This window comes from Eutrema salsugineum, unplaced genomic scaffold (assembly GCF_000478725.1).
Source record: "Eutrema salsugineum unplaced genomic scaffold, Eutsalg1_0 scaffold_7, whole genome shotgun sequence".
Taxonomy (NCBI): domain Eukaryota; kingdom Viridiplantae; phylum Streptophyta; class Magnoliopsida; order Brassicales; family Brassicaceae; genus Eutrema; species Eutrema salsugineum.
This window is the reverse complement of record NW_006256486.1, coordinates 6,963,213-7,024,160: the sequence shown is the minus strand read 5'-3', so window position 1 is coordinate 7,024,160 and position 60,948 is coordinate 6,963,213. Positions and strand designations below refer to the sequence as shown.

At 36.3% G+C, this 60,948-nt stretch overlaps 8 protein-coding genes across 10 annotated transcripts; 1 reads left to right on the top strand and 7 right to left on the bottom strand.

The window, feature by feature from the left end:
• Positions 1-6,695: 6,695 nt before the first annotated feature.
• LOC112082872 lies at positions 6,696-9,235 on the bottom strand. Its single transcript, XM_024150512.1, has 2 exons — positions 7,489-9,235; positions 6,696-7,108 (listed from the first exon to the last, which is right to left on the bottom strand). The coding sequence occupies exons 1-2, from the start codon at positions 8,165-8,167 to the stop codon at positions 7,080-7,082; spliced, it is 708 nt and encodes a 235-aa protein (XP_024006280.1). The 5' UTR covers positions 8,168-9,235; the 3' UTR covers positions 6,696-7,079.
• On the bottom strand, positions 8,282-8,767 carry LOC112083018. The gene has a single exon (XM_024150739.1). It carries the CDS (start codon positions 8,765-8,767, stop codon positions 8,282-8,284), a length of 486 nt encoding a protein of 161 aa, XP_024006507.1.
• Positions 9,224-9,913, bottom strand: LOC18010712 (putative F-box protein At1g47790). The gene is given in 1 exon segment (XM_024150513.1): positions 9,224-9,913. A coding segment is annotated over 1 exon segment (690 nt).
• A 14,060-nt stretch (positions 9,914-23,973) lies between these two features.
• Positions 23,974-24,923, top strand: LOC18010720. Of its 2 annotated transcripts, none has more exons than XR_002897401.1 (2): positions 23,974-24,064; positions 24,213-24,923. XR_002897401.1 is itself a non-coding variant. In XM_006393457.2 (2 exons), exon 2 carries the CDS (start codon positions 24,221-24,223, stop codon positions 24,500-24,502), a length of 282 nt encoding a protein of 93 aa, XP_006393519.1. In that variant the 5' UTR covers positions 24,004-24,064; positions 24,203-24,220; the 3' UTR covers positions 24,503-24,923. The 2 variants fall into 2 exon arrangements, 1 of the variants encoding a protein (XP_006393519.1); XM_006393457.2 differs by having other exon boundaries at positions 24,004-24,064; positions 24,203-24,923.
• Positions 24,924-25,313: 390 nt separating this feature from the next.
• Positions 25,314-27,645, bottom strand: LOC18010393 (AP-2 complex subunit sigma). Its single transcript, XM_006393456.2, has 6 exons — positions 27,386-27,645; positions 27,189-27,287; positions 27,066-27,116; positions 26,167-26,340; positions 25,700-25,759; positions 25,314-25,589 (listed from the first exon to the last, which is right to left on the bottom strand). The coding sequence occupies exons 1-6, from the start codon at positions 27,386-27,388 to the stop codon at positions 25,548-25,550; spliced, it is 429 nt and encodes a 142-aa protein (XP_006393518.1). The 5' UTR covers positions 27,389-27,645; the 3' UTR covers positions 25,314-25,547.
• Positions 27,646-27,975: 330 nt separating this feature from the next.
• On the bottom strand, positions 27,976-31,383 carry LOC18010392 (hexokinase-like 1 protein). 2 transcript variants are annotated; one of them, XM_024150885.1, is made up of 10 exons: positions 31,126-31,383; positions 30,467-30,694; positions 30,194-30,344; positions 29,924-30,109; positions 29,771-29,845; positions 29,531-29,683; positions 29,350-29,445; positions 29,109-29,239; positions 28,482-28,563; positions 27,976-28,396 (listed from the first exon to the last, which is right to left on the bottom strand). In XM_024150885.1, exons 2-10 carry the CDS (start codon positions 30,658-30,660, stop codon positions 28,070-28,072), a joined length of 1,395 nt encoding a protein of 464 aa, XP_024006653.1. In that variant the 5' UTR covers positions 30,661-30,694; positions 31,126-31,383; the 3' UTR covers positions 27,976-28,069. The 2 variants fall into 2 exon arrangements, with proteins under 2 accessions (XP_024006653.1, XP_006393517.1); XM_006393455.2 differs by lacking the exon at positions 31,126-31,383 and having other exon boundaries at positions 30,467-30,846.
• Positions 31,384-37,095: 5,712 nt separating this feature from the next.
• On the bottom strand, positions 37,096-38,604 carry LOC112083017. Its single transcript, XM_024150737.1, has one exon. It carries the CDS (start codon positions 38,602-38,604, stop codon positions 37,096-37,098), a length of 1,509 nt encoding a protein of 502 aa, XP_024006505.1.
• A 7,366-nt stretch (positions 38,605-45,970) lies between these two features.
• LOC18010701 lies at positions 45,971-48,622 on the bottom strand. The gene is made up of 3 exons (XM_006393454.2): positions 48,043-48,622; positions 47,850-47,947; positions 45,971-46,812 (listed from the first exon to the last, which is right to left on the bottom strand). The coding sequence occupies exons 1-3, from the start codon at positions 48,582-48,584 to the stop codon at positions 46,163-46,165; spliced, it is 1,290 nt and encodes a 429-aa protein (XP_006393516.1). The 5' UTR covers positions 48,585-48,622; the 3' UTR covers positions 45,971-46,162.
• Between the last annotated feature and the right edge of the window lie 12,326 nt (positions 48,623-60,948).

Sequence of the window (60,948 nt, the reverse complement as noted above, 5' to 3'; positions counted from 1 at the left end):
AGACAAACAAAGCATTAAGACACAAACATTAAGCATTAAGACACAAACATGTACCATTAGGAATTAAGAATTAAGTTCTTACCATGTTGTACCCGGATTCTCTATGGGGGAGAGTACTGTGGTGTAAGCTTCCCTCCCAGGCTTTGTGAGCAAAGCATTAAGAATTCGCAGCTGGTCTTCTGCGAGATTGGGAATACCGTCTTCACCTTCTGAATCATCCTCCGATGGAGCTTCTTTGCCCTCACTGCGAGCTTCTTGAGAGAGTGGCGAGAATCCTCGCTGAGAGTGTGGAGAGGCTCCTCGCTGAGAGTGTGGAGAGGCTCCTTGCTGAGATCGTGGAGAAGCCCCTGGTTGAGAGTGTGGTTGAGGTGATGCAGAGTGACGAGGAGATTGGTCTGAGAAACGCTGGTGAGGGAAGCAGAGAAACGAAGTTGAGACTGCTCTGACCTTCGTTGTTGAGGTGGTGGTTGAGACTCAAAGTTTCCTTGTTGCGAATTCTGGAAAAGCTCCATCGGAGGTGGATAATCACGTACGTCCAACGGCGGTGAGAAATTGGGGACAATCGGTGGTGGAGATGATGCCGGAATGAAATCATACCTACTCGGTAGTGATGTCAATGGAATTCTGACCTCATAAGCTGAACCGTTGGCTGCCCTCTTCTTTGATGTCAAAGCTCCCTCTCGTCCTTTCTTCCTTCTTCCTTCCACTGCCTGCCATCGGAGATTACAGAAACTCGGCTTACGATTTGGGTTCGAAATAGAGGTTTGAACAGAGGTTTGGGTTAGGATTTGGGTGAGAATCGAAGAGAGAATTTTGGATTTGGGATCGAAAGGGAGGTTAGAAACAGCTGGGATCGAAAATTGAAGCAAGAATCCACGATTCAATGCAGAATCGAAGAGAGGATTTGGCGTAGTTAGGGTTTCTAAAATTTGGGAATTAGGGATCGATCAACATTTAGCAAAATTTCTGTGTTTGTTAAGCGGGCTTGTGAAAATAATTGGGCCTGATTTTGGGTTTATGATGGAATTAATTGGCGGCTTAATTTAGTAGAAGGTATTCTGTCGCAATTCAGTCACAACATAAGTAACTTAATTTTTTTTTAAACAAACAGCATAAGTATACTTTTCTCATACATCATAACTTATTTATTTAGAAATTATTTGGATAAACTTTATGTAACTTACTATTTTTAAAAATTTTATGTAAATAAATTAGTATGTAACTTAGTTATTTTAAATGATTTTATGTAACTTACTTAAAATGTAAATTTGTTATTTTTAAAAAAATGCACATATCTATGTGAATGCACATAACATATTTCATATTTTTAAAAAATGCACATATATTAGTTTCTTAACTAAAAAACACTTTCAAAAATATCTTATATTCAATTGATAATGTATGTGAATGAACGGAAAAAGTTGCAAGCTCTGAATATAGATATATATATATATATATATATATATACGACTACATAGCGACTAACATGTGACTAAAATGCAACGACACTTTATTAGTCGCAAAAAAAGTAAACCAATCTGAATACATAGGACACATGTTTTTGTTTTCTCCGACCAGCAAAAACAGTCGCAAAGTAGTCGTTAAATAACGACAAATTAATGACTGTATTTATTGGTCACAAATAAGCGATTGTTAAACGATATTACGCATTTAGTAGTATCGTAGTTGCAGTTCAGTCCCGAATCAGTCGGTACATTTTTCGACTGCTGTTTTAGTCGTGATGTGCAATCGCTAAATCTCTGTTTTCTTGTAGTGTTAAGGACACAGAAGAGAGGCTGGTGAGAATTTACGAGTCCACCGAGAAAATACGCCGTGGATGAGGAGAGCGTTACAACCAGGGCTGGCCCAATAACTTTGGCTGCTTAAAGCAAAAAAAATTATTTAAGCCCATATATAAAAAGATGTAAAAAATGTCACATAATAGCAGATTCGGGCTTCGAACTCTGATACCAAATACTCATAGTTATAATACTCAGCCACTGCATTACACATGTTTCTAAAAATTTGCTGCCCTTATCGTATATTTTTTTTTTGGCGCTCTAAGTAAGGGCTTTACCAGCTTTGGCCCAGGGCCGGCCCTGGTTACAACGGTAAAGATCAATGAGGTGATTGTGGGATCAACTTGTTGTCTTGCTCTCCAAGTTATCTACAATAGTATACTGCACCATGCGTTGGCTAATCTAGTGGATGTTTCTTGGGAGGAAGGTGAGACTGCTCCCTAACAGTTGGGTGGGTTCAAGGGTTGCTTGTTCTGAACCTCTCCAACAATCAGCTCGAGGTTGCTTCTTATTCAATACTAAAATCACAATTTGCTAGATTTTTGCTCATTTGATCCACGCTCCCTAATTAATAACTGAGCTGATCTAGCTATGTTCTCTTTAATGTAAAATGATGGGTCGTAATCTGTTACTAGCTTGTCTAGATGTTAAGAAGAAGCAGTTTAGTTTAGGATTTAATAATCTTTAGTTTAGCGTAAAGTTGAATCTATTGGACAATATACAATGGTTGATGTGCAATATGCACTATATCACCCTTTTTTCTGATGTGATTCAAACAGATTATATATCAATGATGTGCAGCGTGATATGATTCAAAGAGATTTTGATATGACAACAATGAGTGCACAACACCAACTGTTTTTTTTTCTTCTCCATTTCCTTAGACATCCAAGTGAGACACATCCTCGTATGGTGATATGTACTCTTGCTCTAACCAACCCTACTCCTCTCTCCCATCTACTTTGTTTGGTGATATGTACTCTTGCTCTAATTCATGTTTTATATTTTTTGTTTTACTTTTAAAATTACGAAGAACTGGTGATGAAAAAGGATGGAACTAGTAAGGAACGTATAAGAAAAAAAGAACTTATAAAGTTGCATCAAAAAAGAAAACTAACAAATGTGTTCAAAGACATTTGACTCTCAATGTGATTCGGGAAAGCATGTAGCTCATGCATATCTCCGTTGAGCCAAGATTCGTCGTCTGCGAATGCTTTAAACTCTAATCTTCTACAACTGTTTCGCACCAGATCAAAAAACAAAATATAAAACGATTTATGAAATCTGATTGGTAGAAAAATAAACTCACCAGCATGAGTGAAACCTTTTAGTCTGAAATTTTCTCTCAAACTCATTAAATTGATCAAAAGGTGAAAGAGAGCCTTGAATCGACCACTTGTGTTTCTCTGCATCCTCCAAAATCCACAATTCTCTATTTTTCCCAGTACAAGCTAACCTCCCCTCATTAGTTATCAGCATATCCTTATGAATACCCGATGGTAGTTGTATCATATCAAATGTTTCAGATCTGACATTAAAACTCATTATGACCCAAACACGAGTGTGATAAACACAGGCTATATAATATATAACCCCCTTGATGCATCGCCCTTAAGTATGGATGAAAGAACGATGCTTATGGATAGTTTTGACACTTCTCCATGATTCTTGAGCTGATCCCAATGTTAACACTTGAAACACATCGCAAGATCTACTGAAAGACATGCCACTACTTTGTGTTTACCTTGGACTGGATCGTATCCTAATAAAACTGTTAAATCATCCCAGCTCTTTCTAGATTTGGGTAAGGTTAAAAACTGTCTCTTGCTAGGGTTCCAAATTTCGAGCGTCTCTAATTCTTGAAAACAGATCAAGCCCTGGACAGATTCCGTAAAAGGGAAGCGAGTATATCCTCTTGGGAATTTCATATGAGATCAATCAATAGGCTGGGAAGAAGAGAAAGACTTGTTTGAGTTCTGATGAAGAGTATGTGTATGTTGCGAAATCGAGGAGACAATAAACTCGTCTTTTTTTCTGAGGCAGATTAGAAGACTCGGACGTGGGGACCGAGTTTTGAACGACTTGATGAAATATGGATCGGTGGTGATTGAGGACCAAAGCTTCGACACGCAACGAAACCTTGCAACTGTATTAAGAGAAAGACGTTGAAACAGAATCATCTTCCTTAATTCTGTAAAATGCTGTACAGGGTTCATATATATACATTGGTTCAAGCTAAAGGAATCTTTAACCAGTAATCTAATTTAACTAAACCATTAGTTAACCGGTCTCTATATCCTAATACACCCCCCTCAAGCCTCTGAAATCAAAACCGGGATAGGAGCAGAGTCTGGATCATCTGGTTCCAAAACAGGATTTGTATCTGGATGGAAGAGGCTTGATATGGACATCCGTCGAAGAAGATTGTGAAACGGACCTGGTTGGAGTGCCTTAGTCAATATATCAGCATGCTGATTCGAACTAGAAACATGGAACAACTTCATGAACCCATTTTTGACTTGGTCTCTCACTGTATGGCAATCAATGTCTATGCGTTTTGTCCTCTCATGGAAGACAGGGTTAGAGGCAATATGCATTGCATATTTATTATCAGAAAAGAGCTTTGCAGGAGTATGTACCGTGACCTTTAAGTCAGTGAGAAGCTGATTCAACCAAAGTAGTTCACAAGTAGCCAAGGCCATGCTTCGATATTCAGCTTCAGTACTGCTTCGGCTTACGGTCTGTTGTTTCTTTAATTTCCAGTTAATCAAAGACTTTCCCAGATAGATGCAAAAACCTGATATAGACCGTCTAGAGTCTGGACAAGTTGCCCAATCTGCGTCTGTAAAAGCATTCAAGCAAATCTCTGAGTTAGCAGCATAGAACAGACTTTGTCCAGGATTGGATTGGAGATAGCGAAGGACACGATGAGCAGCTTGAAGGTGAATATCCGTTGGACAGGAGAAAAACTGACTCAAGTTGTTTACTGCATATGTAATATCAGGTCGAGTAATCGTCAGATAGAGAAGCCTTCCAATCAGTTCTCGATATGAGGTAACATTGGTGAGAGGCGTTCCTGTGTCTTTGCTCAGTTTCACGGTAGGATCCATATGTACCGAACAGGGATTCCAAGCTAACATTCCCGTTGCAGCCAATATATCCAAGCAGTATTTCATTTGACAAATAGAAATCCCTTAAGCATTACGGGCAATCTCCAAACCCAAGAAAAATTTTGGAACTCCCATGTCTTTGATCTTGAATGCAGAGTGGAGAGCATCTTTAAGTGCTTGAAGTTCAATATCACTATTCGAGACAATAAAGATGTCGTCAACATAGACTAAGAGGGCAATGCAGGTCGTACCAGTTGCTTTAACAAACAAGGTATTGTCACCAGGTGATTGAGTGAAACCAGCTTTGAGAACAACATCAGAGAAGCAGTGGTACCATTGGCGTGAAGCCTGCTTTAGACCATATAAAGATTTGTGTAGTTTACACACTGGATTAGGAGGGAGATCACCTGATGAAGGAGTATAGCCTTGTGGTAAACTCATGTATATCTCCTCATCCAAGTCGCCATGCAAGAAGGCGTTTGTAACATCCATCTGTGTAAGAGTCCAGCCAAAACAAGAAGCTAAACCAAGCACGAGTTTAACACTAGCAAGCTTAGCAACCGGAGAAAAGGTTTCAATATATTCCATTCCTTCTTGCTGTGTATAACCCTTGGCAACTAACCTTGCCTTATATCTCTCAATAGAACCATCGGGGTTATACTTAATAGTAAACACCCATTTGCATCCGATGACATGCTTTCCTTCAGGCAATGTCACAACACTCCATGTTCCAAAATCCTCAAGAGCAACGGTCTCTACATTCATAGCATTATTCCAAAAAGGATTTGCAATGGCCTCCTTAAAAGATTTAGGCTCTGTCTCAACCGTAATGGAAAGAGTGTAGGACTGGTATGAGGGATGTAATTTGGAATAGTCAAGAACATAAGAGATAGAAAAAGGGATATGTGAAGTAATAGGAGTAGAAATTTGAGTAAGGGCACAATGATAATTGGACAAATAGCTGGGGGCCTTACATTGTCGTTTTGGCCGAGCTACAAGTAGTGCCACCTCCTCTGTACCAGGTGTTACAGTCTCCTGTGTTAAAGGTGGGACACTAGAGTGTGATGCAGATGATGTGGATGCATCAGAAATGATAGATGGAGATGCAACAATGGTATGAGATGGTGATGAAGAAGTGTGTGAAACAGGCAATGATGTATCTAATGCTACGGGAATAGAAACAAGTAATATAGTTTTAGAAAACAAACTATCGACAGGCAAACTTGGAGAACTAGTTTTAAATGGAAAGGTTGTTTCATGGAAGACAACATTTCTAGACACAAAAGTCTGATTACTATCAAGATCCAAAACCTTATACCCTTTATAACCAGATGACTAACCCAGAAAAACACATGGAATAGCTCTAGGTGTAAACTTGGTCCTATCTTTAGGGTAAGTGGACACATAACATAGACATCCAAACGTCCTCAAGAAAGAATAGGCAGGAGCCTTTTTAAACAGGACTTCATAAGGAGATAATTTCTGCAATAACAAAGATGGTGTCCTACTGATTAAGAACACAGCAGTAAGAACACAATCTGACCAGTAAATCAAAGGTACATTCGACTGAAACATCAAAGCCCGAGCAACATTTAACAGATGTTGATGTTTTCTTTCAACTACTGATTTTTGTTGTGGGGTATATGCACAAGAGAACTGATGAATCATTCCATGTTCTTGAACCAATTTGGTAAATGCTAATTCAGGTGCATTGTCACTGCGAATAGCTTTAACAACAGAATTGAATTGAGTTAGAACATGCTTAAGAAAGGCAGGAAAAACAGTTGCAACATCACTTTTATTTCTCAACATGTATAACCATGTAACACGAGTACAATTATCTACAATGGTGAAAAAATATTTGTATCCCTCTACAGACTTGATTGCAAATGGACCCCAAGTATCTAAGTGAACAAGCTCAAATGGTGCAGAAGAGAAGCTATTACTAGATACATAAGGTAAGGCTTTCTGTTTAGCTAAAGGACAGACTTCACAATGAGACTGACTCGACTTGGACATAGGCAAGATACCAGGAATGTGTTGTAACTTGGCAGAAGAAGGATGTCCTAGGCGTTGATGCCAGAGATGTCCATCCACCAAGGATCCACAAAATGATGAAGAAGTAAGAACTCCAGTTTCCAAAATGTAAAGATTGTGAATAAGTGATCCTTTACCAATCGTCAAGCCCAGAATATGGTCCTGAAGAAAACAAGATTCATGATAAATATGAGCAGAACGTTGTCGATGTTGTAACAAGGAACTAACACTAATGAGGTTGAACTTAAATGCAGAGACATGTAAAACATTATGCAAAACGAGATGTTTGGTTATATGCACTGTGCCTGTATTAGTAATAGGTACTCTAGTGCCATCAGGGAATGAGACTGTAACACCTGTTACAGGAAAAGTTTCACTAAACATAGCTAGATCAGAACAGACATGACTAGTTGCCCCAGTATCAATAATCCAAGAACCATTAGGGAGGACTGAATATAAAGAGGTGAGACAATGGTGTTGAAAGGTGAGAGAATGATTTTCAAAGCGAAGATTTGTGGAAGGGAAATCAATCGAGACATTACCCGATGTAGATGTAGGAGCCATATGACCATTTGCTGTGATCATCGCAAAAGAAGAAGACGGTTGCTCTGAAAGATGCACGTGAGCATTGAGCTGAGCAATCAAGGACTGAACCTGAACCTGACTGAAATGACTAAGATCGACACTCTTAGTAGTCATAGTCGGTGGAGCTTGTGATGTGGATACAGCATTAACCACAATATTAGGCTTTGGAAATGAAGTAGCTTGAGAGTATTGTGGATTAAACGGTGGTCGAGGTCCTTGTTGCATCTGACCCCGAGGTTGAAACATTCCTTCAGAAGATCCTTGTGGTTGCTTTTGAGCAAATTTGTGACCAGGAGGATAGCCATTCAACTTATAACACTTTTGAATAGTATGTCCAAGACGACCACAATGAGTACACATCGGCTTCTGTTGAGGTCGCTGATTGTTGTAAGTAGTGGCATAAGCTGCATTCTCATCAGGACCAGTGTAATAACCAGGGTTGTAGCCTTCATTGTAAAGCGTTCCTGGAGCAGGTCCACTAGCTTGAAACGCAACATTATCCACTCTCGGAGATGGCTTAATATTCTTCTGGCGTTCATCTTGTGTAATCATGTTGAACACATCCTCAATAGAAGGTATAGGCTTCAAAACCAAAATATGCCTTCGAGTAGGTTCATAGCCTTCGTTCAATCCCATGAGGAATTTGGTAACACGACTCCTCTGCTGGAGCTTTTCCCACAAAGATGTAGCATTGCATTCACATTTTCCACAAGTGCATAAGGGCAACTCCACATAATTCCTATATCCTTCTCATAGAGTAACAAGTTCTGTGTAATATGTGCTAACATCCATAGATCCCTGTTGAATCGAGCTCAAACGCTGTTCTATCTCATAAACACGCGGAGCATTATTTTGTTTAAATCGGCACAACAAATTGTTCCAAATTGATTCAGCAGTAGACATAAACAACAAACTCTGGCGTATTTTCTTTGACACATAATTCATCAACCATGTAGCTACCATATCATTACACCTAGACCAAGATCCAGCATCACGATGATCATCCGGAGGTTTAGGAATCGTACCGTCGATAAATCCGAGTTTGTTGCGAACGTTGAGTGCCATTCTAACAGATCTGCGCCAAGAATGAAATTCAGATCCTGAGCTGAGACGATCGGAGACAAGTACCAAACCGGCATGATCAGATGCGTGGAGGAAGTAAGGATTCTCATATTGATCGAGAGGTTGTTGTTGAGAACGAGTATTCGTAGAGCTATCAGCATTAATCGATCCCATTTCAGATGATGAAATTGAAATCGACGAAGAAAAATCAAGCCGAGATATGTATCAAAGGAAGAGACGGCAAAGATTTAGGTCAAATAAGGGATGAAGATCGGGAATAAAAGAAGAAAAGAAAGATATGAAAGGAGCTCAATAATAGTGATCAAGAATCAAGAGACTAAATCGAGAATCAGCTGAGAAATTGAAGCACTCATAGCCGATAATCGAAGCTCAAAGATGTGAAGAAATCACCAGAAAAGCTCGAAGGGGAAACAATGGCGGAAAATCGTCACTGCTCTGATACCATATTAAGAGAAAGACGTTGAAACAGAATCATCTTCCTTAATTCTGTAAAATGCTGTACAGGGTTCCTATATATACATTGGTTCAAGCTAAAGGAAACTTTAACCAGTAATCTAATTTAACTAAACCATTAGTTAACCGGTCTCTATATCCTAATAAACTGATTTCTCAGGCAGCCTTAAGAGTATAATATATAACCCCCTTGATGCATCGCCCTGAATCATAAAAATGATGATTATAGTTAGTTCTGACCGTTCTCCATGATTCTTGAGCGGATCCCAGAGTTAAAACTCGGCACACATCACAATCTTTATCATCGGAAAGGCACACTACTTTGTGTTTATCATTAATGGGATCGTATCCTAATAAGACTGTTAAATCATCCCAGCTCTTTCTAGGTTTGGGTAAGGTTAAAAACTGTCTCTTGCTAGGGTTCCAAATTAGGAGCGTCTCTGATTCTTGAAAACAGATCAAGCCCTGGACAGATGCCGTAGGACGTAAGCGACTGTATTTTCCTGGGAATTTCACATGATGACGATCAATAGGATGAGAAGAAGAGTAAGAAGACCTGTTCGAAATACGATTATATTGTGGAATCGAGGAGACAAAGAACCCGTCTTCTTTTCTGCAGCAGAGTAGAAGACTCATCTTTGGGGACCGAGTTTCGAACAAGTTGATGAAATATGGTTCGGTGGTGATTGATGATCAAAGCTTTGACACGCAACGAAACTTAGCAACTGATTTCTCAGGCAGACGTAAGAGTATCTCTGACGTTAGATCGATATGGAAAGACGAGACTGATTTGGATTGTCTTCTTCTTCGGTAGTTTTTTCTCTTCTTCTTTTCTTGTTGCTCCATCTTTGGTCAAAACCCTAGTTTGTTCAGGCTGCTTCCCTATCGGCTTTTTCTTAACCATTAATTTTATGTTTATCAAATAATTTTGTTTTTTACTTATTGTTAATTAGTTTTTTTGTTTTAAATCTTCCTAAGAATGTATTTCTTCTAATCTACATAATTCTTTTTTTTTTAAAAAGGGCTTCGTCAGCCGGTTTAATTATTTTTTAGTTTTGCTTTTGAAAAAAAAAATAATTCATTAGGTTTAATACTATGAAAATTATTGAAGGAAATAGAGGAGAGGCTGGTGAGGATATATGAGTCCGCCGAGAGGAATACGTGGCAGATGAGGAGACCGTTAATGAGGTGGTCCACTTTTCAATCACCAACTCATAACTTATTCTAGCAAATTTTCACTAAAATATAAAAAATACTACTTCATTTTTTCCGTCATGCAAAATTTAAACAATTTAAATTGTGATTCTATTCAACTAGTTCTCTACATTTATTAAATGCAATAATGAATTCTCATCAAAGATATCATTCAGGGTAGACGGTGTTTGGTATAAGAGATGTTTAAATGGTGGAGTGTTTTAGATTATCTAAAAAATCTAGAGGATGCAAGATATTATGCAAAACTGGAAGAGAGAGAGTGGACATGTTGATGTCCGCAATTTTCAGTCACTTTTCCTTGCCAAATGCAGTAGCATTTTCCTGATCTAATGCTTCAATGAAAAAATTAACTCAATGTTAAGTCCAGATAAAACAGAGCTAGTGTGTTCCTTCATCTAAATCAAAATCATTCAAATTCCTCTGGGGTACTTTGTTTCAAATGTGATTACCTACCACCTAGTCTAGTCCTAAATCACAAATGAACATGTCACTAAGAACAGTCTAAAAGCACACAATCAAGTATCATTGATTCATGTTCACCATTCCATTTTAAAACGTATTTTGTTTTGAAAACTGTTTTTGAAAAAATTTAAAGAAAATGCAAAAAGTGTAGATAATGCAAGATTTATGAAAGAAAAATGGTTTTCACAGTTTGTTTTTTGATATAATTGGCCAAATGGGTAGTTTTAAGTTTTTAACTGGCCAAAAGGATGTGTTTTGAAAAAGTGAATGTGTTTGGGTAGTTTTTCTGTGTCAGTAACTAAACTATCATTTACAAATTTCTCTTATTATATTTTGATGCCATTATGATTATTTAAAAAGAATTTTAGAACTTAATTTGACCCAGAAAACTAATTCGAATTTGACAAACACATTCGAACCCTTTACTTCGCAACCGCCACTGTCTCCCATCACCGAACAAAACCACAGTGTTCATCCTCATTTCCTAGATATCTCTAGACCATTAATTCCAATGACTTCGAAAAGAAAACAATCATCTAATTCGAAGCGGACTCCAAAGCGATTGAAGAAATCATAAGAACAAAATGTGTCCGATCTTCGAAGATCGGCTCGCAACACTAAGCCGCAGGGACAAGAGTTGCCTGATAAGCCATTATATCACGGTTCTGAGTTTTTTTTATTTGTTATTAATTTGATATTATATTTCGTTCATCCGAATTAGGGTTTTAGGTAGTTTTGGTGTTCACCGCACTGAATTAGGACTTAGGTATTTTTGAAATAAGATCATTATGGTTCTGGGTTTAAATTTTGGTTTCTCGTTATCAAATTGTTTCAAATTGATATATTTCATAATTTTCTATGTGTCGTTGTATCTTATGCAGAGTTGAGTTCATCAAGCTCTGATTCAGACTCCGAAATTTCTGTAAAACTGCTTTCTTGACTGTTCGCCCCACGTTGCTATCCGATTGGTGCAATATTAAACATTTATTCGAAGACTCATCTTCTCTGTTCCATTCGTTCTGCTTTGGAAGGTACCGAAGTATTTGACATTATTGTCAAATCCCAGTTCGGGAGATTGTTCGAGTTCGCTGTTGCAAGATGCACTAACTCTGCCAAATTGATACATGCTCTACTATGTCGCATGCTTGTAACAAAAAAAAAACACGAGATGTGGTTTGTATTTGGTGGTAAACCTCTGCGCTTTTCTCTTCGGGAGTTTCATATCATCACTGGACTTACCTGCAGTCAAATTGCATCAGAATCCGAGATAGAAGAGCATATGAATCTTGACTCTATATCTATGTGGAATAGACTTTTCAGAGCTGACAATCTAAACATCGATGTGCCGCAAGTGACTGTGATGTTGCAAGACCCGAATCTTCCGGACTGGAAGAAGCTGCCCCTTGTCCAGAAAAACACCTCAAAATCACCCACGAATATGTCGAAATGCTGAACGACATCAACTTCTTTCTTACTTATCCGTGGGGGCAGGGAATCATTTCTCCAGACATATGCTAGGTTAGGTCCTCCTACTTCAACTGCTGAGGTTCCACTAGGAGATTCAATTAAAGAGCTTTGATTAGGTTGATGCAGCAGAATTCCGCATATTATGGATTTCCTCTCCCTCTTCAACTGTTAGCTTTTAAAACAATTCCGCTGTTGTTGTCTAAGATTCTATCGTCAGATATTTATACCAATTTCTTCGAATATACTGGTGGCAAGCTCACACAATTGATTCTTCATTACGAAGATATTATTGAAACTGAAACAGACCCAGAGGTACCCATTTCACATGTTAGTCTTACTACTTTTTTTTTGTTTTGTTCAAATTTCTTTTTAAAACAATGTTGTTTTTTTTTCAGCTATCTGTGCAATCCATCCTCTATTACCCTCTAGATTTGAGTCATATGGATTTTAGTTGGGAGGATGAGGTTGAAGACGAGAAGGTTGAGTATTTAGAGAGTCTTATATGCGGGGGATACAAATTTGAAGCATCTGATTTCTCTGGTGGTGATGCTTCTATTCTCCTGTTGCCATCTATTCAAAAACCTATCAAGGAAGAAGGCATCATAAAAGAAGAAGCACAGATCAATAAATAATCGGTCAAGAAAGAGGTCAACGTAAAGAAAGAAGTACGGGGCAAGAAACTCGGCCAGTGCCTCGGCAGCCTTAAAGATCACGCAAACTAGTATCCAAGAAGGAGGCAATACCAAATGAACCTCCCACTTCTGAGGATAGTGTATGTGGACCAATTTTCAATGAAATCAAGGCATTTGTGGTTCAGGCTATTAACAATCTTAAGAAAGACATTTTTTCGAAGTTAGATTTGATGAATGGTGTTCAGGCTGCTTCAACGAGGTCTAAGGAAACTGATGATCTTAAAGAAACTGTTGTACCAAGCAAAGAAGAAGAGGTACTTATGAGTGCTAAGTTAGAGGGAAAGAACAAGATTGAAGATGCATCTCATACGACATTTGATGATACCAATGATGGGAGTTAAAAGGCCAAGCTTGAAGATGTATCTCATACAGCATTTGATGATACTAATGTTGGTATTCAAGTGACCAAGCGTTAAGATGCATATTTTACAGCATTTGATGATACCAATGTTGGGAGTCAAGAGACCAAGCTTCAAGATGTATCTCATACAGCATTTGATGATACAAATGTTGGGATTCAAGAGTCCAAGCTTCAAGATGCATCTCATACAACATCTGATGATACAAATGTTGGGAGTGATAATATTGACATTGGATGGGCGACTATGCTGGTGTTCACGATGTTATCACCGACATAAACAGTTCAGATGTAAGTCTTATTTAAACACGCATTCACCTCAGAATTGGTGTTCACTATTTCAATTGTTTAATAAGAATTCCATTTGCAGCTCCATCTTGCGGTTGATTTACCTTCACTATTAAAATTGCAGGTCACTCCAATACTTGATAAGTCACTGTCGGTTAGTATTCCCTACCTTTAACAGAGTTTTCAAGAAAGTGTGTATTCATGATTTTGGTATATTGTTGTCTAACTTTTATCTTTTACTTAAGGATTTCGACCCAAAATCAGCAATTGTACTCCATTCAATGGCATGGCCACTATCAGCCAGCCCTCATACACCTCATGTCACACCCCGATATCACGGAAAACGTGTTCCCCAACGATCTGAGCTGCTTGGTGGTCAGTACACCATTGACCCTCGTGTTAAAGCCTTGTTCGCAAGCCGTAAGAAGAAACCTGGATATGCACCAATTCTACCATTAAATAAGAATGAGTTTGATGGTTTTTTCCGAAATCATATCAAAAGATCCAGATCAGTGAGTTCCTTTTCCATGCGCTTCTCTTATATCTGATCGTTTTACTATACTTTCCTCTCATCTATTGTTCTCCTGCAGGGAATACACAATTGTTACTGGCCACAACGTCACCAACAAGTTCTTTCTTACTATTGCCGGAAAACAAAAATGGATTTCGACTGACGTACGTCTTTTATCCTTATAATTTCATACTTTAATGTTCTTCTATATTTGTTTTATCTAAATTTTAACGATCTATGTTATTTCTATTACACGTCTCACAGCATATGCAGGTTATTATGTCTATGCTCTGGAGGCGTAGAGGTGAGTTTTATCTGAAAGACAGGGCGACACTTATTAATCCATGATTTACTTCTCTTATCATCTCAAAGTACTCTGGTTTTAAAGCCGCTAAGGACAAAGCTAGTTTTCCGTGGGGCACTGGTCTGAAGAATTATGTATTGGGGAAATCAACTAGTAAATCTCTTATGTCTGAGTTTCTGAAAAATATTGACATCGTGTACACCCCAATGAATTGGTTGAACAAACATTGGGTGGGTTTGGTAATAAACCTGAGGGTTGGTTTGATAGAGATATTGGATCCATACACCTCACTATACGACGACAACGAAGTTACAGGACTCATGGCACCTGTTCTAGAGTCCTTTCCATGGCATCTGAAAAGCTTCCTGCCGGTGAAAAACTGCTTCTATAATCCAGACCTCACCATATACATGGTTTCGAACCAAAGGTATATACCAGAATGAAGGACAAGCGATTGTGGACCGGTAACTGCTACGTTTCTAGAGATCCATGCTGGTGGTTATGGTATTGAAGAAATGTCTGAATTGATAGACATCGATGTTAATCAGTTCCGTAAACAATATGCTATGGATTGTTTTGAAGAGTTTGCAGCAGTGGCTATCAAGTGATGTAATTTTATGTGTCAGATTATCTTATCTTAAACTTCTAGTTTTTTTTTTTCATTTTAAATTAGACTTTATGATATGTATGCAGACTCTGTATGATGTTTTATGATAGAGTATTACCCTATTTAAACTCTAGAGATGATGTTTTAACATTTATTTTGTTTTAGATTCTGGTGTTCACGTTTATCATTATTTTAGATTCTGGTGTACAACATTTATTTTTATTGTTTTAGTGACTCGTTTTGGTGTACGTACGTTTTGAAGTCATATACAATAGCCATCTTTTCATTAAATCACATTGTCTTCCTTACAAAACTCTAACTCATATACAGAAGCCTCTACAAACTTATATAAACAAGTGTTGCCTAACCTAGATATTACCAAATATTACTTAGACTAAATCATGTAGGCTATGCGTAATGCAGAACATTTGACATAACAGTTTTCACAACTCGTGAAATAAAAACTGGAATAGTGATCAGGGCATCACTCGGGGTTTTGTTCTTCAGGGATGTAGTCAGGGTACCTGAACATACGCTTGTAATTGTCCTCAAAACGGGGGCAGAAGTCCCAGAATCTGTGAATGAGTTCTTCGGCCACCTCATGAATTTCACGCGAATGGTGAGGATACTGATAAGTAAAAACCATCTTTAGGTGCTTTTTTTGGGCGCCCAATGCACATATGCAAAATACCACATGTGTAAATTGCATAGATGTCGGAAGGGATGATTTTATTTAGCATTCTAATGCCCGTGTATATCTTTTTTTTCATAAGTTACAAACCTTATAGCTTCAAACAAAATCGCTCGTGGATTTTGGCTTCCAAACAGCGCTCGAAGAATGGCCTAAATTCGGCACCAGGTGCTATTTTCCGTGGACTGTCTACCAAATGCCAGCAACTTGCTGTTTTTAGCACCTATGTGGTATTCGCAATGTCTCTACCCCTTCTTCCAGCTCGAATTATTGGACCGAGGTAGTAGCAGTCATCCTCGCCAACTTTCTTGACAAGGACTTCGAATACATCATCTGGTAAATCTTCCAATTTTTTTTTTTTTGGTTGATATGGGATTTGTTGAACTATGTATTCTTCTTGTTATGCAATTGTCTTCTAATTAGTCCTCCGTTTTAGTAAAAACGACCGCGCATTTCAATGCAGTGAAACACTGATGTCAGCGAGCATGTGTGTCACGCATCGGACCCAAGTTTTTTGTTCAGCTCTTTTCTCTCTCATCCTTTGCTCTAATAAGGACAGTGTTGCCATTATGAAAATTGTACTGTACCAAAACTACCAGAAACACACGTGAAACCAAATACACACTTTTTGGCTAATTAAAAACTTAAAACTACCCTATTTGCCAAAATAACTCTTGTTTTTCTACTTTTATTAGAATCGTCTTTTTCCAAATTTGCTGTTATTTTTTAATTTTTTTATATTTTATCATAGCAAAGTTTTGATTAAAAACACAAATACAGAGTCAAAATCAATACAACTTAAATGAAAATTTCAGTAAATGAATCACATAAAATAACTCAAAACAAAAAATATTACATTAATCTATGACAATCATAAGCTGAATATAAAATATAGTTTTTTGTTTTTTTCTCGCATTATCTATTTCATGTGATCATTTGAAAAGTTTTTATGGACATGTGACAAAAAAACTATTCTATTTCCTTAAATGATTTAGCCAATAAAAATTTCTGATTTAATATATTACATTAAAAGACAAACTAATAAATACAATTCTTTTTTCAGATTCATGAAAACTTTTGTCTTATATCATATTATTTATGGTAATTTTAAAGTAATTTTTAATGATTATACCTCATTTTTTTAACCAAAGTGAATAAGTTTTTTCATTTTATTTAATTTGATTCTCATTATATTTGTTTTCTGTAGAATACAAAAAAAAAATCAAGATAGTTAAAATATGTTGTCCTTCCTTAGCTACTTTAATAAATACAAATTTTCAGTGAAATTTACAAATGAAAAAGAAAACTAATATTTATAAATTTTACTCTCGTATCGAAGAAAAAATTAGTTTTGAAACCAAGATAAAATATGATTATGGAATGAATTTTGAAACAAAATAGTAATAACAAAAACGGACAAATTAAATACGCTTTTCGTTTACCTTAAACATATAGAAACCATATTTTGCACGGTGACATATATTAAATGCATTCACGATCTTATGTAACTTCAATCAATTAATTTCAACTTTTATATAACTTTTGGGCCCGCATATGGTAGAAATCAAAGCTGAAAGATCCCACACGGATCTCTTTGAGGAAAGTAGTTGTGGTATATCCTCCTTGTTTTGAGGCTTACTGACTGTAATCGGATGCTGCTTGGTCAGCTAACTGTTGCCTTTGTGGTTCAGGTTGGGTTGTTAAACTCCGTCAGATGCCATGTTATTCCAAGGATCTTCTTTGAATATCTCAGTCTCCTTCGCCTTAATGATAGAACATTTTTCTCTATTCTCAGTGCTTTATTTATCAAAAAGGCCGGGTATCAATCACTTGACATGTTTCTCGGATTGCTTGGAATTTATCATTCTTCTCAAATCCTATGACCAAGCTTTGGAGATTTACGGTCTCATTTTCGACATTAAAGCGGCTTGCTGTAGCTTTGTCTATATCTCATTTCATCATATTCTTTGTTTAGCTAATATGATGAAATGATACATTTTACGACATTAAAACGGCTTGTAGTAGCTTTGTCTAGCTTTGGTTCTTTTACGTTGTAATGACTCCCTCTTTGGTGAAAACTAATTGTATTCTTTTGCTTTTTTTTAATTGAAATGGTTGCACACACATAAAAATAACTTAAAATTTATTATAGTTATGTGACAAAAATTTGAATGTTAATACAAGAGTCTCTAAATATGTGTGTACACATATGTAAATAAATTTTACTATTTATTTGTTTTTAGTTATTTAATAAAACTGAAATATCTATTTTAAATTAAAAATTTCCTACTTTAATATTATTTATTTCAGTTTTTTATTATTAATATAAATTCTATACATAATCTATTTATCTTTAATAATATTTAAAAATAATAATAAAGTTAAGAAATTGGAAAATTTTCAATGTTAAGATGGACCAATGAAAATTATATACAGAATTTCCTTATTCAACAATAATGTTAGAATTTGTAAACTTTGTTAATTTTGAATGTTGATGTAGACCAATAAAATTGCCTTTAAAATTCTATGAAGACACCATGAAAAACATTTAGTTTCAACTTTTATTAGTAGTATACTAGATATTGCGTCCACACTATGCGTGGGTATATTCTTAATAAAAATTATATGCTATCAATTATATTTATTAAGATATAAATTTTATAGATTAGTATTTTAATAATATACTAAAAATATTATTGTGTTAATCTAATAATTTTTATGTAAATTTTAAAGTTTTAAAGGTTTTGTTTTGAATCTCAATATGTCATTTTCTAAAAACGTATTATTTGATCGAAAATTTATAAGTTAATATACCAAAACAACCTAAAAATATTACAAATTAATCAAATGCTACTTTTTAAACATAGTATTTACATGATGATACAATTTAATATATCACTTCTTCAACAAAAATTTTTTTCATCATTTTCATTTTCATTCCAATTATATATGTGTTCTTTAAAGACAATAAAAATAATAAAATTTATAAATTTATCTTTTTTTTTTCTCTTGTTTAACCAATACAAATTTTTATTTTGATCTATTAATTTGAAAAAAAAACTAATAAACACAACTCTTGCTTTGAGATTAATAACAAACTTAAATTTGAAACCAAAACAATAGTTGAATATGAAATGAATAAAATCACACAAAAATGTGAATTAAATATATTTTTTTCAATTGGTTTTTAAATAATTTCTCAATGATTAATACCTCATCTTTTCTAATAAGAATGAAAAAATATTTTTCAGCATGTTCATTTTTATTCTTGTTATATCTGTCTTCTCAAAGATTATATCATATTTATTTTTTAAATGATTTTTTTGATGATTATATTCAATTTACTTCATTCTCATTTTTTCTAATGATAATTAAGTAGGCAAAACCAGTATAGGTTAGGTACATACAAATTTTAAAAAATAAATAACAAATTAAACATCTCAAAACTAAGAACTTTTACATTAATCTCTAGCATGAGATTAACTTGAATGAGTCTTATAAGGACAGATCCCTGGTTTGGGAATATACAATAAGTAATTTTGGGAAAGATCAACTCGAATAAGTCTTATAAGGACAGATCCCTGGTTTATTATTGGTGACATGAATGAGATTACTAGTAATAATGAAAAGCAAGGGGGAAATTTAAGGAATGCCTCCATGTTTGTGTTCTTTAACCTTATGATACGGGACAGTGGCTTCTTGGAATTCCCTTGTTTAGGTAATATAATGTCTTGGAGAGGACAAAGGAATGCAAAACTTGTCCGATGTAGACTTGATCGGGCTCTAGCGAATGAGGATTGGCATGAGCTTTTCTCACATTCATTTGTTGAGTATCTGGCAATGATTGGTTCGGACCATAGGCCAATAGTCGCAACAATCGAGGATAAAATTCCTCGGAAAAACTCACAATTCCGCTTTGATAAACGATGGTTAGGACAAAACGGTTTAATGGAAACAATTTCCAAAGGCTGGGACTTAGATTCCGGTGGTGAGGAAATGAATTTCATGAGGAAAATTCAGAACTGTCGACGAGAGATATCCAAATGGAGGAAAACCCTACAGCCATATGGGAAAGACAAATCGAGGATTCGAAACGGACATTAGAAGAAATCCAAAACAATGATACACGAACGGAGGAGGAACTGAAGGTCACAGCAAAAAAAACTACAAGCAGCTTATCGGGATGAAGAACTATACTGGCAACAGAAAAGTCGGACTCAATGGGCACAGGCAGGGGATAAAAATACCAAATTTTACCATGCTCTACTTAAACAACGACGGGCACAAAATCGGATTATTGGTTTGCATAATGAGGTGGGAACTTGGGTTACATCCGAAAACGAGATTGAGTAGGTAGCAGTTAAATACTTTGAGGAACGATTTACCACGACATCCCCAACAGAATTTGATAATGCACTGGGACAGATTAGACCATTAATTTTGGAAACGAATAATGCTATACTCAAGACAATAGCCTCAAAAGAGGTAATGAGAAACGCACTATTTCTGATGCACCCAGAAAAAGTCCCAGGACCCGATGGGATGACAGCAATTTTTTATCAGCGCTCGTGGCAAATCATCAAGGCGGATCTAGTACGGTTAGTCAATAGGTTTTTGGAAATCTAACAAACATCTGCCTAATTCCAAAAACAGAACGGCCTACGCGGATGATGGAGTTGTGACCTATTAGCCTATGTAATGTAGCTTATAAAATTATATCTAAGGTGCTACGTCAACGGTTGAAAAAACTATTACCGGCTTTAATATCGGAAACAAAATCAGCCTTTGTGGCATGATAGTTGATCTCAGACAATATCCTCATAGCACAAGAGATGTTCCATAGTCTACGAACCAATAAATCATGCAAAAGTAATTATATGTCAATCAAGACGGATATAAGTAAAGCGTGTGATCGAGTCGAATGGACATTTATTGAGGACCTCTTACGATGACTAGGCTTTGCAGAAAGATGGATTTACATGGATGATGAAGTGTATTACAACGGTGAAATATAGAGTTCTTCTAAATGGTCAACCAAAGGGCCAAATAATCCCAAAACATGGTCTATGCCAAGGGGTCCCTTTATCCCCATACTTATTTATTTTATGTACGGAAGTCTTAATAACAAATATCAAGAAGGTTGAAGAGAAAAAGCTAATAACTGGTCTGAAGATTGCAAGGGCAAGCCCTGCAGTCTCACACTTGCTTTTTGCAGACGATAGCCTTTCTTCTATAAAACAAATAAAGAGGAATGCCAGAAACTGTTGGACATACTGAAGCAGTATAAAAGTGTTTCGGGACAACAAATTAACTTCGACAAATCCTCGATTCAATTCGGTCACACGGTCACAGATCAAACCAAAACTGAGATGCGGCAGATCATAGGAATTTCTAGAGAGGGAGGGACGGGATCCTATCTCGGCATCCCAGAAAGTCTAGACGGTGCCAAGACCAAGGTATTTAATTTTGTAGCAGAGAGACAAAACGATAAAATAAATAAGTGGACATCAAGTTTGTTGTCAAAAGAGGGTAAAGAAGTTCTTATTAAATCGGTAGCATCCGCGATGCCAACTTTTGTTATGTTTTGCTTTTGGTTGCCTAAAGTCACAACAAAAAAATTAACTAGTGCAGCGGCAAAATACTGTTGGAGCTCAGATGGACACAATTGTGGTATACACTGGATGGCGTGGAAGAAAATATGTAAATCTAAAAATGAAGGAGGAATAGGTTTTCGTGATGTGGAGGATTTTAACACAGCTTTATTGGCAAAGCAATTGTGGTGGCACATTGATAGACCAACCTCCTTGTTTGCTCGGGTCTTTAAGGGACGATATTTTCAGAACACGAGCCCTTTGGACCCAGTGAGATCCTACTCACCATCTTATATATGGCGAAGTATTCTCTCGGCTTGATCTCTGGTTAATAAAGGATTAATCAAAGAGTTGGTTCAGGATGCTCCATTTCTGTCTGGAGTAATCCATGGATACCTTCTTCTCGCCTGAGACCAGCCATTTGTAAAGGTATTAATTATTATCTGAATCTTATGGTCAATCACTTGATCGATCCAGCGACACAATCAAGGAATTTGGGACTGCTGTCGGCAATCATTGACCCAGGGGACGTAGAGATTATTCGGGGAATCCCTATTAGTAGCTCGTATATGCCTGACCAACTAGGATGGCACTTCACAAAATCTGGGCGTTATACGATAAAAACTGGGTACAAGGCTGAGCAGGATTACCCTGAGGGAGACACAGTGGTTCCCTTCGGTCCAGATATAAAGGCATTACAAGCACACACTTGGAAATTGAAATGTGCACCAAAACTGAGGCACTTCATTTGGCAAGCTCTATCGGGATGCCTCTCGGTACCCTCTAGATTACGTACACGGGAATTCAATGCGACACACAATGTGCACGGTGTGGAGCGGAAGAAGAATCAATTAATCATGTCTTGTTTGAATGCCCTCCGGCTTTACAAACATGGGCATTATCCCAAATTCCATCACCCCCTGGGATTTTCCCGGGAACCTCAATTTATCCAAATTTTGATCATCTTTTCTGGAGAATCCCACAAGAGGCGAAAAACACACACTATCCCTGATCAAAAACATATGGAAGGTACGAAAAAAAAAAAAATTCGAACAAAAACATAGACCCACGGATCACATTAAAAATAGCGGAAACAGAAGCGACCTTATGAGAGGAGGCCCAAAGGGAAGAACAAGATCCACCCACCACAGATATTTGCAATGTTCAGAGCTCATCACTACACACACCCTACGAGGGTTGGTGGTGTTATCTTGATAGCTCTTGGAAAGACACGGATCCCTTTGCGGGACTTGGATGGTATTAATTTAAGGAAGGAGTCACGGAAATTATAATGGGAGCACAGAAGGTACGACGGAGTCTTACGCCTTTACATGCAGAAATGGAGGCCCTTTATATGGGCAATGCATTGCATGCTCCTGAACCATAAGACAGAAGTACCTTTTGCAACAGATTGTTCGGAGATGGTGAAGATGGTGTCTAAACCCGACGAATGGCCAGCTTTCGCGCTACATTTGAGAGAGATTGGAAGAATGAAGGACAGTTTCAGCTTTTTCCTTCTAACACACATTCTACGCACAAAGAACTCGAAGACGGACTTGCAAGAAGCGTTCGTGTCCACCCTCAAGAAATCATTTATGTGAACTCGTTACCACCGGTTTAGTTGGCCGAACCGTTCTAGATAGTTTTAAGCTGTTGACAAAAAAATTTTTTTTCTAAATTTGAAATATCGATGTAAACCAATAGAATTGAACTTTCGATCAATTTCATATACATGAAATTATGTGGAAATATATTTTGCACATGTGACAAAAATTTTAGATGTATGTTAATCATAATTATTTATTATTTAAAATTTTAAGTGAACAACCTTAAAATCAAGTAAATTTAATTTGTATAAATAACATATATTATAATAAATTGAAATTTTAACTAAAGAGTTTAATATTATGTTGGTTATTTTTTTGTTATAATGGAAATTTTTTTAGTTTTTGATTAATTTTCTTAACAATTATAGTAAAATTTTTTAAAATACAGCTTTAACTATTATTACGGAAAAACTATTATTACGGAAAAAACTATTATTAATAATGAAATATTTTAAATTAACATTTTTCTCTGTAATTTTTGTATTACCAATGCAATTTTATAATTTAAAAATTTCTAATTTTAATTATTGATGTGGACTAATAAAATTGATTTTTTAAATCTGTTTTTAGAGAAATATAGCTCCAATTTTTATTTTTATATAAATATGTTTTTGTTAACAATACAATTTTAAAATATAGAATTTTTTTTAATTTTAAATATTAATGTAGACTAATAGAATTGCTCTTTTTAATCTCATGTGGACATCTTTATAGACATATTACTTCAATTTTTATTAGTAATAGATGATGCATAAAAAGTGGAGAAATGGAAAACTAAAGTGAGAAAAAAAAATTTCAGATTTTCTTATATGGAAAATCTTGTTTTGTTTATTGGGAAAATCCTGTAGAATCATTCATCTTAAAATTGTACATGTAATTGTTTTTTAAGATGAGAAAACCAAAAAAATTAACAATTTACAAAAATATACATAGATAATAAAAAATAAAACCTTACTTCTTGTTCGAAATAAAAATATTCGCTTTAATTTCATTTTTTAGGGTATTTATAGTTTCTTTCTTTTTGAGTTTTTAGTCTTAAATTTTTACTTTTTACTAGACTATTTTATTAATTTAAAGATTTAAACTATTGATGCCCCACATGTTCTTAGGGTAAATATTTGGTCCCCCTAATTTTGTAATCGCTCATAATCGTCGGCTTCATCTTCCTTTGGCTTCTTCTTCCAGCGGGATTGACTTCACTCAGGTACCGAGAAGCTAAATTCATCTTAAACTCGTTACTGTTCTTTGCTTAATTTATACTTCGAAACGCTTAAATTTCCGAAATTTCAGTCCAATTCGCTTTTAAGTTTTGATTTGAGATCGAACATTGTAAAAAAAAAAGTAAATTTCAGGCTTGATTATGGAGATTGAGACTCACGACTCAGTACCTGAGAAGAGGCTGGTTAAAGTCGAATTCAAACTTGGGACAGAGAGCTACACCATTGATGCAAACAAAGGTGATACTGTCTTGGACCAATTGGTTTCGATGAAAGAGGAAAGTATGAAGATACTGAAGGAGTTTATTACAAAGCATAATGTTCCAGATGATGTCCCCGATGAAATATTATCTGATGTAGAAGGTGAGGAGGAGGATGCTTCTCATGTAAAATGTCCTGTGAAGCCGAAGAAGACAAAGATTTGATTTTACTGTGTTATCATTATCACTTCCTGTCTTTTTTTGTCTTCCATGGATTGTTGCATATGTTAAGCTTGGTTTTGTGATATACAAGTTAAGTGGTAGATCTTTGTCGAGTTTACTAATTGTGGAAGGGTTTTGTTTATCTAAGAAGAATATGAGGATTCAGGGTAAGAGATGTCCAAGCATCAATTGGTGTAAGGATTTAGGGTAAGAGATATTTAAGCATCAATTAGTGTAAGGATTTAGTGTAGATGTTGAGATTTTGTTTGAAGAATAATAAGGATTTAGTGTAAGCTTATATGCTAGGTGCAATATAAAAATGGTGTTAGTGGATTCAAAGGGAGCTGGAGTTATTGGAGAGCTCTTGGGACTATGTCAAAACTGTGAGAAACACCAGAGGACAATGCTCGGCTTGATGGAATTAACTGAAACCATGCTATTTAGGAGGCATTAGACAAGAAACATACATGATTGATAAGCCCTGGTTATCTATACTGGTTAGTGGTTGTCTTCGTGTGTGTTTGATCGATTCAGGTACTCGCAAAGTCTCTCGGTAAAGTTGCATTTGCAAGCTAAGTATTAACTTGAAAAGTTGGGTAGTGAGAAAAGCTCTCATGATCCTGGTTTTGTCAATAAGATATAAGAGTTTCGAGATGATCGACGATCCTCTGTATATTACAATAATCTTTGAAGCTGATCCAAGAAATTTGGATCACATTCCTCACTATTTGTCTTCTTAGTTTGTTGATAGTTCAACAGTATCAATATAGTTTCATATCCTCTCAGCTAGCATATGCTCTGGATACCAAGGTTCTGCGAAACCAAAATAGATTTATACAAAATTTCATGTCTGATAAATAGTAACCTTGAAATGAAGATCTCACAGAGATAAACATGGAATGTAAATCTCAGCAGATTAAATTTATATCCTTTGCAATCTTAATACCACAACTGTCTTCAACTCGAGAAAAAAAAAATGTAAATCTCCGGCCACGCAAGAATGACATAAACATCTCGACAAGCACTCTAGCTTCTTGAGAAATGCTCATCAATCTAGCTTCTCGAGTTCTGACATCCTTTCGATGATCGCCTGCAAGTTAAAAGTTGCCCAAAACATTTATATGTTTAGCCCTTGCGACAGAGAGCATGTGTGATACATTTTAGTGCAAGAGAACAAGCTTGAAACAGATTATTTCACACCCTTTTGCTTGTTTCTTGGAGCTCCCCAGCAAGAATGAATTCATCGAGTATCAGGTACACCTATTAATATAAGTCATAGGGAATTTAGTAGCAACTATTAGTACAAACATAGATCAAATCTAGAAAGACAATAGCATCTACATAAAGAAAACACAACTGCGGAATGCTATTTTGAAGCTGCGTACAGATATTTATCACACATGCTCACACTCAAGCGCCAAATACAATGAGAAGAGAACGATAACAGGCTTTTGTTTTTAATAAACACAAGCTTCGATTTGATAAAACCTTAAAAGTTTCATAGACGAGAACTTCCAAGCAGCAAAGAGACAAATCAAAATCACAGGTTTTTTGGAAACTGGTGATTGTACAACATCAGAAGTCAAACTTAGGGTAAGAAATCCGAATTAGCAGTTTGCGGAACTAAATTGTATAAAAGGATAAGAGCAACAAAGAGGTATTTGTACCTTGTGGAAATTAAACACTAAATCAAGCTCACAAACATTGCTGAAGAAATGGTCCAATATCTCCACAAACAGATGGATGGACTCCAAGTAAGCCAGCTCGTTGTCCGTTATGTCCACGCAAACGGAGAAGAACAATCCAGCGTAACGCCTGTATATCACCTTGTGTGTTCTAAACTGGAAAAAAAAAACATGGTTGCATTTATACATGACAGATTTCACAATGCATTCCACAACATTGGTTCTAAATGACATTTGCATGCCTCTACAAAGAATTTGATACCAACCATGACATTAACAAATGAAGCTAGAAACTCAAAATCAAGGCTTGGCTTCTATCTACATCTCGAACTAACAAATACAAATCCCCCAATTGAGTAAAACTTCGCAGTTTCAACAAGCCAAATGCACTTTCAAATCGATCAAATTAGTGTAATGCCTATACTTTACCATATGAAGAACCCGAATCTCTTTATGAATCAGGAACAATAAATTTTGAAATCGAACCACAAACCTCAACGAAATTAGTGAGCTTTACATCTCGAATTAACTGAACCACCCAACTGAGGAAAATTTCGCAGTTTTCAACAAGCCAATGCACTTCAAAATCGATCAAACCAGTGTAATGCCTATACTTTTCCTAATGAAGAACCCTTATCTCGTTATGGATCATGATGGATAGTAAATTTTGAAATCGAACCACAAACCTCAGCGAAATTAGTGAGCTTTACATCTCGAATTAACAATATGAACCACCCAATTGAGGAAAAAATCGCAGTTTTCAACAAGCTAATGCACTTTCAAACCGATCAAACCAGTGTAATCCCAATATTTTTCCCTACGAAGAACCCTAATCTCGTTATGGATCATGGATGATAAAATTCAGAAATCGAGCCACGCACCTCGACGAAGTTGGTGAACTTTGAGTCGCGATTCACCACTAACCTATGAACCTGGAGGGAAAACTGAGGATTCAGAAACACGAAGCATAGGACAGAGAAAAAAGAGGAAGATAAGAATTATACCTCGTATTCAACCTTGTGTTTCTCGGATTCTTCGAGAGGAACATAGTATTTGGCGAGACGAGTCTTCCCTTGTCTGTTCTGCAATAATATGAATCGGATCTGGAAACAGAGAAGAGGAAATTGAGAGAGAGAGATGAAAATTAAGCGTCATGAATCAGAAAGGAAGCAAAGTTGGAGAAAGAGACAGAGCAGTAAACCATTTTCTCTGGAGAATTCAGGAGCTTAACAGAGAAGAAGTAACCCTTTTTGGCCGATTCCTTTCGACTCTTTTGGCTTCCTTTTTTCAGATCTCGCTTTGAATTTTCACGCTGGCGAAATCAGGTACTTAACCGAAAAAGTCCAGACAAATTTCGCGTTACATGAAAATGATGTAGGGGGAGAGTGGTGAAAATTTAGAATTTCCCAGTTCCTTTTTTTTTTATCATAAATTTCCCAGTTCCTTTCAAGGCTCATTTATAAAGGAAATGTGAAATTAATCTTGGTTTATGATACATTAATTTAGACATAAAAAAACAAAATTACTCAAAATTACAATTATAAACCAAAATAATTCAAAGGACCAGTCTATTGATGGCTTGAAACCGCTCTGTAGCGGTCTATTTTTCTACAAAATTAAATGTGTCATCCTATCTACTTTTCTAGCAATACAAATGTTTGATGAATTTATCGGTTGTGAAATTATTTGTTTGTTTTATTTAATCTAAACGTGTTTAATTTCATCTAGAAGGTTACATTTAGTAAAATATGGTTGGGGCTTAGATCTAAAACTAGTACATGCACACAAGCATAAAAAAACAAACTCTTGTTATATAAATATATAACATAATGTACACAAACAAACCGCACCAAAGTCTTTACTCATGTAAGTAGATGTTCAAGCACTAGTAAATGGAGTTAGTGGCGGCCAAAAGAGCAGCACCGAGACCAGACACGTCTTTAGTATGTTTGATCACAACGTGACTTGCAAGATCATGGCCAAGAAGCTCGACTAGAGAATCTTGCATATACCGTCGATACTGTGGGTACTTCTCGTAGAGTGCACCGTCTATAGCCACAACGGTTCTTTGACCTGAAGCCATTCTTTTGGTTTCGTTTTCAATCTTCTCAAGAATCGCCACTATACCAGCTCCGGCTAGACGCCCTCCACGCTTCACCACCGTGTCACACACTTCCACCACTCTCCTCCTCGCCTTCAGATTGGCCTCGACCTGTTTCCAATATCTCGATAGGGTCGATAAAGTTATCCAAATCTATGGATGTGATTCTTATCCATTGTATATGTTAACTACTTACCTCTAAAAAGTTGTATAGGAATGATCCAACACTCATAAGATCATCCGTATTGTCCTCTTGCATTTTGCACAGATCTTCGGTCCTATACAAAATTTAAAAAAAAAAAATCAAACAAATGATTAACATTCAGTTTGGAATTTTCAACATTTTGATAGCTAATCAAGTTTTCAAAGGCACTCCCTACCTAAAACCAACAGCCACTTTGAGATATACAATTCTATCCATTGATGAGCATCAAAACCAAACCGAACCTAATCTGAACTAATTGTTTAAATCAGAATTTGTTTATGACCAAATTGGTTTTCTTGGTTTAAAAACCAAAATCAAAACTAAATCGAAACAATTCTAGTATACTTAATCAAACCGAACCGGGAATACCAAAATACACAAATTGATAGTTTTCAATCATTTTCTTTGATCTGACCCAAAAGAAATCCAAACCAAACTAAAACGAAACCGAATTACAAATGATTTTTCATTTAGTTTCACTTTTCACAAAACCGATAAACCAATAAAAACTGAGCCAAAACCAAACCGTAAACCGAACTCTCCATCTCTAACTAAACCTACTTTTTAAACCACAAACCAAATCTGGACAGGGAGAAAGATAGTGAGAGAGACAAGTACCTGAGTGCAAAAGGACTGGATAGTTTGACAGGAACGAATTGTCCAAACAAGTCACTAGTTTTACACATTTGGAGCAAAACCCTCCTTACAATTTCACCAAGATACATCCCTGAGATCATCTTCTCATATAACTTCATCCACATATAAACAAATGAAAAACTGTGTAAGAACCAGTGATCATACAGTAACCAAACCAAAAAAAAAACATAATGTTGCTAGAAAAAGGATAAAATTCTCCTACATGTTCACCAGGATTCAGGCTTTCCTTATCCATCTCTTGGTCAAAAATGGTTCTCGGAAGAATCTTAGAAAACCCTCCCCACTCTGTGTTTATGACCTGATTCCAAATCAAAAGATCTTAAGCATGGTAACAATTACGGCGAACATATGTATTTATATATAAATCAATATCAATAATATACCGTTGTTCCAGAAGAAGATTTGTTTTGGAGTTTAGGAATTGCACTCTTCTGCTCTACATAACAAGCGTTTGTCCCGGTGCCAAGAATCACACCGACCATAACATCCTCGTCCCAATACCTTGCTCCAGCTAATGTTCCCACTCCATCATTTACCTTAAAACACACACAAACACCAAAAACTTTACAATATGCACAAGACAAGAGTTTCTTTCCATTTTTGAGAGAAAATAAGAAACATACAAGAGCAGAAACTCGCATATCGAGTCCATGTGCTTCCATAGCTTCATTTAAACAAGCAACCACGTTTTTTCCTTCCTGCAATAACATTTTAATAGGTTACTACAATGTAGTAGAACCACATAAGAAACTTGCGGATCAGAAATATGAACTCACCATTCCAGACACATGAAACCCTTTAGTCCACTTGATTAGTGTCCCTGAATCAATGGAGGTTTGATACACAGGGAAGGAGAAAGTAAATCCTATCTCTCTTTTCCTCCCTTGTTCCAGTGGAAACTGCCCCGGCTTCTCCTTTGCGACAAAATCAGCAAGCTTTGAAGCAATGAACCCAAAGAGTTGCTGCAAAACATTCAATCAAGAACACATTCAATTAAAAAACGATTCACACTCACTCATTGTGTTGTGTTTAAGATTTTTCGTTACCTCACTTGTACCAATCATAAGCTCATGAGGAATCGATAGCTGTTCAGATTCAGCAGCTACGACACGCTTTTCTTTTCCTCCTAATTCCACACTACGCACCCGAAAATTTGTACCTCCTAAATCCAATGCATAGAACAAACCTTCCTCCTTCCTATAATCCATTAATGCAACATCTCAAAAACATCATTTTTATTCTACTTAGTTCATTGTTCCACACTAAAGACTCAAACTTTTCATAATCTTGAGATCACAAGAGCATAAAAGGAGAAATACCCAGAAGGCAAAGCGTCGACAAAAGTCAAGATCATGTCGAGATCTCCACCTCCTTGGACAGCAAGACCGGCTCGCATGTCATCGGAAATGGCGTCGGCTACTTTGCGTAAGAACGGCTTAGGAGTGGCGCAGTCTCTCTGAAACTTGGTCAGCACAGGACACGTCGAAGGAGACTCAGATCGGACGGCGGACATTACGGTGTAATTGGAACGGCGAGATGTGAAAGATCTAACGGTTGGGGTGATAAAAACAGAGGAAGAAGCAGAGGCAAAGCTGATTAGTGACATTGTTCAAGTTTTTGGTTTCTGAATTTGTAAAGGACGAAGCTTTCGAAGTCAAACTTGTCTAGTTGCTGCTACTTTACTTATTTGATTATTTCTCTCCTGTTGAATAAGCAGTTTTTTTTATACAACAACTAGTTTTAGACCATTGATACAGCTCTCGTAAACCATGGGCTTCTTTGTTTTTTAAAATTATCATGTATTAATATTTTCAAAACTAACTGAGACATACCAGAGATTTACCTAAAAAATATTATAATTTTTTTTTTTTGGTATTTCAATATCGCTTCAGACAAAAAGTCGAACGATTCAAGTAACACGACTCGACTCAACTCAACAATCAAAACTAAAACAAACACAAATTGGCAAAGTCATTACCTGAAATTAGGTCGACGAAGAGGTTTGAAATGGAGATAAAACTTCTGAGAATCAACGTGAGAGAACCAACAAAAGATCAGGTATTGAATTTGTAGATTTTGTAGTCAGTCTCAGAGAAACAAGAAACCAATCGATTCTGATCCCAAAACCAATACAAAGTTTTTATTAACCCCTAAACCTTTCTTGACTCAGCATTGCTATCCTCCGGCGACAACTTTTTCCGTGACCCGACGGTGGTTGTCAATGTGCAAAGAGTTTATTAAACTTATTTTTGTTTTTTTTTTTCTTCTTCTTTGGGCCTTGTTATGGGTTTACCTTATTGGTAGTCGGTAGACCCTTTCTTGTTTTTTTGTTACTCGTTTGCATTATCAATCAAAGTATTATTCAAATTTCAAAGCAAAATAAAAAGAGAGACAGAGAGAGAGAGAAAATATCAATAACAAACAGAAAAAGACTAAAAAGAGGCATTTTTGTTTAACAATTATTGATAAATATAAAATGGAAGATAAATTTTCAAGAATAAAAGTTTGTCTCATAGCTATCAGCAATGATATAATAACCGGATCGGTTGAATGACATACTAATAACCAGTTCGGATTGGCCAATTGGGTTTATGAAAAACCAAAATATTAGTTGACTCCAAAAAAAATCATAAAAACCAAAATGACATTTTTTGGACAAATTTATCTTCAATTCACAAGAAGTGCAAATCCATGAAATTATATTTAATTCGTCAAATAATTAACTATCACCATTGTTAAAATTGTTAAATTGTGATAAAATATATATCAAATTGAAGTTCTCGTAACAAAGAGTTCAAATAAACTCTTAAAATTTAGAAATTCTAATGTATGTGACCGTACAAGTTTTATAAAACCACAAGAGAATTATATCTATTATATTAAAACAGAAGCACTTTTAATACTTGCTTCCAAACACTCTCAAAGTTTTTTTAAAAATATATATTAGAAATACTATTAAAATTATTCCAATTTATTCTAATATTATATAAAAATAAAATTTCTTTTATATATACATTTAATTCCAAAAATTAAGATTTTTATTTAAATAACTAAAAATTTCCTTAAATATAGGTTGTATTTAATTTAAAATTTAAACTATTTAATTTTTTCTATCAATAACTTTAATTCTGAAAATAGACTTTGATTTAAATTACTTTACACTTTTTTAAATAAATTTTAGATTTAATTTCACAATTGAAATTTAAATAATATTTTCAAAATAACACATATTAATAATATGATTAATGAATATGTTATTATATTTATTTTTAATCATATTTAATCAAACTAAAATTATGCATATTAAAACTAATAAATATTCAAACTATATGGTAATTTGATGGGACATATTAGATTTTTTTATAATAATTTTGGTTTTATGCGGATTAGATTATCAAAATATGCAAGATATCGAGATAAATATTATTTTAAAATTAATAAATATTTATATAATATAGTAATATGAATTAGACAGGTTAGAATTATGGTTTTATAACCATGGTTATTTTTGGATTAATAGAATGAGTGATTTAGAAATATTTTTTTTATAATAATGATTATTTTTTAATTAATAAAATGACCGGATTAGAATACGTTTTTGTGATCGAAGTCATAATAATATTATAAAATTTTTTTTTAAAAATTATATATAAATATAAAAATAAAATTTTGTCACTTATTAAAAAAAATTATATATCTAAAAAAAACATAACTAATTTGACTAAAATAAATTTCTGTGCGAATGTACGGGGTAAAATCTAGTTGTGGTTTAAATTTGAGTTTGTGAGATTTTTTTGTTTTAAACTTTCCTTAAATAAAACTCATGTTTGACAAAAAAAAAACTCATGTTACACTGTTCATCTCCTGTGCCTCATACAGGCCAAAGAGAGAGCTTTTTGCGATCGAATCATCCAACATATTGGCTTTTCGAGGAACAAAATTGAACGAAATTACATCAAAATAAAGAGATAACTTGGAGATATCTTGCATGATTCCATAAATTTCAGAGATCTGTTCTCCTTTGTTGATTGCTCAAATCAGTGATTGCGACTCGGAGGCGATGCCAATTCTCAGATAGCCCAGCTCGATTGCTTTGATTAGAGCTCCTCTGATTGCCAAAGCTTCTGCAGCTAGAGGAGAGTTGACAAAAATAGAGCCTCTGATCCTTGGTTTATAATTATGTTCCCTTCTGATTTGAAGATACATCTGGTTCCAGCTGCGCACAAGTCTTCTCTCCATGCTCCATCTGTAAAACATCTGATCAAGTTTCTTGGGAAGATAATCCTCAAAACTCTCCTTTTTTCCCAAATTTGGTTTCTTTTCTGGTTTAGCAAGTTGCCATTCTCGCGCTCTTTTAATGGCGTTAGTCATTGTTTCCATTGCAGAGAAGTTCATGTTGTTAAAGATTCTATTGTTTCTTGCAGTCCAGAGGATCCATAGTGATATGATCCTGAAGGACAGCAAGAAAAATCAACAAGAGTTTTGGGCAAAGAGAAGACATGTCTTACTTGTTCAGCACAAATAAAGGCTAAATTCAATTCTACCCGACCAACGACCACTTGTACAACATTCCCAGCTCATACAGATAGCACCTCGAAGTGGAATCGGTTCAATCGGAGTTCAGATGAACGAGTTATTAATTTTACAAGTCAGACAAACTCGAGCTTACTCGATTTGGACCTGTGCGCAATCAAAGAAGGATTACCAAGTCAGAGAGAATCAATCAATGAATCAACATGTTATGGATTCTTGATCCATCCCTGATGTATGCCTCGGGATAGAGTCACACAAAGGATCGATGGAGATCTAACAAGCTGGCCTTCACTCTCTCTTGTTGGATCGGTTCAGGGGAAATGAGGGTGGGTCGATGGCACCACAGATAGGATGGAAGACTCTCTGATACAGCAACACTAACCTTTGAGTGGAATCACACACACACAAAGGCAAGCAACTCTCTCAAGCAAAAGCTTCAAAGAAAACGGCATTATTTTATTGATAAGCAAAAAGTTATCGAACTACAAAGCTGCAAGGGAACTTTATAAACAGTCCATCAGCTTGAACCTTCTAGGGTTCGACTCAAATGAAAAGAAAAGACTCAAAAACCACAGGACTTGCAAAATAAACAAAAGAAAAACGGCAAAGAAACAAGTAAACAGCGAGTTGTCTAATTTGGACACAAATAAGGAAAGTTCTACTTAAATGAATTAAAAAGAAAATAAACTCTTGAGTCTTGACCGAGACTTGATCTCTGGTGTCTATGGGCTCTCGTGGCTCTTAGTCACCACTGAGCTGGTCTTCTATTCCTGCACAAAACTCATAACTAAAGTTTACCTGTTGTGCACGCAAAAGAGGCCATGGAAGAAGTGAGCTGTTCTTGACGTGTGTTGGGGCGATCTTCAGGTGGTCTTCTGCGGCCTTAGTAGTGTTGATGATGCTTGTTGGAAGTGCGTGAATCCTTTCCTTGGCAGCCTCTTCCTCAGCTAGCGTCTCTTGTGCAAGCTCCGGTTGATCGCTATCGGCTAAGTGTTTGGTGTTGCTTGTCTTGGACTCTTGAGTGATGGTCTCCTCGGGCTTTGTGATGGTCTCGACTCCTTGTCCTGTCAAGAGAGATTTCATACCTGTTTTCTTGCTAGACCGTAGCTGGTTCGGTTGAGTTTGAGTCGTGTCCTCTACTTGTTCCTCCTCGGGTGATTGTATGAAGTTAGATACGGCTAAGTTGATCTTTTCACGCAGGCTCCTGGTTCTAGACCGAGTCATGGGACCTGTTTGAAGTGTTGGGAATTGGGATCCTCATTAGAGTGCTCGATGATCTCATCCTTCTCTCCGTCTTCAAGAGGTTTTTCCCTCAAAACTGTTTCACCTGCATCAAAAGGAGACAAATCAGCTACATTGAAACTATGCAAAATGTTAAACTCACCTGGTAGCTCAAGTTTGTAGGGATTGTCATTTATCCTCTCCAAGACAGGGAATGGGCCATCTCCCCTCGGTGCTAGCTTGGAGTTCCTCTTGTGTGGGAATCGTTCAGGCCTCATATGAAGCCAAACCCATTCTCCGGGTTTGAAGACTAACTCTTTGCGGCCCTTATCAGCTCTCCTCTTGTACCCTTCAGTCTTTTTCTCTATGTTCTCCTTGGCCTTTAGATGAAGTTTCTTGATGAACTCTCCCTTCTTCAAGCCATCTAGATTAACTTGTTCCACTTGAGGTAATGGTGAGAGATTTAAAGGGGTTAATGGATTGAACCCATATACAACTTCAAAAGGAGACAGTTTAGTAGCAGAGTGTGTGGCTCGGTTATAAGCAAATTCAACAAAGGGGAGACACTCTAACCAATTTTTCAAATTGTTACCGATGGTGGCTCTGAGTAAGGTCGAAAGTGTGCGGTTCACCACTTCGGTTTGTCCATCGGTCTGGGGGTGGCATGTGGTGGAGAAGAGCAGCTTGGTACCTAGTTTTCTCCAAAGTGTCTTCCAGAAATGACTCAAGAATTTGGTGTCTCTATCTCCTAGGGACCCCGTGTAGACGCACCACTTCTTTAAAGAATAGGTCAGCTGTCTGCGTGGCATCATTCACTTTGGCACAAGGTATGAAGTGTGTCAACTTATAGAATAGGTCCACCACTACAAATATAGAATCCTTGTGCCTCATCTTGGGTAAACCTAGTATAAAATCCATGGAAATATCCACCCAAGGAGCATTAGGGATAGGTAAAGGAATGTATAAGCCATGGGGATGTGACCTGGACTTAGCCTTGCGGCAAGTGATGCATTTTGAACAAAATTTCTCCACATCTTTCTTCATATATGGCCATAAGAAATGGTCCACCAGAACGGCTAAGGTCTTGTTCATGCCGAAATGACCCATTAGGCCACCACAATGAGCTTCTCTTATTAGTAGATCTTGTATAGACCCTTATGGAATGCACATCCTCTTGTCTTTAAACAAAAACCCATCGTGCAGGTAATAAGCTCCAAAGGCTCCTTTTCCACTTGACTTGTAGCTCTCAGAGAAGTCAAGATCCTCTTCGTATAACCCTTTGACGTGTTCGAATCCCAAGACTTTGGCCTCCATGGTGGAGATCAATGCATGTCGCCAAGACAATGCATCTTCCATCTTCCATCCACTTGGCGTGTCTTCTCTTAAGAGTTTTTTGACCTCTCAGGTGCTTAAGGGTTTCATGGTCCGTGTGTATCACAAACTCTTTGGAGAGGAGATAATGTTGCCAAGTCTCCAATGCTCTTACAAGCGCGTACAGCTCCTTGTCATATGTGGGATAATTTAGAGTGGCCCCGCTTAGCTTCTCACTGAAATATGCCACTGGCCTCTGCCTTTGATGTAACACGACTCCAATCCCTAGTCCTGAAGCATCACATTCAACTTCAAACGTTACATCAAAATCAGGTAAAGCTAAGACAGATGCTTGAGTTAAACGAGTTTTAAGGGAGTTAAAATCTGTTTCTTGTGCGGCTCATCAAGTGAATGGTGTGTTCTTTTTGATAACAGCCGTGAGTGGGGTAGTTATTGTGCTGAAATCTCGCACAAACCGGCGGTAACAACTTGCTAGGCCATGAAAACTCCGAACTTGGCTGATGGTGGAAGGGGTCGGCCATTCTTGTATAGCTTTGATCTTCTCCTAATCCAATTGTAAGCCACATTCACTAACAACAAAACCTAAAAATACAAGCTTGTTAGTACAAAATGAGCACTTCTTAAGGTTGGCATAGAGCTCTTCCTTTCGAAGCGTTTTAAGAACTAGTTCTAAGTGCATAAGATGATCAGGTAAACTCTTGCTGTAAATGAGAATATCATCAAAGTACACTACAACAAATTTACCAATGAAAGACCTTAGAACCTGGTTCATTAGGCGCATGAAGGTGCTGGGAGCGTTTGTCAGTCCGAATGGCATCACCAACCATTCATAAAGACCTTGTTTAGTCTTGAAAGCGGTTTTTCACTTATCTCCTTCACGCATTCGCACCTGGTGGTACCCAATCTTAAGATCCACCTTTGAGAAGATTGTTTCACCACTTAGTTCATCAAGCATGTCGTCAAGACGAGGTATAGGGTGTCTGTACTTGATGGTGATGTTGTTAACAGCCCTACAGTCAACGCACATCCTCCAAGTGCCAACTTTCTTAGGCACTAACAACACAGGGACCGCACACGGGCTGAGGCTCTCTCGCACATAGCCCTTGTCCATCAAATCTCTTACTTGCCTCTCAAGTTCTTTGCTTTCCTCGGGATTCATTCTGTAAGCTGGCTTGTTGGGCAATGCTGCACCTGAGATGAGGTCTATTTGATGCTCAATTCCTCGAATGGGAGGCAGGCCGGCTGGTATTTCATCAGGGAAAACATCCTTGAATCGTTCAATGAGAGCTTGAATCTCCGGGGGTATATCTAACTCCTTATTTTCTGCGCTCAAACATTCTTTGTAGACCATTAGTAGCACAGTGCCTTTGGCACTTAAAGTTTTTGAAACGGCGCCAAAAGTGAGATATAAGTTAGTTTTACTTACCTGCTGCTCCTTGCTCATTCTAGCTTGTACTTCATGTACCTCGGAGGGTGTAAGTGGAGCCAACTTATACTTGTGGTCTTTGTGAGTGACTGAATAGAAGTTAGTACGTCCATTGTGCAATGTGGCTCGATCATATTGCCAAGGTCTCTCTAGAAAAATATGTCCAGCCTGCATCGGCACTACATCAGACAAGACTTGATCTCGGTATTTGCCTACACTGAAGGGAACGGTGACTTGATTGGTAACTTTCAGCTCGGTCGTGTCATTGAGCCATTTTAGTTTGTATGGTCGAGGGTGTTTAACGGTTTCTAGTCTCAACCTGTCCACCATAACCTTGCTAGCAACATTATCACAAGATCCTCCATCAATGACTAAGTTACATACCTTGTCTCGGATGGTGCAACGAGTGTGAAACAAATTTTCACGTTGGAGCTTCTCCTCCTGGTTGACAAGGACACTGAGCACACGTCGAGTCACCAATAGATCTCCCGTGTCAGGGTACTCTACTTCTTCTCCGAGATCATCTGGCTCATCATCGAGCTCATCTTGAGACTCATAGTCTCCACCGGGTAGCAACACCATTACACGTTGGTTTGGGCACTCTCTAGCCATGTGACCTCTCCCCTGACACTTAAAACATATGATTTCACGAGTTCTAGGCGCACTAGAGAACTTACCTTGCTCCACACGTGAAGTCTTAGCTGTTTTGGTGGCTTTGCCTTTGTAGCGTGAATCGATTTCTATAACCTTTCCTTTGTCCACCGGTTTGGAGCTACTAGCGTTCCAGGTCTGAGGAGCACGGTTTCTGTTTGACAAGGCGGTTTTGTGCTTGATCTGCTGCTCCACTTGCTCTGACAAGTGCAACAGGTCATGCATCCCACTATATTGAGCTCGCTCCACTTTACGAGCTATAATCTCTTGTAAGCTATCTATAAACTGGGCCATCAAAGCCTCCTCAGTCTCCTAGAGCTCCAACAGGTTCACCATCTTCTCAAACTCCTCAAAATATTCATGCACTGACCTAGTTCCCTGCGACAATTTTTGAAAACGTTTTTGTAAGTCTCAGTGATAATGATCAGGCACATACCTTGATTGCAGCAGGAACTTCATGTCTCGCCATGTTGTGACCGGTGCAAAGTGGTTCCTCCTCCGGTCTGCCACGTTCCTGTCCCACCATGCTAAGGCATTATCTGTGAGTTGGGCTCCAGCAAGCGCCACCTTCTTACGGTCAGAGTAACTGTAACACTCAAAGATATATTCAAGCCTTCTCTCCCAGTCTAAGTACACGCCGGGATCTGCTTTGCCAGCAAAAGTTGGGGGAGTTAGCTTAACATCATAATTACCTTCTCTTGCCTCGTCTAGTCTTGCGTTTTGTCTCGCAAAGGGTCACGAGCTGGTTGTTGTTGATGTTGCAATGGATCGGGAGGTATATCATCTTCCCAGATGGGCATCTCCTCTTCTGGTTGAGGTGGGTTTCACCGGGCCTCCCAAGCTCCCCTGGCTGCTCAAATGAAAAGAAAAGACTCAAAAACCACATGACTTGCAAAAGAAACAAAAGAAAAACGGCAAAGAAACAAGTAAACAGCGAGTTGTCTCATTTGGACACAAATAAGAAAAGTTATACTTAAATAAATTAAAAAGAAAATAAACTCTTGAGTCTTGACCGAGACTTGATCTCTGGTGTCTCTGGGCTATCGTGGCTCTTAGTCACCACTGAGCTGGTCTTCTGTTCCTGCACAAAACTCATAAATAAAGTTTACATGTTGTGCACGCAAAAGAGGCCATGGGAGAAGTGAGCTGTTCTTGACGTGTGTTGGGGCGATCTTCAGGTGGTCTTCTGCGGCCTTGGTAGTGTGATGATGCTTGTTTCAAGTGCGAGAATCCTTTCCTTGGCAGCCTCTTCCTCAGCTAGCGTCTCTTGTGCAAGCTCCGGTTGATCGTTATCGGCTAAGTGTTTGGTGTTGCTTGTCTTGGACTCTTGGGTGATGGTCTCCTCGGGCTTTTTGATGGTCTCGACTCCTTGTCCTGTCAAGAGAGATTTCATACCTGTTTTCTTGCTAGACCGTGGCTGGTTCGGTTGAGTTTGAGCAGTGTCCTCTACTTGCTCCTCCTCGGGTGTTTGTATGAAGTTAGATACGGCTAAGTTGATCTTTTCACGCAGGCTCCTGGTTCTAGACCAAGTCCTGGGACCTGTTTGAAGTGTTGGGATATTGGGATCCTCATTAGAGTGCTCGATGACCTCATCAATCCCAGAACCACGTCGAATTGGATTCACATCAAAACCGATTCAGAATTGGGAGATATGGATTTTACAAACCAGTTGATTTGGTTCAGACCCGATTATGCGTCCATGCCAAAGATCAAGTCGCACAGTCCAACTCAGAAGAGATCTCGACAAGAAACCACTTGGAGAAGCTTAATGGATCTCATGTGGTTCTAACAAGCCCAAGAACAGACAATGGATCACAAAGATACACTCCATTTTCCTAAATGGGTCGACATGAAGAGTTTTAGGCCCAAAACAAATTATTTAAATTTATGGCTCAAAAGAAGTGACGAAAATTTAGAAGCATTTATCTTTCTCTAGATGCATTGGTTGTATTTAATTCTCATTTTGCTAAGTTGAGTGCATGTAAGGTAGCTTTTATTTGTTTAGCTTTATTTTCAAGTTTCTCTTTTCTATTTAAACTCATGTAATCTCACTTGAGAGAAATAAGTTTTAATCAATATTTTTGGAACCTTTGAGAGTGATTCTCATTCTCTTTTTGATCATGGTGTGTAATATCAATTGATCAGATCATGTGGTGTAATATCCGTGGTTGGCTTATCAAATGGTTTTTTATCCCCGTTTGTGGCGCCTTTGTTCCACATATCCGTCTTTTTGTGTCATATCCAAGGGATCACACTGGTATATCAGGAGCCTTCTGAAGCTTCTTTGCGACCATTCACTCCACTTATTATTCATTGAGACTTCACCATTTCTTTGAGACAAGCTTATCCTCTTTACCAACTTCTGAGTGCCGATCTTTGGGAAGATCACATCACAGAGGATCCACAGATATATGGGGCCAGATCCCACTCTTATTGGTGGGAGGCATGTTATCCCTTTGAGACTCATAATTCTTGCTTTGATATTAGGGACAAGGGATGTGTCTATTCTCATTTTCGCTGGTATCAAGTCCCAGACCTCTTGAGCGTACGCGCAAAGGAAAAATATGTGTTTTGCTGTTTGGGTTCACTGCATCGAATGCAGCTCGAATGTGGGATTATTCTCCTAGTGACAAGGTTTTTGCCGACTGGTAATGCTCCTTGCATTGTTTTCCAAAGAAAAAGCTTTATCTTTTCTGAAAAACTCCCATATCTCGGTTTTCCAATTGAAGTCTCTGGTTAAAATAGGAGTTGATCCGTCTTAGGAATAGGTAGAATTAGCTGTGTAATATCCAGTTTTTGTTGTGTATTCTCCTGATGCTTGTGGTATCCAGATATGCTTGTTAGGGGCATCATATGAGCTTGGTCTGGTGCACAAGATCTCCGTTTCATACTCTGATAAGATTTCGCTTATCAGATCAACATTCCATTCCCTTGTGTTGCTCACAAACAGGTCAGCCACTTTCATCTTGTAGACATTCTCTAGAGCAGGGCCAATAAGTTTGCATATTTTTCTAGTTGATATCCAGTTGTCCTCCCACATGCTAGTTGGTTTTCTATCTCCAATGGCTTTTCCAATGTTTTTCTTTAGGAGATATCTTTCCACTAAAATTTCACGCCATCCATGCGAAATTGATTCAGTGATTTGTGCTTCTAACAGGTTGGATGATGGAAAATATTTGCCTTTTAAGACTCTGCTCAAAAGACACTCTGGTTTAGTCAATAGGCGCCAACTTAGCTTTGCTAGTAGAGCATCGTTGAACTGTTGTACATCTCTAAACCTCAGTCCTCCTTCATTCTTTTCTTTTGTAAGTTTGTGCCAAGCCACCCAGCATATTTTCTTTTCTTCTGGATTAGCACCCCCACCAGAATCTGCTAAGAACTAACTGTATTCTTTTGCATAGGTTTACAGGGAGTTTGAAGCAGGACATTGAATATGTAGGCATTAATGAAAGTACAGCTTTAAGGAGAACCATTTTCCCAGCGCTGGAGAGTAATTTTGAAGCCCAAGATACTGATCTCTGCCTTATTCTGTCTATAATTGAGCTGAATAGGTCTTTATTTTTTCGGCCAAAGTGCTCGGATAAACTCAGGTATTTTCCAACACCCCCCCCCCCCTTCATTTTAAATGCTAAGTGCATTCTTAACTCGTTCTCCGATGTTGTTTGGTGTTCTTCTAGAGTTTTTGGGGTTTGTAAAACATTTTTGTGAGTTAAAGGTAGATTTTTGAAAAACAATTTTAAACATATGCTAACTTAAGTTTGACCAGTAGGTATGTTACTGAAACTGTTAAATTTTGTTTTTGTGTTGTGCTACCCTTGTTTTAAGTATAAATGCTATTTCTATGTAATAGAGGTCTAATTGATCACTTGTTTGAGACTAAAGAAACTGCGTCAAACGATGATCACATATGCTGGATTATTGTGGTTAGACAGAGTTTGAGATTCTTCCAAGAATATAAGTTATAACGTAAAAAACTTCAAAATCTTTTGTTATATTTCAAAACTCTTGATGTTATAACGTTAAAAACTTTATTATTAAGCAGATTAATTAACGTAAGGAGAGTATAGTTACTCCCTAGTTTTTCTCTTATTTCTTGATGTTGGTATCACACAAATAAAGAGGAAATAACTTGTTAAGCGCATGACACTCGAATTACTTAAGACAAAACAATTCACAGTCACCAATTTGTTTGTTTTGAGGAACTTAATCTCCTGGGACCCACAGATAAGTGTAGGAACATTTGGGTACAAGTATATTTCTTCCAGAGGAGCTAGTGTGTGTAACACATAAGGTATGATTTCACATATATGTTTCACCGTCATCGTTACAAAAGAAATAATGCTGTCCCAAAGAACTAAGTGGGCTAATGCTCTGTGTAAACCTTCTGCATTCCCTGACTCAACAAATGTCTTGTAGTAAGAACACGCATACTGTGTTGAAACTAGTATCAAGAAAGCAAAGCCTCTCGCTTCTAAACCACTCTGGATGGTTTTCGTACCGATATCTCAATAGATTAATCCCAACATCAATGTGCTGCATTTAGAAAACAATGTCTTAGAAGGTGGAAAAAAGAATCCTAAACTTACTGCTAGTTAAAAAAAAGAAGTCTGAGTTTTGAAAATCTGAATGTGAAGTGTGATCTTGAAGTCTCAACAAGTTTTTTCACCAACTATTAAACTTCACAGTGAGACTTAGAGATCAGATTTCATGCTCAGGCTTCTCCTGGAAATCTCACCGTCTCATGAAGAAATCTGGTTGGATTCCGCTGTGCGTGATACCAATATGTTGATGAGTTTACTTTGACTTTGTTCCTTTTCTTGTACTCTCTGCAAGTCAAGTTATTCGTCTGAGATCAAAAAGGTAGGAACACACACATACAATAAAAAAACTTAGAGCAGTGAGACTTACGGGCAATTTTTCAACCATTCAATCATTACTTTGGCCTTTTCCTTGTCGAAAGGTTTAAAAGGATCGTACCCATTGCTGCGTGTAGTCAGGTTCATATGAATTACCTTCTCTACAACATGGGTACCCTTTTCGCCTGCTTCGTGGTTAATCTGCTCAGACCTTGATTTCACAATGAGCGCTGCTGCTTTCTCCCTTACATCGTGCTTTGCTCTCCTCACTTTATCGAAATCTACATTTGGAGGTTTTGTTTTACAAACTACAAATTCTGGTTCCAGTGTTGTTTTCCCTACATTGAGCTCATCTTTGTCCTTGACCTGATCCGGGAATGATTCTTCAAAACATGTACCTATTTAAAAAAGTAGTACGAACAACATATGACCAAATTTTTTTGCAGAAAATTTTGAAAATCTTTGTGTTTATATTTCCCAAATAGCTTCCTGAATTTTTCAAAATTTGAAGAAAAAGTAATGCAAACATAACTAACTCCACCACAGGTTTAGGAAGCGCATTTTCTTATGGATTGCTTTCTGAGAAATACTAAAAGTAGGAATATTACAAGCAAGAAATTAGGAACCATTTTGCCTCTTATGTCTTTGCGTCGACGTGCTTTAGTAATTAGTACCAATCTTAATAATAATTTCACGTTAGAAATCCCAATTTTTACTTCCTTCTTTAATAGCTTTTTGTCCAAATGGATTATTTTGGATAAATTCTTGAACATTCTCAGCTTTTACTAGCTTCTCCAACTACAGCCTCAGATCACCACCATCACCTGTTATTAACATCAAAGTACCAAAACGTATAATGATGTATATAACTATTAATCAAACATACAAGAAAAAATTACTGTTAACATTTTTTTATTTTACCTAACGATGTATCTTTCTCGTTGTGGTAATCGTATGTGTCAGAGAATATTGCTGTATGTGGCTCAGATAATTCTTTTATACATACAATTATCACAAAAAATTAAATATTCCCTTAAAATAATGTAGTTTCGTTGTGATAATTGTATGTGTATCTGATTTTACAGCCACATACAGCAATATTCCCTGACACATACAATTATCACAATGAGAAAGATACATCGTTAGGTAAAAAAAAAAAGATGTTATCAGTATTTCTCTCTTATATGTTTGATTAATAGTTATATACATCATTATATATTTTGGTACTTTGATGTTAATAATAGGTGATAGTGGTGATCTGAAGCTGTATTTGGAGAAGCTAGTAGAAACTGAGAATGTTCAAGAATTTATCCAAAAGAATCCATTTGGACAAGAAGCTATTAAAGAAGAAATTATCGAGTCAAGGAATGTACAAGGTTTGCACATAGCATTTCCTCTTGGAGCCTATTCTTACCGTATAGGAGATATACCAGATTTATGCAAATCAAACAAAATATGGGGTCTCAATGTGAATGATATCTACTCCTCCATGCATCTAAAAGAATATCATTGGATAGCTATGTGGATTTCAATTCGATCGAGGCACATCGTTCTTTGAGACAGCATTATTTCTTATGCTAACGATGAAGAGATCACTGAAACTGCGGTGAAACTTATATGTGAAATCATACCTTACGTGATACACACTAGCTCCTCTAGAAGAAAGATACTCGCACCCAAATGTTCCCTACACTTATCTGGGGTCCAAGGAGATCAAGTTCCTCAAAACAAACAAACTGGTGACTGTGGAGTGTATTGTCTTAAATACATCGAATGTCATACGCTTAACAAGTCATTTCCTCCTTTTTGTGTGATACCAACATCAAGAAAATAAGGAAAAAACTAGGGAGCGAATGTAATCTCCTTACGTTAACGTCATATCATTATGATCTATATTAATAACGTTAAAAACTTACGTATTCAGTAAAAAACGTAAAAAACTTCAAAATGCTTAATTAATAACGTAAACAACTTCATTCGTTATTAGTCATGTCATGATCTGAATTATAGTTAAGTAATTAAGATCGTCACATACGTATTCAGTAATTTCTCAATATTGTAATATCTTTAAGATATTTAGTTCATGTAACTTAACACAATAGCACACAAGACTATTCCATAAATGAAAATATTTACTTTTACATACAAAACTTCTAAAGTGAATCAATAAAGATAGTTAAAAGGTTATTAGTTTGATTTAATTGGATTCCAATGTTGCACACTATAAAGAAATTTAGTTAGCCACCTACATTATAAAACCAACCTGCAAGCACCACTCCTCTCATTAGCGTATATTAAGTTCGGAGTCCAATGTTGCACACTATAAAGAAATTTAGTTAGGCACCTACAATATAAAACCAACCTGCAAGCACCACTCCTCTCATTCTACGTACCTTTTTGTTATACACATTTCCCTTCTTTCTGCAACTTTGCTCTTTCTATAGCAAACATAAAACCACCGTTTATTATTTTGTCGACTTCAGCATTAGAACTTAATCAGGCATGATATTTTTAATCCAGAAACAAAAAAAAACAAAAATTAAATTGAAAAAAGTTAATTATCAACCAAAATGTCGTGGTAAAACAGTGTTGTTCAAGTGCTTGAGGACTTGTCATGTGGAAACGAGTCACATTTCATCATTATTTTGAATTTCGTTTTCGTCATTGTAGTCATTTTAAGTGACAAGAGAATTCATTTTTCTACTAAGTAGTTAGTAGTTCAGGGATTAGTATGGATTTAAAGGTCCATAATTTTTATCGTTACCGTAAAAAGGTAATTGTTACATTTTTAATGACCACCAACGTACGTTAAATCGAATTCATAGAATGAAAGAAAGGAGACAGTACTAGTCATTTACTCTCGACTAGGCCACACCAAACTAATTGTACACAATAATATGCTAATTCTTGTTCCTAAATATTACAACCACTGCCTCACACATTTCACTAAATAACTTACAAATCCAAATCTTGAAAAGTTCAATTTTTTTTTTTTGTTAAGGCTCGGAAACTTTGTAGATAACTACAAAGCAAGGAAGTATGGCCTTGGGGTTAAACACAACCAAGTCGTCCAGGTTTGTGTAAACCCCAGCAACGCCCGCCACAGAATCATACGAGCCAGAACCAATCTCATCTTCCGGCGCGTCGCTCTGCACGCGCCTCACTCTCCCGGCGATCACACGGCAAACAAGCATCGCTCTCCGCTGGTCAAAGCACCTCAATGCATCGTGGGCTCTTCCGCTACTCGCCGTGGTCCTCACGCCCTTGATCTCATTGGTTCCACCTCCTAAACGCAGCGTTTTGGCGTGGAAGCCGTGGCGGATAATGGTGCAAACCCGGCAGCCAGGGACGTTGGAGCAGAGAGAAGTCGAACCGCGAGAGCCAAGGGAGCAAGAAACGGTGGTGCAGTGAAACCGGAGGAGCTCGTTGCCGTCGGCAGCTGATCGAGGCTCTTTTCTGGTGGATGCATGTGCATGGGACTTGACTGCGTCGCGACAATCTTCAAACCGTTGGATCGTGCGTTGGGTGTTGTGGACTTTTAATATCCGTTCGATCTTGTAGATGGGACTGTCTTTTCTTAACCAGCTAGATTTGAAGATGATATCCACTATGTTTCTCCCTGAATCCTCTGGCCCCAGCTCGGACACTGTTATCAAAATATTTAACAACATTACAAAAATATCTTTACAATTTTGTTTGTCGATATAGAAATGGATGTATCCTTAAATCTACCACAAGTAGAAGGAATCCAAGATTAATAGAGATGGATCCTTAAATCTAGCTCGAATAGATAGGATCCAAGATTTGTTGATAATTACAAAATACTTGTATACAAAACCATTACAAAACGTTTTTATATGTAATATAACATGGGCCAATATAAAATTCTATATATGTGATAAAAGTATCTACCTAGTAAAAGTCTACAAGCCTGAAAGCTTATATTCATATTATCTAAACCACAATGACGTGTACATATTTTTGTATTATTTTTTAATGTGAATAAAACTGGATTATTTTTTTTGGTTTATGATGATATTTGTTGTTAGATGTAAAATAGGGATGGTAGATTAATGATGTAAAATTATGTTGTTTGTCGCCTAATATGTGATTACGACATAAAATATTCTAATCTTATGCTAGCTGCTGTACATGCATATCCAAAAACAACGACATGACATGCCAGATTTATGGCCCCAGTTACGAGAAAAGAAAAATAATAAAAGACAGACCAAACTATTATTTTAATACTTTTAAAACTAATTAATTGATAAATCCAAAGAATCAAAATTAATTAATTTGTTTTTCTGACCGAAAACATAAACAAAAATTTGAGTTAAGCTGAACTTTTTCTGATCCATATATATATTAATGGTTATGTGTGCCCGCGTATTTTAGATATTTCGACAGTTTTTAAGCTCCTATAAATGGTACAAAATGAGTTTTTTTTATTATTTTGTATGAGTAAGAAATTTTTAATTAAGGATCGTATATCACTTGAAATCAACTTCAAGATATGTTATGTAGTTCCTTCAGATGTTAGTATGTTACTCGATTTTGTAACTTCTAAACTTTGTTCTTGGTACTTTTTTAGTTGAGCTAATTATACTGTTTTATACCAACGCAAATTTTGTTTATTTTAATTCTCGTATTGAAAAATGATAAATTAAAAGAAAAACTTACCGGCGTGACGAACTGCTTGATGATTCTCCAAGGTTTCAAGCTTAGGAAATACCTCCCCACATTGTGGACATGCAAATATTCTTGGTGATATTGGATACCTACATCATTAATTACATACAAACAGATCATTAATTACATACTCATCAATTAACTAATCTTATTAATTGTAATTCATATAAAAAAAGATTTGAACCTGCTGGGATCAACAATCATGTGGCACTCATAGCAACCGGAGAGTTTTCTAAAGTGCATCGCTTTAGAAGATGAATATGACGTGTAAGCTCCACAACCGTTGGATCTAACAGAAGAAAAAGATCCACGGGTGACGGGTTTTCGGGTCAACAACCCGGCATCTTGACCTAGGTTGCTACTCTCAGGCGAGTGATCGGAGCGGTGAATCACACGTGCATTACCGTAAATAACATCACTGAACTTACATAGAGAGGAGCCACAAGATGATGACGTAACCTTTGATGGGTCGTGCACTCGTGGACCTTCGATTTGCTTGCAGCTCAAAAGGTTCTTTATCTGGCTCCATGACGAGAACGACGAAGATGATGATGATGATGATGATGATAATACTGTCTTCTGCTTCTGCTTCACCTTTTGCCTTTGCGTTTGCATTAGCGTCTGAGGCGGCGGGGGCGTTTTCTTGTTTCTGTTCTTCTTCTTTTGGTCTGAAGATAAACGCGTTTGCTTGGTTTGGTCTGGTAAGAAAGGTAAAGGAGGAGCCATTAAAAGAGAGAATGAAATCGAAAGACAGTGAAAGTTAGATTATACTGTCGATAATATATAGAATCTACTATATAAGGAGAGAGAGAGTAGATTGAGAGAATAGTGCATCTTTGTTGTTTTATATGCTTGTGTTTTTGGTGGGAAGGGATCCAAGAAGACAAAGTGATCCAGTGGGAACAACCTGTTACATATAACTGATCCATACATTTATATATATATAGATATGTGTGTGTGTATAGAATTTTGGTTACATTTATACCAACTCTATTTAATATTCAGAAGCACTAATGTATTTGATGATTCTACTTGCATCCAACCATACAAAACGTTGACACAGATCCAGATTTAGATTTTGGTGTAGTGGCAAATATACTCTTGTTATAGAAGAAACAAATCCCATTAGTTTATTTTAATTGGATTAGGTGACATGAACTACAAACATATAGGATTCTTGAATATATAGAAATCGTATCATAAGGCATTAGCAAATGTAGTAGTGGAGTTGGCCACCGCTCTGTTTGTCTTTTCCTTTTTCCATGTTTTTAGGACTCATGCTAAGATAAGTGTAATACTCTTATCTAAATATCATAGAAAAGAGTTTTAGTTTATAATATACCATCATATTAGAAACGTTCGTGGTATATTAATGATATATTCTAGATAAGTTCTAAAAATAACACAAAATAGGCTGAAAAGGGGGTTTATGGCAATTTTGAGAATTACAACAAGAAAATCCATAGACCAAACCCTATATAGTCTTTCTTGGAATCATGTTAGGAATGGAACGGAACAAACAAATTCATTGTTTCACGGAATACAAGCATATACTTAAATATTATATTATATATAACTTAAATGTAATTAAACCAGAACAAAATGCAAATATTCAAGTAGTTAATTAAACTGTAAGCAAATGAATATTTATTTTAAATATCATCATTTCCCAAAATGGAACATATCAAAGTATTTGTCGTGCATCCTATTTATTCTCATTTTAAATATGACTACAGTTAAAACTCTATAAATTAATAATGTTGGAACTTTGATATTTTATTAATTTATAGAGTTATTAATTTATAGATTTCAAAAAAATATTATTTATTATTTATTAATTTTAAAAGAAATGTTTTAAAAATATTATAATTTTTAAAAAGAATATTTGTAAAATTAAAAATGAGTTCTAAGAAAACTTTCATTTAAAATAAATTAAAACATTAATAAACTCATATTTTAGTATATTATCTCACTTATATGTTTATATCAGATTTTTGTTTATAGTAATTATTAATTTATAATATTAGTAGGACCAAATATTCACATAAAAGTTTTGTAAAAATTATTATCTTATTATTTATCAAAGTGTATCATATTTTAAACCAGCCCAATTCGAGACCATAAAAAATTATTAATTTAACATGTTTATTAATTTATCGAATATTAATCTAGTTTCTACTGTGTAATAAGATTTTTTTTTTCATTTCCATTTTGTTCTCAAACTATTTCGTTTCAAACTCCCGTCTCGAATTTATATATGCTTTCACATTGATATATACGAGTATTAATTAAAATTTTTTTTTAGAATAAAAATGAACCTAAACACATTATAACTCGAACACCGTTTTACTGTAAAATAAGCGAAAGAGTCGATACTTACAACATATATAAGGAACATTACTTTAGTTTTATTGGGTAGGGAGGTCAGCATTTTCATCACATCCATATCTAATGAGACTATTCGCCATTTGCAAACGAATCTAAAGTTAATTAACAAAAAAAAGTTACTTTTATTAAAGTGAAAAGGGTAGACGTATTCGATAAACTAGCTTGATTCAAGAGTATTTTTATCTTCATATAGAAAAAGATGGAGAACATATATTGTATTATTTTATATGAGGGAACTGTTATAATGTACATATATAAGTTCTCACTCCCCCATATACTGAAATTTATATAGAAATAAAGACTAATTTTAAAATATTCCACTATTTTTACAAAAATATGCTTACAAAACATTCTTACTACCATGTTCGATTTGAGATTAATCCATTTATGTTGGGCAACTAAAAGTTAATGGTTATCTAACCAGACCAAACTAGACTATAGTCATTGATCAAGATGGGATATATGAAATGGAAAATAATAAAAATATTAAGTAGCTCAATAAACTCAACCTGAATTTCTTTTAGAGAGTGTATCAGAACTTGGGTTTGATTGTAGACAGCAAACAAAGAAAACCTATTATATTTATTATTCCGGCCAATAATACAATGGAATTATAGGAGATAATGATTAATGCCTAAAACTCTATAGTAATGTACTAAAGATAGAAAAGTCTGCTAAGTGGTAAGATACTCGGAGAAGGTGCCGTTAGAAGCTAGAGTTCAAGTAAGAGAAGCCAAGAGATCGGCACAAAAACATCGAGATTACAAAGCCGTATAGTGGCCCTCGTGATATTGCCGCAAAACATGGCCTCTTCTCACATGTCCTACCTTTATTCATTTTGTCATTTACTCTCCTTCCGTAGATACCTTTTCGTATATTTTTATTTTTGTAATATATTATGCAAATATACTCACACACATGCCACCCACTTATGTACATGCATTCACACATGTGTCCACTCCGTTCCACTTTCACGGAGCGGAGAGAAAAAGTTGTGTACAAATTCTTTTCAATGTTTTCTAACAACGACTATATATGCATGGTAGCAATTCATTAATACATAATTTTGGTAAAGTAAAGCTTCTAGAGTTCTGATGGTAAACATTTTTCTAAGCTAATTAAGTGATCGAAGATCTTGCATGGAGGTTATTATTATGGAGATGCTCCATTTATTGTAAGTTTAGATTTAAAGTTGAAATGAATAACAAAATTTAAGGATTCACTTCAGCAAAGTTCTGCATGATATAAGTAATATTTTTAAAGTAATTGCATTAGATGGTAATAAAAAAAGTTAACAGTGAAATTTCATTTCGAATGAACAAAATGGGTTTAAAGCCATTATGGACGGTGAGATCCTTTTTTTTTTTTTACAACAAAAACATTTTATATTATTAAGATGATTAAAATAGGTTGGCTGCGTAACCATCGAACTCGGAACTAAAGAGTCTACATAGAAATGAACTAAACCATATGATCAAGCTCCTTTCATAAGAGAGGTGGCTAAAACACGAGAAATAGAAGAAATTTTCAAAAATAAAATTGGAACAGAGATATTAAAAAAATCATCAATTTTGGGAGGACAACTAAGCCCACTTTCCTCTTCAATAAACTTCACTATGATCTGATGATAATTAAAAACACATTGAAGTCACGCCCAGCATCAAAACAGTTTTCATAATCGATAATAGCATGTTAAATTCAGCATGCAGCGGAGACAAAGTCCTTTCCTTCGAAAATGAACCATATATACTATCACCCACCTCCGTAGATGGTAACTTCACTTACCTAGGACTCGAGTAACATTGATCGAGGCCAGTAATTGTCAATAGATCGCACTCTTCACACATCATTAATAAAAAAACTTCTATTATGTTATATAAGCGTCCGAGGCCAGTTAAAAAAAAAAGTTATATAAGCGTGCGATCTATTATCTTAGAGATCTATATATTGTTTATCGTAAAATAAAGCTACATACAATAAAATTACCCGCTACATTTTATTATAAATTTTGTTGATACGTACTTATCTTGCTATTTCGTTTTAGCAACATATTGAAATTTTCATTTTTCAGATAAAATCTCTCCTATTGATTAATACAAAATAATGAAAAATCTAGGACAAGAATAAGATATTCAGAAGTGAAAGAAAAGTTACATATATATAACATAAACAGGATTTTTATTTTAATAATACAATCTTTAAGACATGGTCCTTAGATGTGAAATTTTGTCTAAATATCTTATTCCTTTTTGGTCTATATATATATATATTCAGAAGTGAAAGAAAAGATATATATATATATATATATATATATATATATAGACAAAATTTCACATCTAAGGACCATGTATTAAAGATTGTATTATTAAAATAAAAATCCTGTTTATGTTAAAATAAGTTGTCACATGCAACTATTTTGGACGAAATTGTCAATGTGGGGTGGGTTTTATATCGTCTACAATATATAGTATGGTTTCAGATCTTAGAAGTTGATTTGAGCCTTCTTGATGTCTTAAAGGGATATTTCTCGTCTAATTTATTTTTCATATCTCCATATTTCATGAAAACAGTGTACGTAGATGGATTAAATTAAACCTATATGTATAGTATGATTTAATTATCTGACCGTATTTGTTGTTGAAATCCGACAGTTTTCTTGTAGTACACGAAACTACAGTTCTTTGAAATAAATCACGTTACGTTGTTTTGTTTATCGAAGAAAGTTCTTTGAAATCTGTTGTTCAATAATGTGACGAATGATTAATAGTTCGAGTTTAAAATTTTGAATATTCAATAATGTAGTTTTGTTATAATGGTTCAATTGGTTGGCACAAGATTTGGATTATTGTTACAGTGGTGACTTCACTTGAAAACTCAATTCACATGCATGAGAAAACGGAAACAAATTCGGTCAGTTGGGTCTCGCTAGGCACCACGTTTGTGGTTTTGGTCAAAGCAAAAAAAAAAAGAAGGTTAAAGCACTTAGAATCAGAATGTTCCTAAAAACTCATTGAGATGATTTCATTTTCAAACTATAGGTTTAAGCACAAACACATAATTTATAACTTAAGGGGTACGTAGCTCTCACTTAATCAGTCTGATATTAATTCAACTAGATGGTATCATTGAGAGTTTATTTATGTGCCATCCATATTTTAAATTGTGATCCGAAAAGAAACAGCTACAGAAAAGTTGAACCTAAAAGAATCTCGGCCGATCACATTTAGAGTCTCATATCTTTGTTTTGTTTTCCTTAGAATGGCACTTAATTTGTGCGACTTTATGATTTTAATTCTTTTACTTGTAAAATATTGGTTTCCTAATATACTTTCACTCTTTACTTTGATATCATCCCGTCTCATGATTACCAATTCCTTTGACATAAAAGTAAAACTTGTTACAACTATTAGCTCTTTAGAGAAGTCTATGGAGCGAGCTTTCAGATGTAATATTTTTTTTTCGTTTTCTTCTTTACTTTTTTTTTTTAATCATATCTAGTTATCTAAATTCTTTTAGATATCAAATTTGTTCTATCTTATATCATATTTACATTGTTATAGCCTTGAGCATATAAAAAATAGAAAAAAGGAGAATCCAACTACAATAATGTTACATGACTATGATTAGAATACTATGAGAAAAATATAGTATGGATAAATTTAATCATTTTTACGTGGACGAATCACGTGCTTGCATGTATTGTATATGATTTTTTTTGCAGATACGACTTCCCTATGCCAAATTAGGCTTCTTATTAGACTTACGGCCCAATACGACCTAAGCATATATCACTTGGCCTTGAGTTCTTCGGATTCAGGAGATCCGGCACGAAATATCACCTGTTCCTAGGTTTCTTGTACCTTATAATGCATGCTACGCTATCAAGGACAAAGAGGCTAGGCACTGAGTGGTTAGAAGGAGGAGAGGTTGCCTTCCTTATGTTCTAAACCTAAGCTCAGTGATTGATAACACCGTATTTTGACTACTTTTATGATTCATTTTTAAATGTTTTTCTATTTTTTTTTATTTTTTTAAAAGTGTTTTAATTATGACTTTCGAGTATTTGTAGTCTCAAAACTCTTTTCAGGAAACTTAGACAAAAGCTTTGCAAAATGGATAGAATACCAGATTTTCAGCTCAAAGTCAAATCGTCAGAAGTTCACCCTCAAATAAAGAACTTCTCACCATCTAATCCAACTCAAATTTGGAGACCTTAAAGATGGATCAGCTAGCTTTCCATTCAATCAAAATTTATGCGCAGATCAAGAAATATAGTCAAGCAGTTGGTCAGCCATCCTGACCGCAGCCAATACTTGGTTCACCACGGCCAGAGAGCTTCTGTCCACGGGGAACCAATGCACGACCCTAGAAACCCAATTTCAAGCCCATTTGATTCTTGTCTTCGAAGAAACCCTAAGTGGTGACGAACTATGCATTAATTGAAGACATATAAATGCATGTTTAAGAAACTCTAAACTATGTGCTTAGAGAGTTTTAGATTAAATCTCTTAGTTCCTCAGATTTTTTGAGGTTTTTCATACTTAGGAGATAAAGATCTATCTCTTGAACCTTTTTTCTTTTCAATATCAATTTCTTTAAAGTTGTCTTCTACAGTGTTTTTGCTTTCATTACTTATGTCCGAGTAGTTTACTTATTGGGTTTAAGGGAATTTTCGATGGAGATCAATATGTTCGATGGGGATTGCATGAACTCTTAAGCCGTACCCTAGAATCTTTTCTTCTAAACTTATTTTTAATGCATGAGAGTAGCTTCATGAACTATAATCTGATTTACGTACTTAGTGTTGCGAGAGTTTTCATTATCTGCCTGATCTAGTTTGAGAAGAGCAATTCTGTGATAGGAGACGAAAGCTTCCTATGGGTGAGTTGTGAATGTAGACGAGTCTTGTACAAGCTATTGCGGGCACCTATTACCGGGGCCAGAGTCAGGGTTGTAAGTGGCAGTTAGTTATGATACATAGTCATACATCTGTGCTCGAGTTCCAAGAGTTTTAGCTTGGATCTTTTTCTTTACTTTTAACATATCTTGAATCGATCATCCCCAGAGATATTCCCAAATAACCCAGTGTCTCTTTTACAAGTCTTTACACCGATTTTTACAAGCTATTTTACTTTAGGTTTCTTTAGTTTTTCGATCGATTTCTTAAGTACTTTTTCATTTTCCCGTTTAGTTTAGGATATACCTTTTAGTGACACCAAAACCCCCTTTAAAATCGATTAGGTTCTATACTTCCTTAATCTCTTTCAAAAAGTTTTGCAGAAAAGATCATCTTTCCGTGTGGATTTGATCCCTAATAACTACAATTGATTAGATGTGTATTTGGGGCTTCATTGTTTTGATTTAGGGTAAAACTTGATCAAACCCTGCACACCGCATCAGTGATCTAGAGGGATCAAAACGTAAGAAAGAGTAATCCGCACAGGTACCCAGAGAGAAAAAGCAGTCGGCAAGACAATCCTGACAGCCTGGTCCTAGTATCAAAGGATCCATACCAGGTATGAACATCCACTTAAGCGGGAAACACTATTTAAGTTTTTTCTCCGTTCGACAATTTGAATATGAGTTTAATTGGTTCGATTGCTCATACCTTTGTATACCCACGAGATCAGCATTTAATGCTCGATGCTTACATGTGTCAGGTGATAGCGACCACTCATGGAAGGCAGAAAAAAGACAGAGGCTCAGCAAAGACCATACCGCGTCTGAACTGCTAAAACCAACCCACATGCTGAGAGTGAAAAGGAAGTGCCATGGGTCGGTCTAGCAACAGGCAAAAGACGCCAAGGAAAGTAGGTGAGACCGTCAGAAGTGTGACATAAGCAGAAAAATTTAGATCCTAGACCGACCCGCGAAGCCAACCACCCAAGATCTAATCCGGTATACTAACCCGGGTCAAGAAAAACTCTATAAATACTTAGCCTTTTGCAATGAGAAAGGGGTTCACTCTATTCGATACCTTGTAGCTTATGCTACCTCTCTAGATATTCGTAACTTACAAGGCTTAACACTCTCATTTTCCGGACCATTGTCATACTTCCAGTTCAAGGCGGTTCTTAAACCGTGGAGTACTTTCACTTATAAACTCCTACATTTATTCTCTTTTCCACCTCAAAAAGTCCATAAAACTCAGGCTCGAGTAGACTCAGCCATTCCTAAGAGCTTTTGTCCCGCTTTCCTTTTGGTTTTCTAATCTCTCTGATTTGCCACTTTGTGGTCTTTTCTTGAACTGTTTTCTAATTTGAGCATCGGAAAACCATCGGAAAATATCCCTCCATCGTATTTTCCAGACATTCATGTTTTAGTTTTAGTTTGTAGGAGACTTGCCCACAAAAAGACAAAAAATTATCCTAAACAGTGTATATATATTAATCTTTATAAGTACTGTTAAGAGAAATTTTGAGAGATAATGGTAATATATACACTACAAGAAAAATGCGTTTTACATCAGAATATACCGACGTAAAATCAATGTAATGGCCGCTTTGCCTCGAATTAGCGACGAAAAGTAAATTGTCGTAAAACGAGCTTCATAAAACTAAAATCGTTGTAAAACCAACGTAAAATTTCCAACACTCAGAAATCATCGTAATTTCGTCGGAAAGAATTCGTCGTAAATTTGACGTAATAATTTCCAACGAAAATACAACGACTGTCGTTTCAACACAAAATCGACGTAAACTCAATGTAATATTACATCGAATTTATAACGATTACGAGACAAATTAATTTCGTCAAGAATAATTAAAATTATTAGAGATCGACGTTAATTCGTCATAAAATATCAACGTTAATTCGTCGTAAAATGTTTCGACATTATTTCGTCGTAAAACGTCTGACGTAAAATTGACGTAAATTTACGACGATTTTACGAGATTTTACGTCGTATATAAAAAAGAATATTAATGAAAAATCGATTTTTAATTAATAAATTAATATTAAAAATAAATTAATAAATTAATAAATTAATATTAAATAAAATAAATTTACCATTAAAAAATTAAATTCCAAAATAGTTAATATATTAAAACACAAAATCGAATAAATTTTTTTAAAAAATTAAAATTAATCTACAAAGTGATATCAAAATCATCGAGGTTGAGATCGACGTCCCGAAAAGGCTCTCCGTCATGGTCGCCCAAAGCCGCTGTACCGTCGTTTCCCGTCTGAACTACGGGAACCGAATTCTGACCCTGGGTCATCTGCTGATCAGAAGATCCAACGGAAGAACCCCCTCCAAGAATTCGTGACCGGCGTTGCCTCTCTCGAATTGCAACAGCTAATTGCTGAACCGCTGCCGCTATGACGTCGAAGAGACCGTTAATCTCGGAGATCTCTTGCTTCTGGACCACTTGCTCATCCCGTAAGCTGGTGATCTCAGCATTGGCTATAGCAAGCTCTTGTCATAGTTGAACCAGATTCTCGTACGTGCGGCTTCCCGAAGACGAGGCGACGGGACAATCTCTAATAGAGCCCATCCTGCGGCCCTTCTTCCTCGGAGAAACTTACATTTCACTTTTAGATCATAACTATATATATATTATATATACAGATAAGTATATAGTAATTAATTAAAAGGAATATTTAAATCATACCTCTTCGAAGATCTTGTCTTGCTCGAAGACGGTCAAAGGTACTTAGATAGTATTGTCAGGTGTGACCTGGGTCTCTCGCTCGGCGATCGTCGTCATAGCTGCATTGTAGATCTCCTCTGACCGAGCATCTACAAAAGTTCTGTCCTTCTTCCGGTGAGTGACCTCGAAGAGTTTCGTTATTGGAGGAAGCTCTCCTCCGTACTCCTCCGCCTACAAAAAAATGTTAAAATATTAGTAAATATATAAAAATAATATAAAAATATAAAAGTAAATAATTTAAAATTAATTATCATATCAGACGTCTTCCAACAAATGGTACTTGAAGTGTGCAGGGTCACTAACTTTCGACTGTCAGGACCGACCCGGTTTCGAGCGCCCGAACACTTAGCAGCAACTTCTTGTGCATGCGGGTCCATCCAATACGCCTTCAACCCGTTCCAGCAGTAAGTAGACTTCAGGCTCGGCTTCGCGTCGTCGCCGTCTATCTCCCACTTCCGCTTCCAGTCGGAAACGGTGTTGACAAGGCATTTCTGCGCCTTCAGGCTGAACTTTGTCCGAACCTTCTTGTTGATCGAGATGTCCCAATTCCACCTTTGCTGCAAAATAAAACAATATAGTTGTTAAAAAATTTTATATGTAATAAATTTTAAATAATTAAAATTAAGAAGGAGAAAAAGAGATTTACCGCAAAGCATTTGAATCAGGTGTCGAAAATTTCTTGCGACACCTTGCCCCAGTTGTAGTAAGGTTCAAAAAAATAGCTTTTAATTGTGTCGGAAACGCTATGACCGACACAATTATCCAAGCTAAACCTATAAAACAAAAACATAGTATATTGTTAATTAATTTAATGATTTATTTCAAAAAATAATAAGATAAAGAAAAAAACACTTACCAATAAGAGCCTGGTACCACTTTTCTGATGACCAGACGTCATAGACCCTCCCGTCCTGGTAGGGCTAGTAGGTCCTCCACCGTATACCAGGCATACGGAAGCGGAGGGCGGAGTTTGGGTGCCGGTGGTGGAGGCGGTGGTGGAGACTGCTCAGCCACCGTGTTTGGAACCTGGGAGGCTCCAGAGGAAGACGGGATCTCGGTATTATCCGAGGCAGACGTCCGAGATAGAGAATGTCCGTCCGCCATAAAGTTGATGTAGTGGGTTTTCCGACGAACCAATTTGTTCTTTATAAACAAACGCCTGTTTCTTCTATCTTGATGGTTTGGTGGTAAAACCCGACGGTGACAATCAAACCAACAGGTTTTCCGACCATGTTTAAGCTAAAATGAATCAGTCCTATCAAGATAATAAGGACATGATAACCTCCTATGCGTTGTCTAACCTATTAGCATTCTGTATGCTAGGAAGTCGCTTATTGTCCACATAGGCCCCACTTGCATCGTAAAGTTTTGACCACTCGAACAGTCATATGTTCATACTCCGACATGCCAAAACTGGTTTAACTCATGTATGAGTGGCTGCAAAAACACATCAAGGGCCCGCTTCGGGTGATTTGGACCAGAGACTAAAATACTTAAAAACAAAAACTTCCTTTGCATGCACATATCTGAAGGGAGGTTATATGGCGTAAGGATCACATGTCATAAAGAATATTGCCTACCAGACATACCAAATGGACTAAACCTGTCAGTGCAAAGACCAAGATAAACATTTCGCTTAGATCTAGAAAAATCTGGATGTACGGTGTTAAAATGTTTCCAAGATTTCCCATCAGAAGGGTGAGTCATTTTGCCATCTGTTTGTGAATGTTTTGCATGTCATCTTATCGATGCAGCTGTCCGTTCAGATTGATATAGTCTTTTTAACCTATCAGTTATAGGAATATACCACATTCGTCGGTACGGAATCTTCTTACGCCCAACAATTTGCAGTCTATATCTTGGCTTTTGGCAGAAATGGCATTCTTGAAGCTTCTCATCATCTCTCAAAAAAAGCATACAATTATCAATACATACATCAATCATCTCAGAAGGCAATCCAAGACTAAAAGCCAACTTCTAAATTTCATAATACGTTGCAGCAGCCAAATTATCATCTGGCAAATACTCTTTAATAAGATCTGTCCAGTCGTTCATGCAACCTTCAGATAGATTGTGATCAGTTTTTATTGTCATCATCCGAGCTGCTAATGATAATTTAGATAAAACTTCTCTACATCCCTCGTAAAGAGGCTTTCTTGCTGTGTTTAACATATCATAAAAGCGTTTCGCATCTGCATTGGACTCCTCAACAATATCAACATATGTTTCATGAAATGCATCAGTAACCATATCATGCATCCTATCCTGATCTTCACCCTGAACTTGACTACTTTGATAATCATTTGACGCTTCAAAATCTCCATCTTCTTGATGATTACTACTACTCCGTGCAGCCATCCGACCACTACTTTGAACATATCCCTCTCCATGCTGATACCAAATAAAGTATTACGGTATGAACTCTCTATTCAATAAATACTTCTAGACAGTGTCAATAGGAATATGTTTCCTATTTTTGTATTTCAGACAAGGACAATACATTTTGCCGCTTTCAATTACAGTTTCCATAAGGCCGGCCTGGTACATGAATATTTCCAATCCGTTTTTGAAGTCTTCAGTCAATGACCCCTCAGCATCTTTGGGTGTATACATCCATTTTCGTAGATCGTATGTAGACATTTCAAAAACAAAAAATTAACTTTTTGTTTTTTCACTTCAATGTAAATTTCAACTACTAAAATTATACTCCAACATTCAAAGACTCAAAAAATTGTGTCATTGTATGTTTTTTTTGTTTGGTAGAATAATGAGAGAAGGGGGGGGTATATATAGATTTTTGTTTGGTTACCAACATATGGCCATTGAATATTTACATCAAATTTACGTCGAAATCAGTGTTACATCATGTTTACATCGATATTACATCGAATACAAGATGGAGGCCAAATCGTCGTATAATCGATGTAAAGTTTACAATAAAGTTACGACGATAGATAAATCGTTGTTTAATCGTCATTAAATCGTCGTAAGTTTACGTCGATTTTACGATAACAAAATTTTACGTCGAAAATACAACGAAATAGTTCAGC

Excerpts from the sequence above, each read along its gene's own strand:
- LOC112082872 (XM_024150512.1), bottom strand. The coding sequence starts at position 8,167 with ATGGGATTGAACGAAGGCTATGAACCTACTCGAAGGCATATTTTGGTT. Across the intron at positions 7,109-7,488 it reads GGCTCCTACATCTACATCGG|GACCATATTCTGGGCTTGAC; the intron begins GTAATGTCTCGA and ends TGTTTTCTTCAG.
- LOC112083018 (XM_024150739.1), bottom strand. The coding sequence starts at position 8,767 with ATGGGATCGATTAATGCTGATAGCTCTACGAATACTCGTTCTCAACAA.
- LOC18010720 (XM_006393457.2), top strand. The coding sequence starts at position 24,221 with ATGGAGATTGAGACTCACGACTCAGTACCTGAGAAGAGGCTGGTTAAA.
- LOC18010393 (XM_006393456.2), bottom strand. Across the intron at positions 27,117-27,188 it reads AACACAAGGTTGAATACGAG|GTTCATAGGTTAGTGGTGAA; the intron begins GTATAATTCTTA and ends TTTTCCCTCCAG. Across the intron at positions 25,590-25,699 it reads TCCAAGAAACAAGCAAAAGG|GCGATCATCGAAAGGATGTC; the intron begins GTGTGAAATAAT and ends TTTAACTTGCAG.
- LOC18010392 (XM_006393455.2), bottom strand. The coding sequence starts at position 30,753 with ATGTCACTAATCAGCTTTGCCTCTGCTTCTTCCTCTGTTTTTATCACC. Across the intron at positions 29,684-29,770 it reads ATATGCGAGTTTCTGCTCTT|GTAAATGATGGAGTGGGAAC; the intron begins GTATGTTTCTTA and ends GTGTGTTTTAAG. Across the intron at positions 28,397-28,481 it reads TCCTATACAACTTTTTAGAG|GTCGAGGCCAATCTGAAGGC; the intron begins GTAAGTAGTTAA and ends TATTGGAAACAG.
- LOC112083017 (XM_024150737.1), bottom strand. The coding sequence starts at position 38,604 with ATGGCCCAGTTTATAGATAGCTTACAAGAGATTATAGCTCGTAAAGTG.
- LOC18010701 (XM_006393454.2), bottom strand. The coding sequence starts at position 48,584 with ATGGCTCCTCCTTTACCTTTCTTACCAGACCAAACCAAGCAAACGCGT. Across the intron at positions 47,948-48,042 it reads ATGATTGTTGATCCCAGCAG|GTATCCAATATCACCAAGAA; the intron begins GTTCAAATCTTT and ends TTAATGATGTAG. Across the intron at positions 46,813-47,849 it reads TCAAGCAGTTCGTCACGCCG|TGTCCGAGCTGGGGCCAGAG; the intron begins GTAAGTTTTTCT and ends TTTTGATAACAG.